Genomic DNA, 72,089 nt, shown 5'->3' on the forward strand with positions numbered 1-72,089 from the left:
CCCTGTTGTGTGACTTGGTATGGGGTCTGACTTGGTTTTCAATAGCACTGCTGGGTATGATATTTTTATTCAGACAGGAGCCTGAGCGGCTGCAATGAACTACTTAATTAAATCATGGATAATAAACTCCTTATAAATGATAGTTAAGCATTTTATAATTTTAATAGTTCTTATTTTTTCACTATAATCTATAAACATTTAAGTGGAAGCTATGAATTAGATTTCAAAAGAGAGGAGTAATTTTAGACCGTGACATCCATTTTCATAACATTCTAGTTTATTTTAAGGGACAATTAGTAGCACTTCCCAAAATGTGTCTAATTGCTAGTCTAAATCACACTCTGCAGTCCTTGGATGTTTTTACCCATATCAGCCCTAGTTCTCTCCACGGTGACCAAAACAATAAGGGGAGAGAGGCAAAAAATAAAATTCTAAATGCAAAATGCTTGTAATAAACTTCATTTTCACTCTGAAATCAGCCCAGACTTACTTAGACCAATAACTTATTTCTGGACCTCATGAATCACTTATTTTGACCCTTATTGTGGACGTGGCCAGAGTATGTCCTGCTCAGATGTAACTGGAACCTCTTCATTTCACACTCAAACAGTTGGATTATGTTGTTTGAGGGCTTAACCTGTTCTTAACTGCCCAGACTAGAAGTCAGATTTCATCCGCGCTGAAGACGTTCCCTCATCACCGGTCGAGGAGCTAGCTCGTAGACTGGTCTCGTCAGGGAGTTGTTTGCCAGCTTCCAAGGCATATGGCCGGGGAACAGATTTAAATAACGCCTCTCCCTTCTTTAGAAGTTGGGCACATGGTGCCCTTGACTAATTTTTATGAGCTTAGTTAGCTTGGTCCTATGAGGAACGAATCATTTTAGTTTCTTACTCCATGCTCACAATTAACCACCACAGAAAATCTCAAGGCTGAATCATTTTTACCCTTACCACTACCTTGCGGAGAGCTTTGAACAACTCTCTGAAGCATTAATCAGGCCTAACTTCATTTCAATCTTGCCCATATATTCCCTGAGTTGGTTCTTCATTTCTGATAAAATTCTGTGTTTATCTAGTTTAAAAAGCCCCAATTTTTATTTTCAGGATGACTGTTTGGGGAGGGATTCTTGCGCCAACCCAGACTGTTAGAAACAGCAGGCAGAGAGGACATGGACCAGCAGAAGGGACAGCTGCTACCCAACGTCAGCCCATTGTGCCATGGGGCAGAGGACAGTGTGGCTAGATCTGGATTTGCAAGAAAAGTTGGTGTCAAGACTTTTATATGACATCCCAACTTTTAAACATGGACAACTGAATTAAAATACTACCCAGGTCAAACAATACACTTCTGCGGAACACTTCTAGCTAGTCCACTGCCAGTTGGCAAAGTCTATATTATGAGAACCATTGCTCTGTAGGTTTGTAGTCTTTAGGGCTAAATCCTTTTAGAAATTTCACCTTGAATGCCTTTTATGTAACAGAGTACACATATAATACCTACTGTGTGTCAAGCACATACAGATACTGGAGATTCAGCAGTGAACGAAACAGACAAAATGATGTTTACCTTCTAGCATACATTCATAGTCACTGAATTTGCAAAGGTTGAAACAAGAAAACATGAGGAATCGAGGGATGGAAACAATCTCAAAATTTAAAGCTATATGATTTTAACAGACACTGTAGCATGTCATATAGAATTTAATAAAATTCAAACTTTAAAAGCAGACTCCTTCATGGAAAATGCAGCTATGTTTAAAGCATTTCTTCTTAACAGATATTTGCTGAGTCCCTGCTTTGTGCCGAGTGCCTTGCTAGACAGAAAGGATACAACAACAGTGAGCAAGGAAAACATAATGTGAGCCCTTTGCATTCAAGTGCAGGAAGCAGAAAATAAATCAGAAAAAAATTAAGACAATAATAAATTAAAAATAAAAATAAATAACGACAAATTATGATGTTATATAAATTCTAAAATATACACTAATCACCAAAATGAGAAACCTAGTTTAAATAGAGCAGTCAGGTAACTTCTGCCTGAGGAAGTGACCTTTAAGGTGAGGTCTAAAGAATGAAAAGAAGGAGTCACTTGAAAGAAAGGGATAGGGTAGAGAGAGGATATTTACATAGAGGAAACAGCATGTGCAAAGGTCCTGAGGCCTGGGAAGAGCTTACTATGGAATTGAAGTCTAGTGGGGCAAGAGGACAGGGGATTGAGTCTGGAGAGGCAAGCAGGGCCGTAGACCCACAGTAAACCCTTTGGGTTTACCCTACGTGCAAGAGAAATTACCACAGAGTTTTAGTCAGGGGAGTGACATGGTCTGATTCAAACTTTTAAAAGTCAGCTTGGCCATTGAGTGTGCAAAAAAGAAGTCAGGCAAGCACTGATTGTCACAGGGAGATGAATTAGAGTCATGGTTGACTGCCCAAGGATAGCAGCATTGGAGATGGAAGAAGGGCATAGATTTCAGATATATTTTGTCTAGGGGGTTGCCGTTAAGTCCCAGGCTCTCTCTGTTTGCCTACTCTTCTTTTTTTTTCTTTCTGGGAAATAAAAACACAAGGTTAAAGTCAACTAGGCCTCCTGATATGAAAAGTCGGTGCAGGAAATATACAGTCCATTCTGTCCTAGTAATAACATTTCTGTGAACTGACTTACATTGACTTTAAGTCCACAAAGATAAACATCAAGGGCATGATCCTGTCTGTGAAGTATTTGCCTTAATGCCAAAATCTTAAGTCACTAGGAGTTCTTTGGATTCTGAAAGATATGAACAGCATGATTGCTCCCTTATCAAAATACTTTGCATGTTTGTTTTATTGCTTACTTGCTAAAAAATCAAAACAAAACCAAAAAAAAAAAAAAAACCCTGACACCAGAAGAAACTTTATGGCAACTCTTAACCCAATAAAACTCATGAGGAGTTAGTCTTGGAGAGAAAATTTAAATGAGTCCAACAAACTTATGTGCTCTGAGACTTGAGATTCCTGTGGTGGTTTATTTTTTTTACTCCACGTGGTAGGAACCGGGTGATGCCAGTCTGGGCCAAGTGGGGCAGTGTCACCAACAAGCTGGGTTTGAGAATCAAGCACATTTGAGAAGGAAAATCAAAGTAAATATCTGATGTTTTTTTCAACTTGATACAGAGGTTGGAGCAAAGAGAGGAGAGCAGAGAAGAGGGCATGAACTCTCAGCCTGGAACCTGGACCATCTGTGAGGAGAAGGTTCTCTTGAATCTGCTCTCTGGCTCCCAGTCCAAATGGTGTGCTCCCGGCTTTATTCTGATCATTCATATCTTCCACAACCCTCTCCAGCATGGGTTGAGACTGGGGCAAAAGAAAACTGGAGAACATCTAATACAAAAGAAAGTGGCAGATTTGTCAGGGTTGCGTTGTTTCAAGTTCCTCAAGTTGAAACTTTCCAGGTGAAAAAAAGAATTGAGAAAAGGTTGTATCATGCATAAAGAGTTCAGTCTACCTTACTACACCTTATTTTACCTTGAAGGGAGGCCCAGGAATCTCAAAGAACACCCATTCTTTTAGCTGATTTCTAGAATCATTTTTCCTAAACCTTTTTTCCATCACATCCCACCTCAAACTGCAGACAACATCACCCTTTTTGACTACTCTGTTACACTTGTAAATGACTGAACACTTGATCCAGGGGATCGGCGTTAGTGAAGGATTAGCCTAGCAACAGATGAAACTGAGGGTTTGTAGACAACATCAGGAATTCAGGCTGTTGGATGAAGGGCTTTAAATTTCTTGGGAGACCTTTGAGGTCTGAATCAGGGGCTTCTCCCTTCAAGATGCCTTTGTGGATATGCGTGGTATCAGAATGACAATAGCAAACACATAGGCTGCCTACTAAGTGGCAGGCAGTGTCCTTGGAGGTTCACTGGCCTTATCTCATTTAGATCTCACCATGACCCCTCGAGGTCATCCGGCTAGTTAGGGGCATGGCGTCTCACTGAGATAGCCTAGTTCCGGGATTGTGCTGTTAATACCCCGCCTCCCACACTCTGAGCCCCAACTACTACCCCCACCTCCTGCTTCACTGATATGTCTTGAGTTGTGATGAGTATTCTTTTTAAACATTTTTTATTTTTTGTAAAGATTTTACTTATTTATTTTTAGACAGAAGGGAAGGGAGAGAGGAGAGAAAACATCAATGTGTGGTAGCCTCTCATGTGTCCCCCACTAGGCACCTGGCCCACAACTCAGGCATGTGCCCTGACTAGGAATTGAACCATTGACCCTTTGGTTCACAGGCTGGCCCCCAATCCACTGAGCCACACCAGCCAAGGCCATTTTTTCTTTTATTGATTCCCGAGAGAAGAGAAGGCAGGAGGGAGAAAGATAGGGAAAGAAATATCGATGTGAAAGAGAAACATCGACTGGTCCCCTCTTACATGTCTCCCGACTGGGAACAAAACCCACACCCTAGGCATGTACCCTGGTTGGGATCAAACCCATGACATTTTGGTTTGCAGGACAATGCCCAACGAACTGAGCCACACCAGCCAAGGCCATGATGAGTATTCTTGTAGAATTTTCCCCTGTCCTTTCCAGCTCACATGTTAAACATTTGGATTTGGGTCAAAAGGATAAATAGGAAAGGGATTGTGAGAATAGTATTAACCACAGAATCTAACGTATATGGGACACAACAGATGTCAGGCACTGTGCTAAGAATTCTACACTGACTATCCATTTAATTCTCACAACAAATCTAAGAGAGAAATACTATTACTGCTAATTTAGAGATGAGGAAGCTGAGACACAGAGAGGTTAAGTGACATCTCCAAATCATATAACAGGAAGAAATAGAAGTAAGATTTTGATAGAATCTATGTTACCTGCTCAGGAGCACAAGCTCTGAGCCTGTGAGCCTGTGAGCTACACAGCCTGCCAGGACCCCTACCATCTATTTTCTCTCTGGTCTTCACTCAATAAGGCATGAGGGTTGGCTGCTGCAACGGTCACCATGGTGCCCTCCCTAAATCCGTGCTACAGGTCTGGGGCATACATCCCCCTGCTGCTGGAAGTGCTCTCTGGGGATACCCTTGGTGGGAGGGAGCCACCTTGGCCAGCGCCATGCCTTTCCCCAGGGCAATCCACATATAATGACTAGATGCAGAAATATAAAAGCTCAGTCCCTCATCCTAACCTGGGTCAACTCTGAGTTCTCCATTGGGAAGGCTGAGGCCTTGGTTGCATTTTCAGTGTAGCATCTCCCTCTGCCCAGCCCGGCTTCCCACACACCTCACAGATGTTGATCTGAAGACCACTCCCCAACTAACCTCCCGCATGCAAATCTCAGCCTCAAAGTCCATTTTACCAGGAACTCATTTGCTACAGCTGCCGAGCAGCCCAGCACCCTCTCCCAACCCTTCACCCCATCGTGCCTATCCACCACGTGCAAGAGATGGGAAGGGGGACTGCATTTACTGCGCCCTCACACCATGAAAGGCGCAGTAACGGACATCTCATGTAGAGTACCCCATGAACCCTCATCTTACATGGGTTAACACTGGGAGCCCTTACATCTTACACAGATGACTCCTACAAGCCCTAGGGAATCAGTAAAATACCACTACTTCCATTTTATACATGTGGATGTCAAGGCTCAGAGATAGTGAGTTGTTCGATGTTACAAAGTTAATAAGGAGATAAACCCAATTTCTGGCTATGAATGCTTAGGCAATATGGTAGGTGGAGTAATGGTTTGCCCTAAAAGTGTCTACGTCCTCCTAATCTCTAGAACCTTTCAATATGTTATCTTACATGGCAAAAGGGACTTTGCAGATCTGATTAACTTAAGAATCTTGACATAGGAAGATATCTTGGGTTTTCCAAGAGGCCTTATAACAAGGCAGCAGGAGGTTCAAAGTCCTCAGCAGACATGAAGATATAAGCAGAGATAGGAGTGATCTAAAACCAAGAGCCAAGAAACATGGGTAGCTTCTAGAAGCTGCAAGAGGCAAGAAAACGAGCCTCCCTCCCCTGCCCAGAGCCTCCAGAAGGAAGGCTGGCCAGATTTCTGACTTCCAGAGCCATAAGATAGTAATTTGTGTTATTTTAAGCCATGGTTTGTGGTCATTTGTTACAGTGGTAATTGGAAATAATACAGGGAGGCTCTTTCGCATGTAGGCATTCAATCCTCGTGTCTATTCCCACTTACCCGTTGGAGTAACATTACAGCTCCTGGTTCTGCGGTGTAATGATGGCTCCTCCTCCAACAGCCCTCTCCCCAGTGAAGTCAGTCAGGTGCTGGCCAGTATATGGCAGGCCCTAGCCAGGGTGGAAGGGAGGAAACAGGACTTAGAGGGGAAACTCCTATTAAGGCTTTTTTTAGCGGACACCTACTGTGTTTACCTTTGGGAGCAAGTTGGTCTCCTCTGCCTTGGAGTTGCTTGTTTTGCTGCTTTTCACTGTATTCCCTTTCCTTTGTCTCTGAGATCAGGGTCAAGCTCTTTGCAAGTCTCAAGCAACTTGAAAGGAAAATCAGGGACAGATACAGCATCTTCATTCCTCTTGAAATCAAAGCTTTCATCACTGCTAAGAATTAATTGGGTATTGACTTTCATAGGTTTGCAGTGGGGGTGGGAAGAGAGCAATCCTGGCCTGTTGGAATGGAAAGTAGCATTTACTGAGTCTCCACTCAGTGTTAGTATGATCCCTGTTTTACCAAGGAGAAAATCAGGTACTTACTGAGGATTGGTTAAAAAGTGGCAGACACGGGGTGCAAACCCACACCCGTCCCATTCCAGTGCCCTTAGGCTCTTTCTTTACTTTCTGCCTTTACCATACGACTTGTATTTTTAGAGCGATAAAACGGTGGCTACTGTTTTGTTCCAATATCATCACCAAATTCATAAAATGCAATGCAAATTTGTACTTTTTAAAAAATATATTTCTACCTTCTACTCTAAATGAGTCCTCCAAGGTGCCTCTCCAGCACATCTCTGTACCCCACACAAGTTCTCACTCCCCCTGGAATCGAAACTCTTGCCAAGTGGTTTTACCTCCTGAAAGGCTCACCGGCTCCTCTGGCTCCTCAATGAAACTCCAAACCTGTATAGACGTCCTGTCTCTTTTCAAATTCCTAAAACATTGATATTTGCTATCCACTTGTTCCTGAAGCTGCAGTGAGTGTTCTCCAGAGTCCTATTACAAAATGTAGACATGTTAAAGTATAGAATTACAGAGCTGGCAGGGCCATTGGAGAAAGCCTATTTTACCAAGGAAGAAACGGAGACCCAATATCACACGATTACTTTAGTGGCCAAGTCGAAACCTTGAGTCAGTAACAGGAGTCTGTACACCTCTCCACCCTTTTAGTCATTGACTGGGCCACTTATTAAGAGCACAACTCTGGAGCCAGACTGCCCAAGGTTCAAAGCCAGCCTCAGCCTCTTGCTGTGTGACCATGGACAAGTTTCTTAACATCTCTGTGCTATACTCATTAACTGGAAATAATATCAGTACCAACTTCATAGGGTTTGTGTGAGAGTTCAATGGTTTAATATGTATAATTGTACAGAATAATTGCTCAACAATGTTATTTATTCATTATTATGTCCTCCAATGGACTGAAGGTTTTAATGGAACAGGATTACCAAAATTTTCTGCTGTGGTTTGAGAGACTTCCAGACACAGATGGGAATTACAGCAGAGTGGATAAGAGCAACCAAGAAAATGAACTGTCGGGGTCCAAGCCCTTGTTCCAGCTCTTTCTGGCTGCAAGACTGGGAAATTATTTAACTTCTTTGTGACTCATGTACTCATCTCTAAAATGGGGAAAATGAAAGTATTGACCCATAAGTATTGTTGGGAAAATTATGCAACATAATCTGAGCTCAGCACCTGGTACATAAAGGCTTAATATTTGTTAGCTCTTATTACTATGTAACAAGATATTATTATATATCAATACATGTATGGGATGGGCAAAGGGAGGTTTACAATCATGAGTACATGAAACAGAGAGTTTATTCTTGTATATTATTTATTAATTATTATATTATTTCCCATAGGAACAACTGGAAACCTACTTTCGCCCACCCCTGAATATTATAGAAATAATTTATACTTTCCTCTGTTGTTTCTATTCCAGTCATTTAATAATCCTGCAGAAGAATTACTTAGTATAAATAAAGCTTTGCACGTACAAAATGATTTGTAATCATTCTATTACTTAACTAATTAATGTGTATTGCTCAAAATAGCTTTGGGAAGTTATCTGAGGTTCTCTGTATTTATGATTAAGTCTTAGAAACTCAAGGTCAGACAGGAAGTTGATGGTAGAATTAAGAAAGGAATTTTCAGTCATCTCTGTTACTTAACCTCCTGAAACTGACTCTTTTCTATTTCTGATCATTTATGTCCCTCAGAAACAGAGTGCTCGTTTAGCCACCTACTTCAAGGGAGCCAACCCAAAAGGTTCCCAAACCTGCTTACATCTTTGCTAAGGAGCTCAAGTGGAAATGTGGCTCAAGTGGGAATGAGGGTACCAGGTGGGTGGGCTGCTCAGATCTGGTCTTATGAGTAAGGCAGGGAATAGAGAGGTTAGGTTAATGAACTAATGAACATAGGATTCTGAAAATAGCTTAGAGAGTAAAAAAAAAAAAAGGTACCTTCTAGGGACAAGGTCGAGGGGAGAAAATGGTTTTTTAGGAAAGGCTATGCCTATCTAGAGAAATGCAGTCTCGGTAGAAAATTACAACTCATGTGTCCTGAGACGTTCCTGTGTTCTCGGCCCAAACCTTCCCGAGGACAGAATCACCTGGCAGGAGAACCAGTCACAGGCAGCTGTTAGAGTCTTAAACCAATCTCCAGAGCAAAACGAAGGGAGCTCTAGTCTTACCCAGGAGCTGCACCAGCAGCCAGCCCCACACTCATCCCACCTGTGTCCAGGGTGACCCCAGGGAGCTCTCCCGGCAGTCTGGCCTCCGGCAGTAACGCCACCTCATTACAGCTGAATGGGTCACTTCACAGGCAAATGCACCTGATAGGAATCTGCCACAATCGGTTTTACATCCTTTGGTTCCTGCTCACCTTTCCAGACAGATGAGCCCATTTCCACTGCTAATACCCCACATGCAAATGGGTGGTCAGAGTTTCCTGTTACAGAACAGCTCAGAAACAGCCCGCAAAAACAAAACCAAACTAAAAACAAAAAAGGTGGCTGAAAATTAAAGTGTATGTGACAGAGTGTGTATGTATGCGTGTCTGTGAAAACTGAATACAAGAGGAGCGGTTGCTGCTTCAAAGTCTCTGCTTAGGATAAAGAAAATTAGGCTCAGTATTTTTTTTTTAAAGAATGAATTTTTGCCCCTTGTTTGTTGAAGTAAAACATACCTGTACTTTTGCAAGTCCTCTACTTTAAAAATGTCCTAACAAAAAACGGTGACTAATTGTTGCAAAACAATAATATTGATCGGTAACTGTCCTGCTTTTTTGACCTCTGACCTAAAAAGAAGGCGTAAGAGGCTTTGTTATAAAACAGGTTTGTTTACATAACACAGCAGAGTTTCAGGAAACTCCTTCCAAGGACACCTGTTCCTTCCAACTAAAGCCAGGAGTTCAGAAGAATGCAGAGTGAGCCAGGTGACTTTGTAGACAGATTCCAGAGACCTGACTGCAAAACAGCCCTCCTGTATGACTTGGGGGCTTTGTCTCCAATTTGCCCTCATCTCTTTCCCCACATTTAAAAATTGCTCCCTACCAGCTGACTCGGATTTTTATCGTGCTACCACACATTGCTTCCAGGAATGGGGGTTCCTCTCGGTGTGATGACACGAAGACGTGCCCATTGTCTGTAACATCAATCCACCAGCCCGAACAGCTGCCCTGCAGGAGGATGGCTGGCCAGTGCCTGACCCTGAAAGTCAGCAACCAGGCGTCTTTCTCAGGCAGAAAACAGAGGGGAAGGTACTGTGTTCCCACATTATCCACAGTTACACTTTCCATGGTTTCTGTTAACCAAGGTCAAAAGCCACCAGAAAATACTAAATGAAAAATTCTAAAAATAATTCATAAGTTTTAAATTGGACACCCACATACAGGTGAAGTATGGTGTAATCTCACACCATTCTCCCCTGCCCTGCCCTGCCCTGCCCTGCCCAGGACATGACTCATCCCTTCGTCCAACATCCCACACTGACGTGTTCCCCACTCCCTCGTCACTTAGCGGTCTTGCTTATCAGACCTACTGCTGTGGTGTCCCAGTGCCTGTATTCAGGTAACCTTCTTCTACGTAATAACGACCCCAAAGTGCAGGAGTAGTGAAGCTGGCAATTCAGATATGCCAAAGAGAAGCCGTAAATTGAAAAGGTACGTATGTATAGAAAAAAACAAAACAAAACATAGTATATACAGGGCTTGGTCCTATCAGCAGTTTCAGGTCCACTGGGGGTCTTGGAACATACCCCTAGTAGATAATGGGGAACAATTATATTTTAAATGTCAAGAGCCTCTTTTCAATACCCAACTATCCCCATTTTTAATTTAAGAGGCATCAGCAAAGATCATCCTAGCATATCTCAGTAGTTGCCAAGGGGTGAAGGGTGATTAGACAGATGCTGGTACCCAGCTGTTGCCCAACTCCACTGAAGTCAGAACAAGAAAGAACATTTTAGGTCAGTAAGAGGGAGGGCAGGTGGTTTAGATATAAGAAAAGAAAGTATTTAGTAACTAGAAACTTTCACAGAAAAGTTACTCAATACATATCAGATCAATTGCTTGAATGAATAAATGACTGAATAGATGAATAAGGTAGTAGAATCTTCTGTTTTAGGCGTATTGGGTTCACTCCCAAACAAATCTGAGAGATGAGCAACATGTTACCTTGATGAGTAGCCATACCCATCAGTTCTTTAAATACAATCCCAAAGATATTTTACTGAGGGTCTCCTCTGTGCCAGACACTGAGAATTCCTCCGAGGAACTTCAGTTTAGGGCACAGGTGGCAAACACAAGGCCCGAGGGCTCAATCCAGCCCTCCACCTTGTTTTATCTGGCATGGCACCTTGTTTCTACCTGGCAGCAGTGCCGAGCTCCTTGCCCCTAATTAAGGAGTAGTTACATTTATACAGTCCTAACATTACATGTGGCCCTTTGAAGGCAACCGCAAGGCTGATGTGGCCCCTGGTGAAAATGGGTTTGACACCCCTGGTCCAGTGGAAGAGAATGAGACCTAAACACAGATTCCTGTCAACTAGGGAGACACTTATGGTCTCCCTCGTTGCATAAGCTACATAAGATTTTTAAAGCAGAATATAAAATTCTGCTTCCAGATTCAACCCATAGATTGAATTCACGCATTTATTGGGATTTTAAATCAATTCATTCAGTCATCAAATAATTTTTTAATGCTTGCTGTATTCCAGACACATTCTAGACAGCGGAGGTACACTGGTACACACAACAGACAATCCCTGCCTTCTAGGAGAAGACAACAAACAATAAACAAACAAATACACAATGCGTCAGGTGGCAGTAATACTGTGAGGAGAAATAACGCAAGACAAGGTGTACAGAGAGAGTCAGAGTGGGATGTTGATTTACACTAAGGGCTGATCAGGAACAGCCAACCCTATAAGGTGACATTCGAGCAGGTAAGACGTTAAAGAAGGAAGCAAGCCATACTGCTACATGCGAGCAAAACATTCTGGGTAAGGAAACAGCAATTGCAAAGGCCCTGCGGTTGGAATAAACTTAGAGGGTTCCATGTATGACAAGGAAGCCCATGCTGGTGGAACAGAGTGAGTAGGGGGAGAGTGGAAGAAGAGGTCGAAGACACAGCAGGACCAGATCTACAGCACCTTTTACCCCAGTAAGACAGGAAATCACTGGAGAGATTTGAGCAGAGGACAGATGTGATATGACTTGTATTTTTTAAAAAAGATCCCCACTGCTGTGTGGAAAATTAACTAGAGGGGGCAAGGACAGCAGCTGGGACACCAGGCAGGAGGTTATTGCAATAGGTGGTGAGAAGTGGTTGGATGGTAGAGTTGACTGAATTTTCTGTGGATTAGATATAGAGTACGAAAGAGAAAAAAAGAGACAGGCATGATTCCAAGTTTGGAGGCCTCGCCAAGTAGAAGAATGGAGGTGCTATTTCCTGAGATGAGGAAGGTTGTGGCTCCAGAGGAAGCGAAGCAGGGGTTCTGTTTTGGACAAGTTCAGTATATGAAGCCCGTTGGACAACCAAGGGGAAGTGTCCAATGAGCATGGGGCACATGGGTCTGAAATTCAAGTGCAGAGGAGGATGGCAATATGCATTTGCTTAAATCATATTTAGCGGTCAGATTTTGTGACCATGTATAATACTGTTCAGTGCTGAGCCAAGAATTATATCCGCATTACTTTTGCTTTGCTGACCCAGGAGAATCAACTGTCTTCTTGATCTCCACATGCTGGAGTGCCGCAGGGCCCAGACCTGGACAACTTCTTTTCTCTTTACACTCACTCCATAGCCATCTCAATGGCTTTAAATATTATGAAACATCCCAGTTAAAAAATGGACAATGGACCTGAACAGACACTTTTCCAAAGAGGACATACAGGTGGCCAGTAGACATATGAAAAGATACTCAATATCACTAATCATCAGAGAAATGCAAATTAAGACCACAATGAGATACCTTCTCACACCTGTCAGACTGGCTGTCATCAATGAATCAACAAACAAGTGCTGGTGAGCATGTGGAGAAAGGGGAGCCCTTTGGCACTGTAGTGGGAATGCAGACAGGTACAGCCACTGTGGAAACCAGTATGGTGATACCTCAAAAAACTAAAAATGGATCTGCCTTTTGACCCAGTGATCCCATTCCTGGGAATATATCTGAAGGAATCCAAAACACTAATTTGAAAGAACATAAACACCCCTATGTTTATTGCAGCATTATTTACAATCGCCAAGATATGGAAGCAGCCTAAGTGTCCATCAGTAAATGAGTGCATAAGACAACTATGGGACATTTACACAAAGGAATACTACTCAGACACAAAAAAGAAGAAAATTTTACCCTTTGTGACAGGGTGGATGGGCCTGGAGAGCATTATGCTAAGTGAAATAACCCAGTCAGAGAAAGACAAATACCGTATGATTTCACCCACATGTGGAATCTAATGAACGAACTGAACAAACAAGTGAAATAGAGACAGACTCATAGATAGAGAGCAGGATGACAGCTAAGGGGGGGCACAGGTTAGGAGGTAGAGGGATTGAGCAAAAGGGGAAAGGACTCATGGCCATGGACAACAGTGCAGTGATTGTAGGGGGAAGATGGGTATAATGGGACTAAATGGTAATAGGAAAAGAAACAAACATTTTTTTTTGAAAAAAGAAGGAAGGAGGAAGAAGGAGTAGGTATGTGTAGAAGTGTCAAAGTGACTGATGATTATCTTTCAAAGTAGGAATATAATAAGTATCTAAAAACACTATATAAATAGCAGTATAACGATGATATATGGAAACAGGGAGGTACATAGCAGGAGCAATAAATAAAAAAGTAGAAAGTGGATTCCTTTGTGGGGTAGAGGAGTGGAGAAGAAAATAATGGAGCAAGGGGTTATTCTTTTCATTTAAACTCTGTACTTCAGGGATGGATAAACAAAATCTGGCATAGCGGTACAATGGAATATTATTCAGCCTAAAAAATGAAGCATTAATACCGGCTACAAGAAGAATGAGGCTTGATGTTGAATAACTACATTTTATACCTGAAACTCATATAATATTGTTTTCCAACTGTACTTTAATTAAATTTTTTTAAAAGAATGAGCCTTGAAAACATTATGCTAAGTGAAAGAAGCCAGTCATAAAGGAACACATATTATATGACTCCATTTACATAAAATGTCCAGAATAGGCAAATCCATGGGCAGGAAATAGATTACTGGTTGCCAGAGGATGGGAGGAGGAGGAAATTCGGGAATGACGGCCAACAGGTACAGAGTTCTTTTCAGGATGATGAAAATATTCTGGAATTAGATAGTAGTCATGACTGCACGAGCCACGAATATATTTGTGAATATACTAAAAACTACTGAGTTGGATACTTTGAAAAAGGTGAATTTTATGGTATATGAGTTATATCTCCATTTTAAAAAGCATACACTATTTGCGATGTTAAATTATACTAAAGTATTAACCTCAATAAAAATTAAAATGAATTAAAAATAGTATTAAACACAAAACCCTGAACTACCTTTGAAATAGATAAGGTTCCCCACCTAACTTACACCTGACTCTAAGAGTCCCATCATTATCATCATTATTTGCCTTTTCAAAACATACTTTCTTTTTCAATTACAGTTTACTTTCAGTATTATTTTGTATTGGTTTCAGGTGAACAGCATAGTGGTTAGACAATCATACACTTTACATTGTGTCCCCCCGATATTTGCAGTACCCACCTGGCGTCATACATAGTTATCACGATATTACTGCCTGTATTCCCTATGCTGTACTTCACACCCCCATGACTACAATTGGTATGTGGTAACTACCAATTTGTACTTCTTAACCCCTTGGCTAACACAAACCTGAGCCACGGCTGGGCTCAGGCAGTGGCAGTGAAGGCACGAAAGCAGGGGGATGAAGATAGAAGCATCCATACCCTCTTCCTTCCAGACCTCACACAGGGCATCACACTGGGGAAGGGAGCCCACTGCATAACATGTGGGGCCCAGGGCAAAGTGAAAATGAAGGTCCTTTGTTCAAGGGAAAAGTGCTGTTAAAGGTACTAAAGTATAAAGCTTTCCCCTTTCTCTTTCTCTCTTGACTTATGGTGGTTTTTTTATTTGCAATTTAATACCTTTCTCAGAAAGGAAAAATTAAAATTTTAAATTATTAGCATAACTTTTACCGTTTTACATCGTGCAGTGCCAGTTTCAGATACAAATATAATAGCATTTAATTTGCATGTTGAATCACCAAAATCACACAATTTGTATTTCGTAGTTTGTACATGCATATGTATTTAGTTCTTATCAGAACAATGAAAATACCACACACAGCTAACTTAGTTGTTTTTATTTCACTTTTTTTATGCGCACATCCCACTAAAATTCTGTGCTTTCATCTTACTGATGAGTAAAAAGAACAGAAAATGAATTTGGGGTTGCCCTATTTTTCCCTGTCCTTCCACAGCTTCATTTTCAGCATCAGTGGTTGGCGAATGGCAGGGAAGTAAAAAAGATAAACAAGTAAGGAAAGATGTGATAAGGGTACCTGGTGCTTCATGTTTCCGAGAGTGCCTTTACCATCTGTGTTCCGAGGAAGTCCTGTCTCATGGCAAATGTGGCCTCTCGGGGCCGACAGCAGCCCTGCTTATTTAGTTGGGAAGGTCAGACACTCTGTGTGCTACTTGGAGTTTCCTTGAACTCCCACACATCGCCTGTTCACCAGACTCTGTCCTCATGGGAACAAAGTGGCAAGAACCAGAGAGCACACCCATACTGTGGGTGTCTTCTCTGCTCACACGCATGTACCATCATTCCATTGGTCTTCACTTATAAAACACAAGTTCACAGCTAAAATTATTTAGGATTTCAAGACCATGACAGCAGAACATTAAGCCAAGACTGGCACCCACCTGAGCCAGGGGCCTATGCAACTGCACCGGCTGCATACCCAGAAGCTGGCCCTGCTGGTGGAGGAATCCCATGACCATCCACAACCCCGCCTTCAGGCTGAGGGAAAATGTCCTGTCTTGCTTTCTGGCTCCCGCAGTGCACGTGCACACCAGGAGGCAAGAGAAATGGATTCCGAGCGCCGACTGCATGTCCGTGCAACAGGCCCTCATCTCCTCTCTCCTAGGCTTCTTTCCCTTGTCTTTCACTACTTCCTTTACAAAGGACACGTTCATTAGTCAAACCAGTTTTCATGGCCTCTTGATAAATTGTGTTCATTTCTGCCTTCCTACTATTTTCCTCTTTGATAAGTTTTAACCACTACCACCCGTGCCTGACCCCCCTCCCCAGTTAAAAACAAAATGAAACATGTCTTCGCGTCTGAAATCAAGTTCCATCCTCTTTGCAAAACCTCCTTTGCAGGCCACCTCACGCTGAGGCGGATGCCCTCTGAGCCCCTCTCTGACCAAGGTTCCAGGCACTAGGCCATTTAGACCCGGTTTTGTTGCTTCCTGCTTTTCTGTATTGGCTTTGTCTCTCCAGCTTGACTATGAGCTTTGACTCTGAGAATTGTCTTCCGTGTTTCTGGTGTCCTTCACAGCCCCTAGGACTGCGGTGCCCTTGGTGTTCTCTGAATGAATGAGAATAAGTGAATGAATGAGTGTGTAAGTGAGTCAACGAAACTACAGGATGCAAGTCAGAAAATCCTAGTTGACGTTATAGCTTTTCTGTACCTCATATTTGACAAGCTGTGAATGTACCTCTTCTGGCCTCAGTTTTTCCAGTTATTAAACTGAGACATTTGGGTATCACCTCACTTTCTCCAGGACAAATTGCATTATTAGCACAATTGTTAAAATCTTTTGGGGAAAAAAAACTATACTCGTATGATAATTTTACCACACCCTTTTCTCCTGATCTCCACTAGGATGATTGAGGACATGAAAAGAATGTTTAAACTATATATTTGTATTCATATTAAGTAAGAGCTATACCAGTAATGCAAAAAAAGGAAAAAACCACTGATACTACTAGTGCAAAGAAATTTATCCTGAATTTGGTATGTCTTGGAAAATAAAAATATATCCGAGTTCATATTTCCAGTTTCACTGATGTTTTTCTGTGCATAATCCAGTTTTCCAAGTGTATGCTGTACACTGTGCCTTAATTTAAGAACTGACTCAAACACAAAATGAGAACAAATTTACACAGACTACCAGTAGCTTGGAAATTGAAAAAACATACTAAGTTTGTAGATAAATTGGCCTTTCTGTGAACTTTCAAGGAAAGATAGATGGCCCACTAAAATGGCCCTACTCAAGTGTGACGTTCTGACGGCATGCTGGAGTTAGCTTTCCTTCCCCCTCACCTCCAGCCCCCAACAGAGCACTGTCAGCCTGTGTAAACATTGCCAATTCATCCCTGAAATGAATCTTTCTGGAAGGGTCCGAATATGAAAGTATGTAGGAAATGACATTCTTTGGGGGAGCATATCCTAGTGGTGTTGGTATGTGCATTTTTAATTTATAATTAAGGGACACTGTGGCTCTAAGAAGCTAACTAACTCGTCCTCGGCCATAGAGAGAGGAAGTGAAAGAGTCTGAACCCAACCCTTCTGTCTGTTACATCGACAGGCCTTCCCACATCCAGCACTCACCTTCCATTCGCAAACTGGAGGGGAAGGAGAGGGGCCTATTGGAACCTGTAAGGATTTGCAGAAAAACTCTAAGTTTACTATCAGCATTTAACAGTTTTGATCCTAAATACAAACCAGCCTACCAGAAACATTAGGAAATGGACAAGGCAAAAATCGTCATTTCTTTCTATTTTATTCACACATTTACAGATGGAGCGGTTGATGTCTTACATCCCCAGGCTTCACAAACTTACAGGAAGATGATGGTCAAAGGATCTGCTCACCAGAATGCCTTCCTTCTCTTTCCTTGTTCCACAGCTGACTTCCTTTCCCATCCTCTCAGGTGGCCACATGACTGAGTTCTAGGCAACACGAGTGGAGCAGAAGTGATGTGTGCTTCTTCCAGTCCAGTTCACGAGCTTCCATGTGTCCTCCTCCAGATCGCTGATGCAGACAGGGAACCCTGAGCAGCCTTGGAGCCTGTATGCTGAAGGTAGCGCGACTGCCACCAGCCTCGGTTCCCGAATAACTGAAGTCACTCCCTCTCTCCCTCTCTCCCTCCGCTCCCCTCCCCTCCCCTCTCTCTAAAAAATAAATAAATAAAAATCTTCAAAAAAATCTAAAAAAATAAAATGAAAGACACGAGTTTTTCACTACAGTCAGAGTGGACTCTGGGGACACAAATCGCCTGTGATTAAGTTGTGGCTGACCAGGTTTGTGCTTTTCAGTCTGGCCTCCTGAAAGCATCGTTCAATTTCCTGCAATCCGGAAATAGGTGAACTAGCTCTTTCAAAACTCAGTATTTTGATTCATCCTCACCTTTTTCTGCCTTCATTTCCCACTTCTGGCATAAATTAGAAGCAATTTCTTTTAAGCTTCATGTATTCCCAAGGAAGGGGTTTCTTTTCCCCTGAGTGGCTCATGTGCATCAGACTCCATCTCAGACGGGCACATATCCTGGGGCAACACAGGTCCCCGGTCCCTGGTCATACAATTTTCCTGAGGAAGCCAAGCCTTCCCATTATTCCACATATTCTTAGTCCCCCTCCCTTTGAAGTCTTTTGAGTTTGATGACTTGTCTTCCTTTAACAGATTGTCTGAGGGTCCCCATGTTCCTTTCCCGGCCTAGGCCCTTATGCCCCACCATGGTTGAAACGTCCCTCATTACTCTGGCGTGCACTCAGACCCACTGGAGGCCCAAATCTGGCCCACCGAGGAGTGTTGTTTGTAATGCACAATATTCTACATTTGCTTTAGTCATTAGTATTTTAGATATACAAGTTTCACGTGAAATGATGGACCTTGCAGTGCTGAATCCCTGTGCATTAAAATCAACCATTGGCTGAAGCCAGGCACCTGCTCCCTACACAGTCCAGATCTCTCCCTGTGTTTTCCCAGCACCGAGGAGCAGCGTCTCACATGATTATGCCATTGTCCTTTGTGGGCCTTTGAATCTGCAACCCCTGTTCCAGCCCCTATGAGGTTAGAGATTTGCAAGCCATGTGCAGCCCCAGCCAAAAAGGAGCTCATGTCCAGGTCTTCTGCTCTTGATGCTAACACCGCCCTCCCTGGCCCCTTCCTGGGCTCTCTGCAGGCCCACTCATCCTCACCTCTGCAAGTCCCCATCCACCCTCATTGTCTGCAGTCCCCACCAGAGCCATGCAGTGTGCGGTGGTCCTGACCACCTCTGAGGCCCAGAGATGTAGCCCCTCCTTAAGTTGCCCTCACCATTAATCAGACCAAGGAGTTTTGAAGACACATCACCTCTAGAAACACTTGTGAAGGGAAATAAGTGTCCAGAATAAGATTTCAGTTTTATATTTATTCAACTCTATGAATGCAGGAGCAACTGGCATCAATGAGAACCAAGGCTTGGAGGGCTCTAGCAGCAAAGCCTGTGCCCTGCCAAAGCCCAGGAAGGCCCTCCCATAACAAACGCTACACCTGCCCTTTAGTAAACTGTTTGCCACGTTGTGAGGTTAGGAAGTGTGGAGGGAGTGGATAGAAAGAAATGGAGAATTCTAGAATGTTAGAAGGGACTTCAAACTTCATTTAATCCAACACCCCCAATTTACTTATGAAAAAGTTTACCAGACCCTATAAGGGGTGTTTTTCCTCCGAGTGAACAATGGAGTTGTACCCTTGTGAGTGTAACAAGCAGCCGGGGGAATGAGAGCTTTAGGTGCTTGCAGCACCCTAGCTGGCCCTGTGCTCGTACTCGGGAGGTACTACTGGGTGCTTTTGTGCATAATGTTTTGTCCTAGGTGGGGGGTGGCTGTGAAGGTGGGGTGTGAAGGGTGAGTCAATGATTGTGCAGGGATTTAAGGTTTGTAAAAGAGTTTTAGTGGAAAGGCTTTATTTCTCAAGCATAGGCTTCATTTCCTATTTATAAGAGCAATAAAGGGACTGTCTGAATGAAATGCATTCATTCAGTTAGGCATCCATATAAGGAGCCTCCTTTGCCTTGAGAGAAACCTCTCATCATGAAGGCTCACACACCTGATGCCACCATCCAGAGGGAAAAAAAAAACTAGGAGAGGCCTTCTTGGTTTTCGCTGCATGGAGAGTGTGTGTTTCAGGTTCCTGGGTTGTATGCAAATAGGATTCACGAGCCTGCCGTAAGTGATATTTTTCCTGTTGTGCTTCCTGCTGGAAGTTTTGGAGTTTTGATCTGATTACACTGGATATTTGAACCCTCTATTTGAAAACTTCCATTGTGTGGTCTCAGAAATTGCTGGTAGGCACAACAGCCACTGGAAGAGCCATTTGCATGTTCTTCCCAGGCTTTGAAGAGGGCCTGGGGGGACAGCGTCTCTCCAGGTGGGGAACACAGAGGGCTCCGCAGGCGGTGCCGTCACCCTCTCAGCCCCTGCTTTGGACTCAAGTTAGCCAGCCCACTGGTTTTAGTAGCACATCTCTCAGAAGAGTCACTGGAGTAGGTTTTGGAATGTCATTCCTTCTTGGAATGTCCTTTTGTCCCTCTTAAAGACTCATCCTCAGTCTCTGCCACCACCTTTCCCTCTCCTGGCAATCCTTGTCTGACTCCAGCTCCCCACACCCTCCAGGCAGAGCTGGGTGCTTTCCCTTCTGTTTTCCCAAATATTCCTTATGGAAGGTGCTCAGTGGCTGTCCCTGGGCCAGGAACTGGGGCCCTCAGTCAGCAGGTCTTGGCCCCTGCCCACTGTGATTCGTAGTCTAGGGGAGACAGGCTTGTAAAGATGCCTCTGTAAATGGCAAGAAAGTGCAATCCTGGAAGAACATTGAGGAAAACACACAGGGTCTGCACAAGGCAGTGAGTTAGGAGAGGTAGGGGTGAGGCAGGATCAGGGACATTTGTCAGAGGCAATGTAGAAGCTGAGTTGTGAAGAACAGATAGGAAGGAGTTCCCCAGGCAGACAAGAGGGAAGGCATTCCAAACAGCATCAGTCTGTCAGTGCATAATTATTGGGCACCTACTGTGCGCCAGGCACTATTCTAGACTTGCTTTCATTGGAGATTACATTCTGTGGGGATGGACAATAACAATTTTTTTAATAATATGGAATAGCACATGCAAATAACCTGATGCATAAAATCCTGTGATGTGTTTGGAAAACTTCACAAAATGTGGCTGGAGTGCCCTACTCAGGGAAGGTGGGGAAAGGGCAGGAAAGTCTTTTCTTACTTCCCACTGCAGGTACAGTGAGAAGTAAGAAAAAGTTGCAGCCGACAACTTATAATTGCTTGTCCTTCTGAAACCTAAGGCTTCAGAAAATCAGGACGCTCACAGCGGCTTTCTAACTTTGGAAACCTGCCCTGCTCATTTTCCTTAAACCTCACTCCGTGGTTCCGGTCTCGAATTCAGAGAGCAGTGGATAATCTTGCTTGCACTCTCCTACAGAATCATTCCTCACAATGACTTCAAGACTCAGCCCTGCAGGAAGAAGACAGGTGCGACAGGGAACCTGTGTGAGTCTGGCTGCCCTGTTTTACCTTTTGCCCTTTATTTCCTCTTTCATCAGGCACGTGAGTGTCTGGGATTTAGCATATCAGCTTTTAAGATTCCCACATTTCCCATGTTTTCAGAGTGCCTGCTGGCCCTGACTCCTGCTCCATCTTGGTTATCAGGAATAACTGGAAGGTTGAAAACAGCGAAATAACCGGATCAGATTGGAAGGACGGAGCTGCGGTGGTGTGGTAAAGCAGGGGAAGGACTAGAGGCTGGGGGCTGGGCAAAGTTGTTAGGATTGAGCGGGGAGATGCGGGAGGACACTGAGAAATGATACCTGTCCACCGGAAGTCAGTGGCAGCAGAGCTGGCAGGAATGTGATAAATTTGAGAGCTCTTGGGAGGTCAAATCAGCAAGATCTGTGAGGGCCGGATACAAGGGCTAAGAAAAGGGAAGCATCTGAGGTAATTTTGAAGTTTGGACTTCGGAGAAGGAGTAGGGTGTTAATGCCATTAATTGAACCAGGAAATTAAGGGGGCAGCAGGTTTTGAAGGGAGGCCAGTTTTGAAGCTTCTATTAGGTGTCCCCTAAGAATACCTGGGAAGTCAAGGGAACTAACATTTCTGAACACTTCCAGGTGTCCGGCACCAGGCTGGGTGCCTTAAAATGTGTTCTCACTTAAAAACCTGAAAAGCAAATATCCCTCAGCTTATTTTACTCATAAGAAATTAGGGATTCACAGATTTGAGGAATTTGCCCAAGTCCACCAGCTAGAAAGGCAAGGGTGAGAAGCTCTAACCCAACTGTATGTAATTCCCTAATTCTGGAGCTAATCGAATCTACCCAGGAATCATTGGTACACAGATGACAGCCATAATTTAGGGAGATTTTCTGTCTATCTGGGGGTTTTTGTTGTTGTTGTTGTTGCCATTTAGAGGCTCCTTAACGCCAAGAATCAGGCTGTATTCTCTTTTGCATACTTGAGCAGCAGTAGATAATAAATGGATGATCCTGAGAAACAAAAACTTGAAAAGCTGTGGAAGTTTGTCTTCCCTGCCTGGTTCTTGCTTTTTCCCCCAGCACCATCATTCAGCTGATACACCCGCTTCTCTGCCTGTCCCTCTCATTCTGAGGGAGTTAGGGGATCCCTGCCAGTGGTCACTGGGCTCCTGCGACCTGCACTGCTTACCGGCTAGGGCTTCTGTAACAAATTACCATCGATTTGACTTAAGACAACAAGAACTTGTTTTCTCACAGTTCTGAAGGCCAGTAACCTGAAATCCAGGCATCTATTCCATGCCTTTCTCTTAGCTTCTTGTGGTTGCTGGCAAAAGCCTCAGTGCCCCTTAGCTTCTAGATATGTCACTTCAATCTCTAACTTTGTCTTCACGTGGCTCGCCCTTTGCATCCCTGCATTTCAGATCTCCCTCTCTTCCTCTTAGAAGGACGATGCTCATTGTATTTGAGTCCCAGCCTAAATCCAGGATGATCTCATCTCTAGATTCTTAATTATACCTGCAAAGACCCTTATTGCAGGTAAGGTCACATTCTGAAGTCTGGGGTGGACATAATTTTGGGGATCCACATTTCAACCCACTATAGGTATATGACAACTTTATGAGTTAGAAAGATTCCTTGGGGTATTTTTTTTCTGTCTTGCAGGTGAGAAACTGAGGCACAGGGAAGAGGAATAGGCTGCCTGGGCTCCCTGTAAAGGACAGCAGAGCTAGGATGCAAACCCACACAGCTGGCCTCCTGGGGTCCCGCTCCAACCACTCTGTACTAATATCTCCACATGCAAATCTTCTGGATTTGGCTAGAGTTTCCCTATCTCCTTCTCTCTACTGGCGGAAGTGCATTTAAAGGGGGACCTTCAAGCGATGAAGTCCTCCGTCTGTTGTCAGAGAGAGCTCAGGAGAGTGTGTCCTCCCAAATGGAAGGACAGGGGTAGCTAGCAGGTGCTGGAAAGAGAGAAGGGTGAGAGGGTGGGGCGGGGGCGTTGTGGCTCTCCCTAAAGTACACCAGGTAGACAGCCACCCGTGGGGGCCTCCGAGTCATGACAGCCCCATCTAGAATGCTGCGGCAGCCACCGGGGGCCTGTGCTCAGTCTGCAGGCTGCAGGGTCCCGTTTGCTGAGAGGTGAGCTTGGCTCCTCACAGAAAAAAAGTGGGAGCCTGTTCCTTTCTTACACTCAAGAAAACCATTGGACCTCACAAATAACCCCTCTTCCAGGGACTAAGATCTTCCTCCTGGGATGCTACTGAGCACACGCCATATGAAGAGCTCCTGTGTAGAATGTCATACAACCAAGCACGCAGCTCACATGTGCTCCCGACTCCTTTCACGAGCCCAGCCCCCCAGAAGGCTGAGCGCCCTCGAGGACTGCACTTTGCGCGGCGGGGCTGCGACGCTGAACCAAACCAGAGGGCCCTTCCTGCTGCCCTCTCCTCCCTCGTTTCCCATCCTCAGCAGCTGAGAGCTGAAAGCAATTCCTCTCACCATCTGAGACTCATCATTTTATTAAATCTCTACATGCCCCAAGTCTGAGCTCAGCAATACTTTTTTAAAAGCTATTTGGGGGTTAGTAGGCAATGCTGTGGGTATGCTGTGCAGAGAAAATTTGAAATATTCTTCCCACTTAACTTGGCTTATTCATATCACTCTCTCCCTGGCTTGTGGGATTATTCCTCCCCCACCCCGATTTTGCAATTTTAGGTTTAAGGCCATTCTCAGATGGCAGGTGTGATTATTTAGGGATAAAAAAAACCCCTTCTAATAACAGTGTATGACAATAGTGTTTATAGAGTGGTACTTTCTGTGTAAGGGAAGGAGGCATCAATACCTGTACAGCCTTATATTTTCAAAAAATGGTAGAATAAACAAAAGTGTCAAAAGCTAATGAAAATGATACTTCTGGGGGCAGACAAGGAATAAAATAGAGATTGGAATGGAAACTAGATTTCTCCAAATGAGCCTAATCATATAGTTTGGGCTTTGGAACAATGTAAATGTTTTACACAGGACAATAATTTAACTGAATTCCTCATAAACTAAAAGCAACCTAAAAAAAAAATCGTACTTAACTCTGTGTCAGGTGGGTGGCTAAGCACACACAGTAGAGAATGACCAGGAGGGTGCCCAACCCTCCCGGTGTGACCAGGACTGTCCAGGTTTTTAGTACAGATCTGGGAAAATCCCTTAGTCCGGTGCAAACCAAGGCAGTTGGTCACCCTATCAAGTGATTACAAAATCCGCTATTCTGGCCCTGGCCATGTGGTTCAGCAGGTTGGAGCATCGTTCCATAATCAAAAAGTTCCTGATTCAATTCCCAGTCAGGGCACATACCGAGGTTTGCAGGTTCGATCCCTGGTCCAGGCATGAATGATCCCTGGCCCAGGCATGTATAGGAGACAACTGATGATGTTTCTCTCTCACATCCATGTTTCCCTGTCTCCCTTCCTCTCTCTCTAAAAAGCAATGAAAAAATATCCTTAGGTGAGGATAAAAAAATCCCCACTCTTCTAACTGTATATCCTGAGTGAGATTGATTCTAAGGACAAATAAGAACCACAAAGAAATATTTAACTGCATTCAGTAAACTTAGTGTTACTAAGCCTTAGTGTTTTATTGAAGTATTATTATTCTGGAACCATTATAATATACATACTGTATATTATAAGTATAGTATAGTGTCGTACATGATAAATAAATATATTAAAATTGTTAGGAACCAAGATTTTCAGTATATGGGGAAAGGGATAAAATCAGAGAAGTTATGTAAACCTTGTAAACAGCAGCATGTACTCATGATTTGAAGCATATGCCCTGGAACAATGACAACCCAGTAACCACGCACCTCTAGCTCTTAGAATGCAGCCTGTTTTTTTATTTTCTTTTTTTAGTTGATTCTAGAGAGAGGGGAAGAGAAGGAGAAAGACAGGGAGAGAAACATGGATTGGTTTTTTTCTTTCATGTGCCCTGACCAGGAATTGAACCGGCAACCTTTTGATTGCGGGATGACAACAAATCAACTGAGCCACACCAGCAGGGGCAGATTGCAGCCTCTTCATAGTAAACACAGTTCTCCTCTAAAAGATGCCAACAGTCCTTAGAGAGATGGCTGATTTCATATATGGGCAAGAAATGTCCAAGGTGAACCTGTAATATCTTCTTATGCCCCAAACAAGGAAGCAATCCCAACCTAATAAAATCCTGACAAAAAGGCACCTGATTAATCTTGAAAGGGCTTACACTGGTCTGAGATGGGCAATTTGAGCATCAAAAGGAATAATGACTGCAATGGATTGAAACCATTAAATGCATAAAATTATGAGCTCATCTAGAGCAAACAAACAATTTTGGTCACTCCCTAGGGCAATAAATCAGTACTTTGAAAATAAAGGATCAAGCGTTTTTCCCCCTGCTTTTCCTGTATGAACTTTATTTCAGGACAATCAAATGTTTGATGAGGGAAAAGTCTTCTTTACAGAAGAATTACAGATAACAAATTCAGAAAGAATGATTGATTTAGAAAATCAGCATTTGGGGAATCTCTAATGAAATAAAAGATCCAGGCGATAATGGTCAATGGAGGCCAAAACAGTTAAGTACAAAGTTGATGGTCAAGAGGATAAGACAAGTCATGGGCTGGGAGGACGTCTTCACAAAAGATAAAGGACTATTATCCAAAATGTACAGAGAACTCTAAAAACTCAACAATAAGAAAATGAACAATCTGACTAAAAACGAGCAAAAGACCTAAATAGACAATATATACAGAGAAGATAACCATAAGGTTGTGAGGGGTTAGGATCAGTAATTGCTGGGAGAGGGGTGAAAAGGTGGAACACAGAGGATTTTTCAGGCAGTAAACATATGAAAAGGTGCTCAAAGTCACGTGTTATAGGGAGTTGCAAATTAAAGCAGCAGTGAGACACCACTACACACCTGTTAGAATGGCCAAAGCTCAGAACACTGACAATATCAACTACTGCGGATGATGGGGGAACAGAAGCACTCATTGGCTATGTTGCAACTGCAAAATGGCAGTCACTTTGGAAGACAATTTGGCAGTTTCTTTCAAAACTAAACATACTCTCACCATATGATCTGACAATTGTTGATCCGAAAACTTATATCGACAGAAAAACCTGCACAGGGATGTTTGTTGCAGCTTTGTTAATAATTGCTGAAACTTGGAAGCAACCAGGATGTCCTTCAGGAGGTGAATGGATAAATACATTGTGATACATTCAGACAACGGAATATGATTCAATGTTAAAAAGAAATGAGCTATCAGGTCATGAAAAAACATGGAGAAAATTTAAATGCATATTACTAAGTGAAAGAAGCCAAGCTGAAAAGGCTACATACTGTGTGATCACCCTTGTATCACATTCTGGAAAAGGAGAAACTATGGAGGTGGTAAAAGAATCAGTGATCACAAGGGGTTAGGATCAGTAATTGCTGAGAGAGGGGTGAAAAGGTGGGACACAGAGGATTTTTAAGGCAGTGAAATAGACTATGATACCATCATGGTGGACACAAGTCTCTACACATTTGTCTAAACCCGTAGGATGTACAGCACTAAGAGTGAGCCCTCGTGTAAACTATGGACTTCGGATGATTATGATGCATCATGTAGGTTCACCATCTGTGATAAATGGACCCCTCTGGGAAGGATATTAATGACAGCGGAGACTGTGTGTATGCGGAGGCAGGAGCTCAATGGGAACTCTGCTCAGTTTTGCCGTAAATCTAAAACTGCTCTAAACAATAAAGTCTACTTTTAAAAAATGTCATTGGGGGACTTTTAACTGGATGGATTAGGCTAACATCACCTGAACCCACTGATCAATCTTTAAGAAAAATCAAAACAATCAAATATACAGAAAAAACTCAAGTATAGAATAAAACCTTTCTGTTCCTTAGAAGTAACTCGTCTACATGACGCCTCATTACCCTGAAACACTTTCGTGTGTACTTCCTACAAACAAAGACACAATCCTGGTAAACTACAACACAACAATCTAAACCAGGAAATTAACATTCATGTATTACTGTCAAGAACTCGGAAGCGTCTGAGTTCTTATATAAGCCAACAAGTTAGCCTGCCACAGTTTCATGAATACTGGCAGAAGTCATGAGATTCCTGGGTCAGCAGCAAAGAACTTTATTTCTCATTGCACAGCAAATGGTATAAATGATATATTTATGCCAGTTTCTCTTGCCTCCAGGTTTCATGGGGGTTAATGTGGACAGGCCCAGATTATGGCAGGCATGTGCAGTGCATTGCTTAAGGAATTCAAATATTTTATAATGGGCACTAAGCATACCTGCCATTTGCTTCGGAGGAAGACGCTGTCTCTATCTTCCTAGGTTGTTTGCTATATAAAGATTCTTGAAAAGTTAGGCTGGAACAAAGGGCAGTGAGTGCCTCTGCTTACAAAACGTACATAAATGTGGGAGACCCAGGGGCAATTATCTCCCAGGACTGTAGGTCTGATTTGTTTTCTTAATTCAGGCCCCCCTGAAGGAAAGCATGTCTAATGAACGCCATGAAGGTTAGATGGCAGGTGCGTGGGGACAGGAGGCTACAGGCAGGCATGTGGGGGTTGGAGGTATAGGAAGAGAGTGTTCCTTGCAGAGGGAACAGCACAGATTAAGAAAAGTCCAGCATCCTTGGAGGACCTAAGAAGTACTAAGAGCAAAGTATAGCTGGAGCATAGGGAACAGTAGAGTGAGGGAAAGGAGGGGGCTTCAGCTGCGGTCGGATCGGCAGGCTGATTTTGAGAGGCCTTGTAAACCCTGAGATGCTATTGGAACTTGACCCTGAGTCCTTGAAATGATTTAAGCTGGGAGTGGCATGATCAAATGTGTGCTTTTAAAAAGGCCGCTGGGGCTGCAGCTGCAAGCAGACTGGATTCATCCCAAGGTTAATTTTTTTCCACTTGGTTTCCTGCAATCAGGTTCAGGGAGATGGGGATGTATTGAAATTCTGCCATTTGGTAGTGGGGCTGTCCTTGAAGATGAACAGATCTGGGGCCAATCTCACTGCCCTTCCCCCACCATTGATCCAGGTGCCCACCATTCTGATGAATGTCAGAGGCAAATGTGAAGAGGGAAGGGGAAGTGATTAGTCCCTTATACTCCAGATCAATTTACTGAAGATCAAATCTCCAAACAATAAGCCAGCTTTTCAAATAAATTTGCCTTGTTCATCAATGAACCTGTTTCTTTTCATAATTATTCACTAGGTTTTGATAGAATTATTTTTAGCAGATTTAAAAGATTTTCATGAAATATTAGTTGATGAGTTTGAAGTTTTCCTTTGGGTTAGGGTTAGCTTAGTTTCAGTCTAGTCTAATTGTATCTCTGCGACCAAAGTTCAGCATATTCCAGACTTTTCTATATTTTGTGTCAATGACTTTGGAGAATGAGAATTTCTTTTGTATTTCAAATTAGATTGCAGGTATTTTGGATGACAAGAATTTTTATGACTGTTAGAACAGGTTTCTCTACCCCAATACATCTTATTCCAGTTCATTGCCTTTTGTATATCTCTTAATTCACAGATTTGTAAATCAACTTATTCATTATGCTTTGCCTGTATTTCAAGCATTGGAGAAGGAATTAGTGTCTGAAATGTGAGTCACACACAAAATTGAAATTCAGTTGAGCTGTATTGACAAATCTATTCCAAAACACCTGGGGTGAACCAGGTGTGACACACCTATAAATAAATCTAAACTACAACTTTAATAGCAAGCAGACAATCCTTGAAGGCATTTGAAACCATTTCATATAACGTAATTTGCTATTAAATCAAAAAAATCAATTATATGTATTTTGGTCCCTACAGTATAGTCAATTGAGTTAATCATTCTCCTTACTTCATAAAATATTGTCATCATTGACCCATACAAGGTCGCTCTCATGTTTTGTTTTATTTTATATAGTCTGTCCTCATCTCTAGTACCACTCTCACTCCCTGACTCCATGGGGACTCACTCTAATGTATTTGCTCTTCGTCCTTAAATGCATGTACTCTCAGCAGTATTTCGCATATTTGTTTTTAACTTACACACACACAATCTTCTCTTTACTCTATGTTTTAAAGATCTATCCAGGTTGATGTTTGTACATTGCATCCGACTGATGCTCAGTATTCCGTAGGATGCATCCAGCCCATTTTACTAACCAGGCCCCAGCGATGGCTCTCCAGATAGTCTCCAGCTCTCCTCCATCATAAAATTTTTCTGATGCACATCCTATACATTGACCTTACAGAAGATCATTTTCCTGGGGCACACACCCGGGAGGCAGCTGACTGCGCCGTACAGCAAGTGCACATGCAATGTCATGTAGTACCGCCAGCTCCCCTTCCTGAATGGCTCACTAGTTTACACAACCAGCGGACGCAGAGCTGGGATTAAGGGGAGGGGACTGAGGCAAAATTTAAGGGATCGTGAAAAAAAACAACAATTAAGGTAATATTTTCAGGCAATAGTTTTAAAAATCAAATTTAATGCAAAAAAAACACCCTCCATGATGAAAACATTATCAAAATGTTAAAAATAAAGGCAATGCCCAACCCAACACCTGGCATGATTCTCAGATCCCGTTTCAGAACTCAGTCCCCCAGCAGCTGGGAACGGTGCTGGAATAAGGTCCTCAGCCGTCAACCCTCCTTAGGAATGTGCTCAGCTGGCAAAAAAACCTACCAGTGACCAATCATCCAAGTGAGGGGCTATGAAAGACTGAACCTCTAACCCCCATCCTGGGTCAACTCTGAGGGGTCACCCCAGCACCAGTGTCCCCTGTGGGGCTGGCTGAAGCTGCCTTTGGGACAGCAATGCTGCTCTTGTCTCCCGCTTCCTCACCACCCCCTTCCACAGACGTTGGTCTCACCAGCACTTTGAAATAAATGTCTTGTGCATTAACCTTCAGGTGAGAGGCTGTTGCCCAGAGATTCCAGCTGTGTCCCTTGCTAATATTTGGCATTGTCTTCCTGCGTAGTATTTGCCATCTGCTTATATTTAAAGTAGAATTTCCATGTTTTTAAATTTTGCATTGTTTTGATTATTAGTGAATTTGAACATCTCTTTATATGCCTTTTAGTCAATTAGGGATTTACTTTCTATGAGATGCCTGTCCATATCCTTTACCCATTTTGCCATTGATACTATAAATTTTATAATATAGAATTGTTGATGAATTGATAACTTAGTGAGCTGGCCATTCAGCAGTTTCATTTCAGCAATTTGGCTTTCAGTGGGTTCCATAAAAACTTCCTGGTTTATTGAAAAATTTGGTATATTAAATGAATCTGTCATTTAGTGAGTTAAATTTTGTTGACTTGACATTAACTAGATTGGGTTTTGGTGGATTGGCCTGCGCCCACGAAGGACGCCTGCTCTGCTGACTCTCCCTACCCGCCTTCCCTGGGAACTGCGCACGGGGCCTGTGGACCTCCCCAGCGATGGGGAAAATGCACAGGGAAGACTTCTGCCTCACACCATCAAAACCCCTACTGGCCCTCTGTGCTTCCTCTTCTCCCCCTTTCTACTCATATCTGATCATTATGCTCCTCTGCTCTATACCCTTCAGTAGTTTCTTTCCCCTTTATTTTAGCACAAGGGGCCCTTTGCATTGTGACTTTGTCCCTCTACTTTCAAACCCTCCTTTGCCAGCAATCATATGCTCAGTATTACCTATATTTAACCATGTGTACTCTTTTTCAGACCCAACATTTTTCTCATCACAGAAAAAAATGCTTGAAAGGGCTGACTAGAACTTTCATCTCCACTTACTGCCTCATATTCTCTCCTCAACCTTTGCTTGATGGGTTCCATTCATAGTGCCCATTGAGACCGCTTTGGTGAAATGCCCAGGGGCCTCCATGCAATGGCACTCAGTAATTACTGCTCTTAGCTGATCTAACCCTTCAGCAATACACTTTCAACACAACTGCTTGCTACTCTTGAAGCAGTCTCAGCTCTTGGCCTCTGCGACACAATGTTCTCCCAGGTTTTCCTTCAAATGCGTGATGCTTTTCTGCTTTTGTGGATGTCTCCTCCAATCAATATCCAAATATAGGAGTTCTCCAGGGCTTGAAGCTCAGCCCCTTCTCCTTCTCTGTCTATTAAGACCAGGATACTCCATTAGATCTCCTAGGGAGAGATCTTAGGAGATCTTGAGGAACACCATAGTCATAATACTACCTTTATGCATTATTCACTTTCTCCTCAAGCCAAGGTCATTCTCACATCTGAGCTTGTACGTTAGCTGTTTCCTCACCTGAAACACCCCCTGCTCCCTCTGCACATCCCCATCTTTGCACATCAGGCTCCTTCGTGTCATTCAGTTGTAATTTTAAAGAACCGCTCTGACTATCCAGTTTAAAGTAGCTATGCTGTCACTCCTTAGCACAGCATATTTTAATCTCTGCACAGCATTCCTGATTTTCTGATTTTTTTTGTTAGTTATTTATTTCTGTCTACCCCAGAGAGAATATAAATCCCTATGTCAGTACAGACTTTATTGCTCTTGTTAGGCAATCAATCAATCAATCTACTTTAAAACATTTTTCCACATACAGTTTGAAGTGATGGACATGCCACTTAAACTATATACAGCTATAGTGCAGGCTACTGGCATTTTCACCAGAAATGCATAGTCCTGGGAAGACCAGCAAGCACTCTAATTTGGAATTCCATAGTGTACACCCTAGAATAGCTCTTCCCAATAGAAATATAATGTAAGGCACATATTTAATATTAACTTTGTTAACAGCCACCTTTAAAGGTGAAACACAAATGAAATTAATTTTTGTATTATCTCTTACTTAATCCAATATATACAAAATATTATTTGAACATATAACCAATATATAATTATTGAAATATTTTGCTTTTTTTTGTTGTTGTTTAGTACCAAGCCTTCCAATTCCAGCATGCATCTTATAGAACATCATACTTCGGTTAGCTGAAAGGCTCCACAGCCCCATGTGGCTAATGGCTACCATATTGAAAAGTGCAGTTCTAGAGGGCTTACCACAAGTGCTCCTCATAGCTAGATTTTGATTAATACTTGAAATTGTGCAATCAGCATAGTGAATGTCCAACATTTTTTTATTGATGGAATTGATGGCTTCTTAAAGAGCAAGATGAGTATTTGGAGTGAATGTTCATGGGTGCAATTAAAGGTATTAAAGAAATGGGGACTGGTTAAAATATTCCAGGGACACTTTTCAGTCTTGCATGCACAGGGTATAAGAATTAGGAGGCCTATAGTTTGCATTTGTAGGGATGGCAGTTGAGGCTGAATTCCTAAATGATCCCAGGTCCAGACATTGGCTTAGAAGTGTGTATGGTGGTCTGATGCCAACTGCAAGGCGGACAGAACCCTTCGGCCAGGAAAGTGGTTCTGTCTACCTGAACTGAAACTCTTGGTGGTCCAAGCACACAATGTACCTAAAAAGACTCAGAGCTGCCACTTTATTTAACTGACAGACAGGACCTGCTTTGTGCTTCCTTATTCATGATTTTTTTTAAATGAGGTATAATTGACATATACCATTATATTAGTTTTCAGGTGTACAACATAATGATTCAATATTTGTATATAATGTAAAATGATCACCACAATAAGTCTAGTTAACATCCATCACCACACATAGTTACAGTTTTTTTTCTTGTGATGAGGACTTTTAAGATATACCCTCTTAGCAACTTTCAAATATGTGATACAGTATTACTAACTACAGACACCTTGCTGTACATGACATCCCCACGACTTATTTTTTTCTTTATTTTTAAACTTTATTTATTTTAGAGAGAGGGGAAGGGAGGGAGAAAGAGAAGGAGAGAAACATCAATATGTGAGAGAAATACTGATGGATTGCCTCCCACACATACAACAGGGGACTGGCCCACAACCCAGGCATGTACCCTGACCAGGAATTGAACCAACAACTTTTCAGTTTGCAGGCTGATGCTCAATTGACCGAGCCACACCAACCAGGGCTGACCTATTTTTTTTTTTATAACTGACAGTTTGTGCCTTCTGAACCCCTCACCCATTTCACCCATCCCCAAAGCCAACCTCTGGCAATCACCAATCTGATTTTTTTAAAGATTCCTCATGTACATAAGAGGTATTTCTTCAATAAATGCTGTATGTTTGGTAGATTTTTTTTTTCTGAGACTTGTTTTCATGGTAGCAGTAAAACTGTGGGAGTGCCTAATTCTTACTTGTCTCAAGCTTCTTCAGCAGCAACTATTTAGTAAATTGAATTTAAGAGGTGTATCTGACTCAATGGGCTTTGGTCAGTTCAGAGCACCCCCTAATCCTCCAGCCGAACCTCTTCTTAGCCATTCCATCTGAGCCGCAGTTCGACCTCCTCCTCAGGCAGCGGTCAGCCTCCTTCCCTTCAGCTCCATTGCACCTTTTTCAAAGGTCCTCTGCATTGCAACTATTTTAATGTATGTATGCATATTACATCATAATTATTTTTATGTATGTGTCCCTCCCTGCACTGTTAACTCCTCCAAGGGCAGGGGTCCTATCTTTTAATCTTTGTATAACTAGCAAACTCAAATCAATGCTTTGCTCTCGATATGCATTCCGTAATCATTTGCTGGACGAATGAACTAATGAACCACAGAATATATTCCATTTAATGCCAAGAAAATGCTCTGTGTGGAATGAAGACATGACATGCGTCCTGCCTCAGTGCCTTGTAATCGAGGTAAGGCAATCAACAGACAAAACGGGGATCCGAGATGGCCTGAAGTGCCAGAAAATGGCAAAAGTTGGTAGCAGTTTTCTTAATTTCTCCATTAAGGAGAGTGGTAGGGGTTTTGTTTTGTTGTGTGTTTTTTAATCCATCATCTGACTTCATTTAGCTAATTCAGTCTTTTCCATCTATGGGTTGACTAACTGTGGATCTTGGCTATGATTGTCTTTATTAGCTTGGTAATGACTTTGTCGGGTTTAGGGGTCATTAATTGCTTGATAATGTTTGCAAATTTGACAAACAGATGCAAAATACTCTGCTTAACTCAAAATTTGATCTAAAAATCAATTATATTACCTTTTTGCTTCAGGGTTTATATGTTTTTACATCAAAAGGTACTCTTTTTTTTTAAACTAATTTTTATAACCATCCTCCGAAAATTTAAGAAGGGCACTTGCTCTCTTAATCTAGGTAATTATATCTGTGGTTTTTGAATTAGCTTTTCTTTTTGGATGCGCTAGTTGCCTTCAGCGTTTTGCTGTCTCTGTCTTCTGTATCTACTCACAGCTTGTCATGATGCTTATGCCATTTAGCTTTAATTCCCTCTAGAGCTATAAAACCAGGCCTTTAAAGATTTTTGTCACATGCTTTAGCTTTCAGGGCAGTGCACATTCTGTGGCTTTTTTGAAGTTATTCTCTGTTTTTCTCTCCTTTTTACATTCATGTCTACACTCCCCTGAAGGAAGTTATTTCTCTTGCTTTACTCATTCCTGGTACTTTAGTGGCCACTCTGATTCAAGAAGGTTAGAATTACCCCTTCCACTTCCAAAAAATAGAGAGAAGACAAGACAGCTCAGCAGGACGTGTCTGACTATTGGCCTCCAACCTAGGAGCCTCAGATCAGCTACCCAAAGCCCTGAGGCAAGGCGAGCCCTTCCATCGTGATACTGGAGCTAGTCTTGTGAGTGAGGAGCACATGACTCCCTGCAGAGCAGAGATCAGGCAACTTTGTGAAATGGCTCTAATGTTTAAAGTCAGGAACCCATGAAGCATTAAGAGAGAGAGGAAGAGACATGACTAGCAAATTGCAAATAATCATGTTTATTAATGAGAAGAAGAATGTGAGCGACAACCATAATGATTCATCTTACTCATCATGTTCTCTACATTGATTAGAATTTAAAATAAAGAGTAGCTGGATTTCACTTATTGGTTGGAAGATTAGGCTTCTGCAGGTCTTCGATTCTTGCCCTTAATGCCAATAGAGTCACAGAATCTTCATCCTGGGATAAACCCTAAATAACAGCTAGTCATTTAGGCCAGCGGTCCTCAAACTGGGATCCCAGGGAGAGGAACGCCTGAGGGACTCCCAAATATTTGATTTCAATTTCATTTTTAAAATGTTTGTAAACATTAAAAACCTGAGGCTTTAAACATTATATACACATATGTGCAATGTGCCGAATTTAACACATCGGGGACCAGCGATGGTCATGGGTACTGTAAGTTAACACAATAATCAGAACTATAACATAAGAATAGTTACCATTTATTATGTGCTTATTACTTACTAGGAATAATCCTAATTGACTAATGTCAATTGACTAATAAATATTTGACTAATAGTCTAAAAAATATTTGACTATTTGATTATTTAATGATAAGTCATTGGATAATATTGTCTCTCTTACAGTGTTTTCATGACAATTAAATGAAAAGTGATATATAAACTTTGAGTATAGTATTTGCACATAGTAAGCATTCAATGTATACTATTATTAATTCTCACAAACATTCTTGAGAGGTAAATTTAGTCTTGTTACATTATCTGTAATCCACTTTAAAATATTTCAATGTAGTATGTGTTAACTTTAACCTCTATCCTGGGGAGTCAGTTAATATTTGTAGTTCCCTGAATGAAAATATACAATCCAGGGGGTTAGTTAGCATTTTAAAAGCTCTAGCGCACAACTCAAACTCCACTGTCATTATTTCTGATCAACACCAAAAGGTTTTCTAATTCACTTAATGAATGTTTGAAATAATATTTCATTGGAGAAATGAATAGTGTTCAAGAACAAATTGCTAGAAATGTTGAATAGGCTCTCCTGCTCTTGAATGAATAGGAAATAAGAATCTAGCTAGCCCAATACTCTACCCTTTGAATGGTAACTTGTTCTTAGGATTCTAATTCTTCTAGGTCTAGCTTCTTTTTTGAAAAAAGTAATTGATTTATACACTCTAAATGCAGTGTATTGTATTTTAGTTTTTTTAATTTTTATTTATTTATTTTTAGAGAGAGGGGAAGGGAGGAAGAAAGAGAGAAACATCGATGTGCGAGAGAAACATCCATCAGTTGCCTCTCACACCTCCCAAACTGGGAACCTGGCCTGCAATTCAGGCATGTGCTCTGATTGGGAATTGAACCAGTAACCTTTCAGTTCACAGGCTGGCGCTCGATTCACTGAGCCACACCAGCCAGGACTAGGTGTAGCTTGTTAATGGAGGATTATGCACCTGACTGACTAGAAGGTTAGCTGAGTCCTGCTGCCAGAATATTGTTGTACCTGCCTGAAGTGGAGCTTTCATGCAAGGTGCTCTCAACATGTCTTAAAGAGCAGTTGGCACTTCCCTGAGCTTACAAAAAAGAAGATTGAATGTCTGCTTAATACTTGCTTGTGCATATGGCAGAACTCGGTCCTTATAATATACTTCCTGTATCCCGGATGCTGTAGGAGCAATTTACTTCTATAAGAGGTACATGTATCTTCTCAGAAGAACTCAGGAATTATACACAACCATATTGGCTCGGTCAGTTCACGGTCCTTATTACTAAAACTGAGGCTGAGAGAGGTTAAGAACCTTGCCCAGAGTCAATTTACTATTTAGTGGTGGCTCTGAGCTACTTTCCCATCAAACCTTATGCTCCTAACCAATGTATTCTGTTTTTCAGAAAGAGAATTTGTTGTGTGAGTAACTGCCATGTGATGATCATATCATATCATAGATTTTTTTTAGCGGATTCTGTCAACTTTGGGTATTTCTTGTCTGACTTCTGCATTCTGATAAGGCAGGCATGTGGTTGTTAGATGCTGTTACTGATTCAAACTTCAGACAAAATGTTCTGATCTTTTCTCCAACTTCTGAATTAGTCAAAATGAGGAGTATCCAGATATACCAAAGTGGACAGTGAAAACACTGTGTCATTTACAATATTGTGCACCAAAAACAAAATAAAAATATGATTGGATGATAAAGCTGATATTAAAGGGTATCTGTCGTTCATAACTTCAGGCATCAAGTTTTAATCTTTGATGAACAGACTTGTTCTCATGGATGACTTTTATAACAAGTAGGTATTACATATTTCACATCTGAAAGTATAAAATAGTAGCATACATCTGTACTCAACTCTAGGTGTCGATTATTCCAGCTGTTTTAGTAATGTGTAGCAGGGACACTACTATAACACTGCAAAGGTTCTATGAGGATTGAGTAAATCAAAATAGGGGAAGCATCTAGCCCAGTGCTGGCCCATGGCTTCAATAAACAGAAGTCTCGATTTTTATGGCTCTCCTTAACATCTTTATTATCCAGTCTCATGTCCCATGTTTCACCTAAAGCAAGAATGTCTTCTCCACCAATGCTGGCCTGTTATCACAGAGCTTCCTTGAATGCTTCCAGTGACAGGGAGATTGATACTTTATACTCCACTGAGTCCATAGCTATCCCTGGAAAATTCCCGTCTGCTCATTCTAGTTCTGCCTCCCGAACCAGAAGCCTACTTCTTACATCCACAAAACATCCCTTTAGCTATTCAGAAAAAAGAAAGAAAGAAAGAAAGAAAGAAAGAAAGAAAGAAAGAAAGAAAGAAAGAAAGAAAGAAAGAAGGAAGGAAGGAAGGAAGGAAGGAAGGAAGGAAGGAAGGAAGGAAGGAAGGAAGGAAGGAAAGAAAGAAAGAAAGAAAGAAAGAAAGAAAGAAAGAAAGAAAGAAAGAAAGAAAGAAGAAAGAAAGAAAGGAGGAAAGGAAGAAAGGAAGAAAGAAAGGAAGAAGGAAAGAAAGAAAGGAAAGGAAGAAAGGAAGAAAGAAAGGAAGAAGGAAAGAAAGAAAGGAAAGGAAGAAAGGAGGAAAGGAAGAAAGGAAGAAAGGAAGAAAGAAAGAAAGAAAGAAAGAAAACCTTCAAATGAGATGGAATGTTCACATAAAATAAAGCAGGTAACATAGAACTTGCCTGAGTATAATCCAGCTTCCAAACCAGCCAAGTTGAGTGATTATATACCAATAACCAGAGTTCTAAAAATATGTGTACTTTAAGCAAAGTAATGAGAGACTTTCTGGGGAAGGCAATTTGAAAAGTCAGGGAAATCTATCTTCCTTTTGTGACTCGTCTTTGGGAGTCTTGAATAAATGCAAATTCCCTAGAATACCTAACATTCTTGTAATTACTGCTATATATTATGGGCTTTTATGAGCTAGGCACACACATTCCTATTTCTCCCATGTTATAAACAAAGAACTGATGCTTAGTGAGGTGACATAATTGCACAAAGACATACATGCAGTGGTGGACCTGGCTTCCCTACCCAGATTTGTTGCATCTGAAGTCCATGTTCGTATCTCCTCAGCAGTAATGAGTCACTTCAAGGGTCTTAGAGATTTTTCCTGGTAGTTAATGTCAGCATGAAGTAGTAGAGAGCTACCTCAGACTTGTTACTTTCCAAATATGCCAAATATTAACATTTTAGCCAGTAAATTTAGCAGACCTAAAGTTTTAATTGATATTTTTCTATTTTAAAATGTGGTAAAAATTTGTAAAAATATTACTTCTTCTTCATAGCCTCAAAAATCAAATTTCCATTTGAGATGAAAAACATAATGATATCTACAGGATATTTTGATAAATCCTGAGTTGAGCACAGATTTGCTCAAACCACCGCTCAGCACCTGACCCTGCTCTGGCGGTTGTCAGCTAACACATTCGCCTCCCTGAACACTTGCCTTCTAAGAACAAAAGGGATGAAGAAATGTTGGGGACCTAAAACACTTGTAACATTCCAGTAGTTCTTATTTCCAGGAAGAAATGCAGCAGAGTATAGTGGCTATAAATGACAGCTTTGAATCAAATGACTTAATAGGTCCTTGATATGGAACAGAATGAAGTTGGGCCGCCTTCCTCACATCACGTACAAAAGTAAACTCGAAATGGATCAACCACGTTAAAACCATAAAACTCTTAGAATAAATCTTCATGACTTTGGATTTGGCAATGGTTTTTAACATATAACACCACAAGTACAAATAGCAATGAAATAGATAAATTGGACCTCATTAAAATTAATAACTTTTGTGCATCAAAGAACATTATCAAGAAAGTGGAAAGATACCCTGTAGAATGCAAACAAGTATTTACAAATTATATATCTGATAAAAACTTAGTATACAGAATGCGTAAAGAACTATTAGAACTCAACAACAAATAAACAAACAATCCAATTCAAGAATGGGCAAATGACTTGGGTAGCCATTTCTCCAAAGAAGATATACGATTGGATGAGAGGCACATGGAAAGAAGCTCAATGCTTCTCAAAGTCATTAGTGAAATGCAATTCAAAACCACTTTGACACCACTTCGATAGCTATAATAATAATAATTTGTGAAAAGTGTTACTGAGAATGTGGAGAAATTGGAACCCTTGTACGTTGCTGGTAGAAATGTAAAATGGTTCTGTTGCTATGGAAAAGAGTTTGGCAGTTCCTCGAAAAGTTAAACAGAGAATTACCATATGATCCACCAATTCCACTTCTAAGTACACAGACAAAGGAATTGAAAAGAGGAACCCAGATGTAGGTACATACATTTTCATATCAGCATTACCCACAACAGCCAAAAGGTGGAAGCATTCCAAATGTCTATCAAGGGATAACCAGCCCCTAATCATAAATAAGGGTACAGGCATGCAGTGGAATGCAATGGATGAACAAATGATGGTATATCCTACAATGGAATATTATTCAGCCATAAAAAGGAATAAAGTACTGATGCTTACTCTAACATAGATAAACCTCGAAAACATTATGTTAAGTGAAAGAAGCGTGGCGTGATGCCAAAAGGTCAAATATTGTATGATTTCCTGTATGTAAGTTTCCAGAAGAGGCAAACCCATAGCGACAGAAAGCAGATGGGTGGTTGCCAGAAGCCTGGGGGAGGGGACAAGGCAGATAACTACTCAATGAGTACCGAGTTTCCTTTTGGGGCGGTGAAAACGTTTTGGAACTAGCTAGGGGTAGCGGTTGCATAATACTGTGACTGCACTAACTGCCACTGAATTGTTCATTTTTCAGATGTTAATTACACATTACATAAATTTCATCTCAACTAGAAAAGTGTTTTTGATAGTTCTGAAATTCAATGAATGTAATCAAAGTAATAAAGCCACATACAGGTTGTGAAATAAAGATAGAAAATGCAAAGAATGGGCGTTATTACATAAAATGAACAATAACACAACTCTAAAAATGCCAGGGGCCCCTTGGCCTAGATTATAAACTTTCTGCAGTGAGAAATCTGCTTGAGTCAAGGTCCTAATGCTTACATTCATATGAGAAACAGTTTAGTTAATGTTTTCAGGCAAGAAGTAGAGTCTTTAAGCCTGTAATAGTCTGTGACTAGTCTGTAAATCACGTGCAACAGAGAAACTTAAAAATAACCCACCATCTTTTATGGTTGCCTTTCCAGATAGGCATGGGAAACAACATGCTGTATTCAAGGCATCAAAGAAATGTCATCAAAAGTGTGTAAAGGACCTGAGGTTTGTTAACTTTTTTAAGCTATTCATAGTGTTAGCAGAGTGAGCATTTATTGTTTGTGACAACCCCTCAGGGCAGATGCCACGGTCCCGACACTTTAGCACGCTTGTTACTGTCTTAAATTTGAAGAAGACTGAAATGGAGGTTTGGAAGCTAATAATAGTGTCATCTCATCGGCAGGAGCTGGAAGGAAGCCTGCCCTTGGAAAAACCATAACACCGGGCGCCTTGAGGCATCCGCAAGGGAACTAGGGAGAGAAATGGGACAGGAAGGACTACAGTGTCAATATTACAGGAAGGCAGGGACAATACAAGCATGTGAGCCTGAAATACGGCACGAGACTTAAAAAGAAAGAGAGAGAGAGAAAATATGAGAGCTGTAAACAGGAAGGTCAGACCCAAATCAGAAAGAGTGGGCCGTCAAAAACTAGCCAGGGAACTCAGCGATATTCATATCATTTCACATGCTGGCTTCCCCTCTGGGAATCCATCTTAAGGAAATGATCCTATTGAGAATGTGTCTTTTATTTGACACAACCTAACTTTAGCAATCTAAGGCGCAATAATCAAATGAACTGCTGACCACGCCTTGACCAAATAGCCATTACAAAGGACATGGTCACAGAGTTCTTAATAACATGGGACATTTTTATAACTATGCAATGGCATATTTCTTCTTTTTATGAATGTGAAACTTTCATAAAATGAATTAGGGAGAATAAAAATAACAACATCAAACGTAAGATAATTTATAATCCCACATCTAGAGGTAACCATAGTTGTATTTTGGTTTAATTTCTCCCAGTCTTTTTAATGTAAATATGCCTATACATGCATATTTATAAAAATGAGTTTCATACCATTTCAATTAGTTTAACTTAATTAAAACAGGTGGAGAAGTTCCAAAATCACATATGTGGCTGTGTGAGTGTATGATGATTGACATCAGATTAAGTAAAACAAAGTAGAGGTATAGAAAAAATACTATAAAGAAATACACTATTATGAATGCCTGTATGGAGGATTGGGGAAGCTTCTCCCCACTCCCATTCCTCAGGAGTTTTGATGTTTATCTGCTTCCTTAACAGGATTGATTTCAGGTTCTCCAAGGCTGGAAATGGTGGGAGTATTGGGAAAGAGGTTTGGGATGGGGTGGGTGGCTGACTCCCATCCTGGGGTGCCACCCAGGAGGATGGGGGCTTGATGTAGTCCCAGAAGCTGGCAGGCTTCCTTCCTCTCAATGACGGCAGTGGGACCCAGGCAGAAGGGCCCGCCTGCCGAGTCCCCAGGCTGCAGATTGGGGAACTACGCCTTGGGAACCTAAATTGTGTTGTAAATCAAATTTCCTGATTATCTCCCGAATTTAGTAAAGCCTCTTTTTCATGTCCTAGTCACCCTCAAGCCTCTCCCGCCCTACCTCCTCCACCTGTCCTCATGCCCACCCCTTCGCACGGGTCTCCCCATACTCACAACTCTGAAGATTTGGATCTGCTTTTATTTAGGAAGCAACTAGTTCCCTTAAAAAATGTGCATTACTTCTGCAAGGAGAAAAATAATGACCTTTGGTTTAATGGCTAAATAAACCTGGTGGGGATATTTCATAGGCTCACGCTAAAGTTCTCACTAATGTTGTCGAGAGTTTACGCTGTCTAGACAGAATGCACCCCCTTCCCGGACTTTATCCTTCCGCTGGGTCCCTGCAGCCCGGCAAAGGGATCACGGAGGATCACGGCCAAGACACAGGCCAGTCAGGCGTAGTGCGGCAGCTGACCACTCAGCTCCTTTGTTTTGCTGAATTCTGTCTCGTTTGCTAACAAGTTCATACAAAAAGAGCAGCCAGACCCCAAAAGTTTATTTTATCAGGGAGAAATGAGCCCTGTTTCCTGACACTAGAACCAGGATACGCATTTGAGGATTATTGTTATTCTGCTCCTTGACCTTCTGTCCTTCAGTCTAAATAATCCCAGTTCTTTCAACCTTTCTTTCGTAAGCTTTATTGTTTCCAACCCTTTAATATCCTCACAATTCTACAGAGCCTCTCCCAGCCCTCCTCGTCCCTCTTTAATTACAGGGCTCAAACGCGGTACTGCAGGCAGTGCTCGAGCGGTGCTCAGTAAAATGAAAGGCTTACCTCAAGGTTTCTGCACGCTGCGGCTGTGCAGCCTTCTCAGGGTCGCGCAACGCTGTCTTTTTAAGCGACTGCTTTAAAATGCCTCAGGAGCAGTTTATTATCTGCTGGGAGCAGGAGCCTGAGGAGGTGGGCACGGTGTGGGGCCCCTGTGGTGGCCCAGCTCCACCAGCCACGCTGGCAGCCAGCACCTGTGCGCACAGAGGAGGGTGTGCATGGCGGAGTTTGGCTCTGGGGCCTGGGCCCTTTTAGAGAACATTCGCCTCTGCAGAGGCGTTCTCTCCCACCAAGTAGACTCCCATAGCCTTTCAAAATAAGAATCTACTGTCATCATTTATACTTTGCCTGAAATTCTGCCATGTCAATGTGTTGCATTCAGGAATTTGCATTTTGCATCCTTTTACTTTTAATTAGAGACTTGATTCACTGTTGAGAGAATCTCAAACAGTGAGTGAATGGGCTGGCTATCTCTATTTATCTATCATCTGTCTACCCATCCATCCATTCTTCCATGCATTATCCTTTCTTCTTCTTGCCTCTGAGCTCATTGGTCAGACTGTCACAAATAGTAAGCTCATTTTTGTCATGTTAGAATATCTAGGGGGACTGAGACAGAAAGGCTACAGAGAAACATGTTTGATCCTGCTTTCTCCTTCCTGCCCTCCCACCTTCCCTCTCTCTGTTCCTTCCTTTTACTCATTCAACAAAAATCTGTTGAATATTTGCTGCTCTCCTTCAAGGTTCTCAACCAGGTTCTGAGTTAAGATAATAAAAAATAAACAGAGCCTCTACCTCCTAATGCCCAATAATTTAGTATGAGGAGCCAGACATGAAGAGAGATGTGCAACAGAATATTTAGGCACTGTCCTGGACATGGTGTGACAGAAGCATTCTTCTACCTGGGCGTAGAAAGGACCGCAGGAAGGCTTCTCAGGAAGCTGAAGCTTGTCTGTGACTGTCAATCCACATTGCTTCTGTCCCATCCTTCGGCCCGAGCCTCCCAAGATGCAGTGGAGACAGGATCGTTTTCCTCCTCCTGAGCCATCTTCTAGCTGTATTTTCCTTCCTGCTCCCTCCAGGGCAACAAGGGCACAGCTTTATAGCCCAGAGGTTTTGTTTCAACCTCCTACAGATACAGACCTGTGGAAGCCCTCAAGTATACGGAGAATGTATGACTGTATACGTGTGTGTTGTTTGCGTGTTGTGTACGTGACAAAGTACCAGACTGTCATTCTTTGTGACACGGTGGGAGAGCTGGGGAGCCCTGGCCAGTGGAAACTACGATCTCTAACTTCTTTATGCAGTGCTGTAGCAAGGATAAACTTGCTACACACCTCTGTTTAATCCTCTTGCACTTTTTCATTTTTTAACTTTTCACAGCAATTTACTAATGTTTAACATTAAAGTAATAAATTTAACAAGGCATTTGAAGGTAGAGGCTCTGTTTAAATCAACTACTATTTCCTCTCTGCATTCCTACTCATACTACTCCGACAGTAGGTGTGTGGGTTTTTACACACCAAGCAATTCTCTAGTTCTCAGTGGACACCAACCGGTGTCCTACATTCAATTCAGTTCGGACACTGCCAGTCCAGAGAGCACCAGCCCCACAGGTGGAGGGCTCAGTCTCACAAAACTGCCCATGCCTGCTTCAGATGCCAATTGCAAGTCCAGTTATCAGCTGTGCTTCTGATTGACCGGTTGTAAATTGGGGTTTCCTACGACCCTGTCCTTGTGTTTGATAATTAGCTAGAATGCCTCACAGATCTCAGGATAAACTATTTACTTACTAGATTACTGGTTTATTATAATGGATACAATCAAATATAAGAGGTGCAAAGGACAAGGTATGGGGAAGGGGTATGGAGTTTCCCTGCCCTCTCTGGGCATGCCGCCCTCCCAGTACCTCCAGTTTGACCAGCCTAGAAGCTCTCTGAACTCCTTTGTTTAGGATTCTTTATGGATATTCCAATATGAAGATGTAATTGATTAAACCATCAGCCAATGGTAATTGAACTCAGTCTTCAGCCCTTCTTTTCTCCCTTCCCCAGAGGTTGGGAAGTGGGCCTGAAAGCTCCAGCCCTCTAATTCTGTGACTGGTTCCTCTGACAACCAGCCCCCCTCCCCAGGCTGTCCAGGAACCCCAACTCCCTGTCACCTCATTAGCATACAAAAAGGCACTCATCCCCTAGGCAAGTCCAAGGGTGTTAGGAGCTGTGTGCCAAGACAATAGGCGGTGGGGTGGTCAGAGACCAAACGTATTTTGTTTCTTATTACGTGTTATTTTTATATTTAAACTTATCTTGAATATTAGACTGCAAGGCCTTTGGGAGGAAGGAGAAATCCTTATACATCTTGAGATAACCCCTAGCTCTTAGCATGCTCTCAATAAATGTTTGCTAAATAAATGGATAACTAACTTCCTTACTCAAAACAAGTATTTTATAAGTATTTGTTGAATGATTAAATGAGTATATGGAGATTGATCTCTTAAAAGTATATTTCCACAGTAAACACTACACCATGGTTTCAGTGCAAGGATGGGCCCAGCCCAAGACAGAATTTGGACAATTATGGGGTGTCTTTAGTTGCCATGGTGATGGAGGATGCACTACCTGCAACACAGAAGACAGTCTTACACCAGTTTCACTCCAGCCAAGCAGGTAGGTAAAAAACCTGTCTCTGCTGATGAATCCCCAAACTAACTTGCTTTTACCTGTAAACACAGAGCCCTTTGGGTATCATTTCAATGTACGCTCATTGCTCCAGGAATGTAATAATCACGTGAAGCAAGAGAGAATTGCACTTCGATTGTTTGGGAACTTGAACGAGAAATGTCTCTATTTAAAAAAATGATACCACCAATGGCAACACCCCTCATGGCGTACAAGTTGCCAACACAACTCGCCTGCATTTGTCAGCACTTGTGATTCTGCGTTCATAGTGCGTCTGGGTGAAGAAGATACAGGCGCCTGGTGATTTCACCACATCTTGGTGTGGTTGTGCCTGAGCATTTGCAGACTAAAACACATACCACCTTATTACAAATCACTTTGCTTTGTATTTCTCTTTTTTATATTATATTAGGGTATCATATTGATTTTTTAAATATTATGGGTGAAGATGATTATATTAGCCATATATTTCATATCAAGATAATAAAGGAGTTACGATATTTGCATTGAAAACAGACTTCGGGTCTGCTATAAAGTGAAGGTTTGTGTATGTATCCCACTCCCCACAGATTCATATGGTGAAGTCCGGTCCCCAGTGTGATGATATTAGAAGGCAAAGTCTTTGGGAGGTGATTAGGTCATGATGGGATTAGTGCCCTATGGATGGGATTAGTGCCCTATGGAAGAGCTGCCATGGCCCTTCTGCCACGTGAGGATACAGCAAGAAAATGACATGAAGACACTGAGTCTGCCAGGGCCTTGATCTTGGACCTCTTAGCCTCCATAACTGGGAGAAATAAATGTCTGTTGCTTATGAACCCCCTAGTCTCTGGTCTTCTAGAACAGGGTCTGAGAACTGTTCTTATTCTCTATTAGTTTGCTGATTTACAACATTTTTTTCTGCTCACAACCTCAAAGAATCAGAGAGAGTCTTGACTGCCAGCCCCCTTTACATTTTCCAAGCAGTCCTTCTCACCTTATTTAGGTGCCCCTGGGTTCATTCTCCCTAAGGGGTGTGGTGCTGTCTCCCCACATGTCTGCCAAGGATGACTCCTGACAAAGCCTCCTTTCTCAAATCTCAGCCTTTGTTTGGGGCACTGTCCTTCTGCCAGATAAGCAATGAAACCCAAACCAGGTAATGAAGCTGGGATTAGCTGGCTTGGGAGAAGAGGTCAGCTAAGGCCAGACGGGTTTTCAGCAAACATCGGTTTCTCATCCCAACTTGCTAGGGCAGCTTTTGGTTGTATCTTAGTCTTACAATCGAAGGCATATCTGCAGCCAGCAGAGTGGCTGGCACATACAGTGTCTTTGTATAAGTTATAAAACTGTGCCCCTTTACAACAAACAGTTGTTAAAAAACTTCTCCCCTGAGCTGATACAACCAAGCATTGATCACAGCCAGGTTGGATCTGGGCCCCTACCCACCCCTGTAGGCTGGATGGGTCCAATTTGGGCCTTTGGTGTACTTTTGGTGAATGATGACTATTTGGGGTTAGGCTAAGGGATGTGGGTGACTTGACACAGTAAGCACTACATACATTTATGTTAAATTTTATAATCTGTATATCAACCAATATATAAGTGAACTACAAATAAATGTCTTTTTTGCTATACTCCCTATGTTATATTAAATTGTGTTTACATCTCCTCTACTAAACCAACCTCTTAAGAGGAAGGACCATTTTTTGTTCACATGGAATCTTCCATGTACCTGTAAAGTGTCTGCCTCCTCCTGGCTCAGTGAATGGTGTTGATTGACTGATTGATGGACTGGTGGCCGAATGAAGGAAAGAAGCAAGAAAGGAATGGATTCTTAGGGCAGAGCAGTGTCCTCCAGCTGCCACCTTCTCTCAGTATGCTAAGCCTTGGAGCTGAGGAATTAACAGGAGCAATAAGGCTCCCTTGCCCTTTCTAGTAACACCTGAGGCTACCAGCAGGCCAAGAGACTGTCTGCCCACTAACTGATCCTGTTAAATGAACAAAGAAGTCTGTGGTCTTTGGGGCTGCCCGTCTGGCACCTTGCAGGAAAGTGAAACCGAGTGTGAAACACACCTGTTCTCTTTGGCCTTTTAACTGGCAGGGATTTAATTCCAAGGGGCAGGAGAGGTGGGAGGTGCAGGCTTTGAAAAAGCCAGGGGATTAATTGCGTGTTAATGGTTGGATGTGCAGGAGTTAGGGGGAACCCCGGGCTGGGAAGTTTGCATATTCTGGCCTCTTGGCCTCTTTATTTCTCCCCACTATAAGCCTTGTCAGAAGCCAGATGGCCCAGACCTAAACGAAAACAAATGCGCTTCGGGAAGAGAAACCTTAGAGCATGTTTCTGGTGAGTAATGACCCTGGGAGGCACTTCCAAACTCTGGGAGCTGCTGTCCTTTGTTGCTCACGTTTCAAAACGTGAATTTTCAGCCTCCAGCCAACGTGTTCAAGGCCTTTCAGGGTTTGAGGGTTTCAGCCTCCATCTTCACTCACCAGCCAAATTCCTCTTCCTCTTCTAAATCTTCGTGTGTATTTTGGCCTCTCCACTATTGCTATTATCTCTGTGCAACATGCCCTATTCCTCTTCAGCTGTTTTGGTCAAAACCTTACTCATTCTTTAGGACCCCACTTAATTACCCTCTCCTTTGCGACATCTTTAGAATCTCCCTAACCTGGGCCATTTAAACTCACAGCCCCGCGTACTTTTTCACCTCCCTTCACGTCAAAGATACTAAAATCCACACTAAGTAAAATGTTTCTGCAGTAACAATTTAAAATCCACCTTTGCTTATCAAATCATTGGTTAAAAATTCATTGGATTTACAATTGGCTATGATATTTTTGGTAAATCATCATTTATCCTTGGGGATTCTGGTAAGAAAATCTGCTTTGGAGATTGTTTTCAATCTATAATAAAATTTCATGGATATTAAAATTAACTATTATTAAAGACAATTATTAACTTTGATTTTACACTTTTAATTTACATATTGGGGAGCCAAAACTTTTTTTTCTTTATAGTTCCTCCTTTCCACAGGCCCTGGGGAAGCCACGGTGTTGGGCTCTAGCCACTGTCTTCTAAAGGGGACAGAGCCTTGTCTCCGGTGGCTGTGCTCCCCTCCTGCGACCGCAAGGCTCTCTGAACCCCTCAGAAAGCACCAATTTTTACCAAATTCTGCCCTTTGTTCCACATCCAGTACCTGCTGGATACACATAACTGAACATGGTCAGACCAACCAAAAGAGTACCACAATTGTGAACTTGTAGGCACTAAAAAATAGGCCATGAAAATACAGAAACCAAACACCTAAAATTCTAAAAAGGCATGTACAAATGTATCATAATGATCGTAGATTTTTACACTAGTGGATGAAGAGTACACAAATTGGAAGGTACAGAGGACCTGAATAACTCAAATACAGCTTGATGTAAATATTTATAAAACCCTACACTTCAAGTGAAACTTTACCTTATTTATAAGCACACACCAAGCAGGTCCCTAGATGGGGTCATACTCTTTTGGGCTGTCATCTCCCTGAGCTGCACAGATGGATGAGGATCCACTCTGCGTAGTGCAGAATGAATGGCCGAGGGGCAGTGGTCAGCAGTGGTACCTGGAAAGGTTGTGCCGGGAGGACTTACAGGAATTCATTTGCCAAGGAGGTGACAAAAGGAAGAGCATCTCAGTGAGGGAAGTAGCTCAGATAGGCCTGAACAAGCTCTAAATGTGGAAAGAGCAAGTACTTCGATGTGGCTAGAACATAAGGAGTAATGAGGAAAGACACTGAAGACTTAAGAAGCAGAGGCCATAGCAGAGAAGGCTTCACAAGATGGGTCCAAGAGTATATATTTTACCCTACAGCAGAGCAGTTTCCAGACTGCTGCTACCCAGACCTGGCCACCATGATTTTTGCCCTGTCCATTCACCAACTCCATTTTTTTAAAGAGTTTATTCATTTATTTTTAGAGAGAGAGGAAGGGAGGGAGAAAGAGAGGGAGAAAAACATCGATGTGCTAGAGACACATCCATTGTTTGTCCCCTCATGCCCACAACTGGGGACTCAGCCTGCAACCCAGGCATGTACCGTGACTGGGAACCAAACCGGCAACCTTTGGTTCTCAGGCCGGCACTCAATCCACTGAGCCACACCAACCAGGGCCCAACTGCATTTTTTAAACTTAATGTTCTTCTTTAAGTCAACCAACTCTAAAACTCAAGTCTATTTACTGAAAAATAAATTATATAGCATGCTGTAAAGGAACAGCCAGTATCCTTGTCATTAATAAAAGTTAACTATAAAAATAAGTACAATAAAAGCAAGACAAAATTACTACTTTCTAGTTATTGAAGTCTGTCTAGAAAAAGTCCAATCATTGTCAACATACCAGAACGGTTTGTGCAACATTGATGTAACCTGGCAGCCAAGTAGAGTGAACTGTAATGCACATGCATGAACAATGATGATTTCACTGTACTAGTCAGTGGGGCTGGTAGACACCACTGAGTGAGCCTGTGCACTGTGTGGCCATCTCATTCAAAATGACTGAGTAGAGCAATGAATCCACATCAAATTTTGTTTTAAGCTTGAACGTTCCTTCACGGAAAGTATTCAGATGATTCAGAAGGTCACAGCTCTGGGCAACTGGTGATTGGCAACTTCATCACAACAATGTACCCACTCATGCATCATGTCTCATGCAGAGTTTTTTGGTGAAACATCAAATTGCCCAGGTGACTCAGCCCCCCTACAGCCCAGATTTGGTGCCCTGTGACTTCTGGCTTTTCCCAAAACTAAAGTCAGTTTTGAAAGGAAAGAGATTTAGGGAACTATGATGGGGCAGCTGATGGCGATTGGGAGAAATGTGTGGGGTCCTAAGGTGCCTACTTTGAAGGGGACTGAGGTGTCATTGTCCTATGTACAATGTTTCTTGTATCTTGCATCTTCTTCAATAACTGTCTCTATATTTCATATGACATGGCTGGGTACCTTCTAGACAGACCTCGTGTGTTATGAACTGCCCCAAGCATCCCATATCACCTACCCCAATAAAACCATAAACTCTTAAAGTGCCAATACTTATGGGCTATTATTCACATTAAAAAACAGAGATTAATGCAAGGAAAGAAATCTCTAATTATAGAAGCACAGGGCCTCCAGAGTAGCTCATTTCTTTTTATCACATAAGTAACCCTTCTTCCTACCAAATGGTTCTGTCTGTATTAGACAAATTATATCTCTATCTCAGTCCACAGAATAATAAACGCTCTCTTACTCAACAGGGTAATGTTGAGGATTGAAAGGGTCTGGGTAGCAGGGGTTCTTTGGATCATAGTCCGATGTTTACTGAGTGCTCATTATAGACAAGGCACTCTGTTACGGATTTTACATGCACTATTTTATTTAATTCTCAGAGCAGCTTTATCAGGCAGGTAGTATTCTAGTTACCACTTGGCAGATGAGGAAGCAAAGACTCAGAGAGGTTAACTAAAGTACCCAGCATGGCACAGCTCACAAGTCAAAGCTAGAACTTGAACTCAAAACTTCCTGGCCCTCAGGTTCTCAATTTTAGTTCTAATAATACCTTTCATTTGAATAGTTTATTTTCATTTCCCAGAGGCTTTCATTTTTACCAGATTCCATTTAGATGTAGGGGATTAGTGTTACTAATATTACCAGGGAGAAAAGCAAGCAGAACTATATACCCAAATCTGATGACCTCCAGTTGGCTGGCTAATTAGTTTCATACTTTACTAAGTTTATTAAATTATTCAAGTCACCTCCATTCAATCAGGAATAAAGAACATTCAATTAATTCAGACAAAAACTTCATCACATTAAACAGCTAAACCTATCTTCCTCCTTGCCTTGAAGATGGTCTGTTTTTATCTAATGAACCTCAAGAAATATTTGGCTTATCATGTTCTTTTCTTTGTACTAGAAGCTAGAAAGCTTAAGGTGAAACTAGCCTGGAATCTGCAAACAGTGCGCACGCCAACCTTGCTCCCAGTTTTCTTTTACTTTCTAACATTATTGACCCCTTGGCCTTATTGCCTCCTCTATTTATTTAAGATAAGTCCTTTTTAAAAATGTAAAATTAAGGTATATGTAAGTATTTTTACAACATTAAACTATTAAGACTCCAACAGAAAGCTAGACTCATATGCATAAATATGTTCACTTATGTAGGTTAATACTGCTTTCCATTTTAGTAAGTTTCTGGATTCAAGTTCATGATCCCACAGAAACGTCAGTCATTATTATTGGAGCTAATGCCTTCCTCCATTGGAAACCCCCCAGCTTTCCTTTTCCTTTATTTTCATAAAATCCCAGAGTAGAGGGTATTTGAAAAGTAATCTGCTTCACTTCCTCCATTTCAATTATCTTGTTGTGTATTTCTATAACTAACTAACATTCTTTGGAGAAGGTGGAATATGACAACAGCAATGAGTTCCTTTATTAACAAAATGACCAGCCCCAAGTCCATTTCCCAGCTCCTCAATCATTTCCTGGATTGGCTAATCCATGAGCAAATGTGCACAATGCCTAAAAAACACCTTCAATTTGTTTTTCCTGAACTGTCCAAGTGAATACTGCTACAAGAAATATAAAAGCCTAATGAAACCTAAGCTGTTGATCCCTTTTATGTCTCTTGAGGGGCTTTCTGAGATCTCGATTAAACACTTGTTTTATTTTTCTAACATGGGTTCATACTGGAAGGGCCGGGGAAGAGGACCAAAGAGGTTTGGGAGCCTCCAGCACAACTAGCTGGAAGCAGAGGCCCCTCACTGGCCTGGGACCCATCCCTGTTTGCAAAAGACCAGGGCCTGAGACAGTAGCTGGGAGTCAGCCTGTCCCTGTTCTGTTCACCCCATGGTTTCTACTTGACCTAAGGAGTCAGCTGAGTTGTACCTCTCTATCTGTGGGAGAGCTCCCCAGCAAACATGCAAAGTAGACCACAGCTATTGCTGTTGTTGGTTTTGAAAGTGGGCTCAGGTCTGATTACCAGCGGTGTCAGAGGCTGTTAAACTAGCGACCTGTTGTGTAGGGTCAGCTATTGGTCAGTGTCTCCCAGGAAAGGCAGGTCCTGGGGACTATAGGAGAGAGACTCCTCCACAGCTTCCTCACTCAGCAGTGAGTCTTTCCAGAGCAGAAGAGGGCGGGCCCAGGCAGCAGGCACCCCTTCGTCTGCTCCCTGAGGTAATGTCCTCTCCAGTGCCACGGGCACCATCAGAAATCAGGCTTTCCCAATACCTTCTGTCATGATCCAAGACACTCTTTTACCCAAATGAAGGGGATGTGATCTGAGCTTGCACCATAGCCTCTTATATGAGGGTCTTTCTCCAGTCTTTTCATGTGTCCCTTATAAATGTCCTTCTTCACCATGTCTGGCTGATGGGGATGAAAGACAATTATCTGGGCTTGTTACACATGGTTTCTAATGCTGGAGAAAAAAGCATCACCACCCTTTTCAAATCCTCTAATGCAGGTGTTCTCAAACTGGGTGGTCTCAGGATCCCCTCCTGCTCTTTAAAAATAACTGGGGACACCAAAGAGCTTCTGTTGATATGTGTTGATTTGTGTTGATAGGACTACGAATATTGGCTATTTCAGAAAATGCTTTTAAATTTATATATGTATTAATCTATTTAGGATAACAATAATAAACATATTGTAGGTTAACATAAATATAATTTTATGAAAATAAGTATTTTCAAAAACTAAAAATATAATGAGAGAGTTTGATGCTGGCTTGAGAGAAGATAGCTGGGTTCTCCTATCTGCTTCTTCCTGAAGTCTGTTGTTTTATCATACGTCACGTAGTCTCTACAAAGCCCTACTCTATGCCGATAAGAAAATGAGAGTGCAAAGGGCAAATAATAAATACTTCAGTACTGTTATGAAAAGAGCCTTGACTCTGTAGATCCCCTGATGCTGTAGTCTTGGCACCACCCCCTCCCCAGGGTCCTGGGGCCACGCTTTGAGAACCACCACTCAACTGTGGACCATCCTTCCTCTAATACACACATGAGTTACAGGATACAAGCCCTTTGGGACATTTGATTTTATTGACCCTCTCATTTTTTAACAGCCCAGAGGATCCACTTCATTCAAGTCCTAGCATTGAAATGCAGTTCTTTCATCTCAGACTCATTTCTACCCAGGTCCACCTCTCTCCTCCCTTCTTAACTTTGAGATATCTGACTTACGCCCTCAAGTACTCAGTATGCAAATAACTCACTTTCTTAGTCCTCCTTCTAAACTCCTGGGAAAGAACTCTCATCGTTTCACCTTAGGCCATTCCACTCTGGTTAAAGATCAGGGTGAGGGTTCAGGAAGATGATAGGCCTTGTTTGAGTCAGCTGGTCCCCTATGGTTAAAACAACAGTGGCCACGGTGTCAGGACCGGCGAATCGCGATGGGACACGGGGTGCATGGGAGTTATTTGAGATTCGAGTCATAGGCAGGTGTGCGCGTGTGTGAAGTGTGTGTGTGCTTTGTATGTGGGAAGCAGAAAGAGCCCTGAGGCGAATCTAGAATCTCCTGGTAAAAAATGTATTAAACTTCCCTCTTCATTCTCTTATTGCCCTTCTGTTATTCCATTTTTCTAGACTCAGCAATGCTTGTATTCTCCTCGTTTATTAAACACTAATCTCTCTTCCTAGCAAAATGAGGAGCTGAGGCCTCCCCTTTGGATAGTCAATTGTGCCCCTTGACCTATTCAGACCCTTATTGAGAGTTTTTTTCCTCTGTGGCTTCAAAGAGCATTCACCCATATCCTGTTGATGGCAGCTACATACTTCAAGGAAAAGGGTTCCTGGAATTCATAAACACGAGAGCAAAACAAAGCAAGGGCCATCGTCTTTAGCGCCTGCCCCCAAGGGTGTTCAAGGGTGCGTAGGGAACTTTGCTGTTGTCAGTCCATCTCGCCTTGCCATCTGTGCCGTTTTTAAAATAATGCAGTTGATTAAAATCTGTTTTATTTATCCTAGCTGTTTCAAGTTCAATAATGAGGGGAAATTAGCTCCAGGACTTCTGCGATAGAGTCATTTGGGCGATGGCCTCAGTGGCCAGTACCCAAGCACAGTGCATAGTCATGCTCTGCGTTACTGCTTGAAGTTTGTGGGCAGCATCTTATTCACTGCAGGGGCCTCCGGGAAATGAGCGAGGACTCAAAGATCAGATGCAAATACTGTACAACCCAGGGGACTAAACTAAGCCACTTACCTGCTAGCAAAACATCACGAACAGTGAGAGTAAGGAATTATTTTTTTAAGTGCTTTCTTTTTAGTACAGTACATAGGAATTAATGCCCAGAGAGCATGGCACCCTCTTCTGAACCACTTCCGTGGTGAGGAATAGTCATGGCTGACTTTTACGGGCCCCCCTCTCAGCCAGGCATGTCATTAGTGGGAAGTAGGTACTGCTATCATTATCACCCCCCAAAAAACTGAGGCTAAGAGAGGTCAAGTAGCTTGCCCCAAAGTCACTTAACTAGTACATCATAGATTAAGAACTCGCTTCCAAGCTGTCTGACCCCACTGTTTGACAAGCTAACTATGATACCGTTCTGAGAAGGCACTGGGGCTAATGAAAGTCATTCAAGTTATGATGTTTCACTGCAGTGTGAATTACCAATAAGAGAATGTGTTGTCGTCTGTATTCCCTCCCTACGCACCCTCCTTGTCCCACGCCCTCCCACTCCCACTAGAAGACCAGCTCCATGAGGGAGGGACTTAGACTACTGTTTTCACTGTAGAATCTCTGGTGCCTAGACACACAGAACTGCGCCATAAATGCCCAGAGTGAAGGAATGGGCAGAACTGCTACATGTTGTTCTAATTTGTGACTTACAGGGGTTTGTCTGGAGGACCTGAGAGCAGGCACAGCTTCTCATTTCCCTCACTCTTCTGAGAAGTCGTCAGGATTTTCATGATTGGGGAAAGCTCCACCTTGGTCTTGATGCAAATTTTTTCCATACAAATAAACACATTTTATTTCACAAACATGTGCTGAGTTCCTACTAGGTTCTGTGTTTGATGCTGAGGCTGTGAAGGCTTAGTCCTTCATCTCACAGAACAGTCCACAGAGACAGTGGAAGCAACTGGACAATTAGAATGCAAGATGATGAGTGGTAGGAGGGGCTAGTTCCAGTGCTCAGAGAGGTGCACAGAGAAGGGCAGCCAACCAGAGGCTGGGGTGATAGAGGGGAGGCAATCTGAGAAAGCTTCCTGGAAGAAGTAGGATAAGTATCTGAGGATAAGTAGGAGTTGAGCAAATGAATTATCCAATCATAGGTTAAATAAAAACATTAAATTTTTAAAAGGTACAACTCTCCACCTTTGAGAAAGAATATCTCTGTTCTATATTTGGAGTGCTACCTCTCTCTAAACAGCTTCCCATGAATTAAATGACATCTCCATCTAATATCAGAATGGAGCAATGAATGAGGACATCCTGATAATTATGTGTTTGTATCAGCCTGCTATTGAACAGATCTGTAGTGTTTTTGTTAACAGAGGTGAGGGGTTGGCATACCCTCACAATGCCCCCACTGTCAGAATGATTCTTGAATGTCAGTGTGGTTACCTCAGCCAGGATGGCTGGACCCTGGCCTCAGGGTGGGGCAGAGCCCACTGGGAAGGGGAGATCAGCATCTGACAGACAAGAGGATGAAGAGAAAGGGGTCCAGGGAGGTGTACAGGGTGGACAGAGTGAGTAATGGGTTAAGAGCTAGAGGCCTGCAGGGCCCAGCTAAAGAAGATGAATGGATGAGACACCTGGCTAAGTAGCTGAGCATGGGATCAGGTGGGACTTGAAGGCATTGGTCTTGGGCATCAAGAACACATCTCTTGGAAGGGCTAGAAGAGGGATCTCCTACATGCTACAATGTAGACCATGTCCTGCCCAAAGTTGTCCGGCCTAACAGTTGGATGGGGGCTGAAATTCAGCCTACTCTCCACTCAACAAGCTGGGGGCCTATGAGGCTGCGGGCACCTAGATGGGGCTCTTTTGTCTAATTTGCCCAAAGGCACCATAAGGGCTAGCAGAGTCCTGCAGATGGACTGTGTCTGTGACTTACAGAACAAAAAGGGACCTATTTCCAGAAAGGAATGAGAAGCAGATAAGAGGGGGTTAAGAAGAAAGAAGGCAAGATCCCAGACCCTGAGACTTAAGTATAAAATCATTTTTTGACTCTTTGGCTCACTATTTCATCCCCAGCACCTAAAACAGGGCCTGAAATAGTTTAAGACATATGTGTACAACGGATGGATGGATGGATGGATGGATGGATGGATGGATGGATGAGTGAATATCCAGATCAGCACTAAGGCTCAGGAAGTACGAGTGAGAGCACTCATAGATGGTGGTGAAGGAGCCCCATCTGCCATGGGCAGAAAGCCAAGCAAGCATCAGCCCTCCCCAGTCTCTCTGTTGCTAGCCAGATGCGGGGCTGGTTGGATTGTTCTGCCCATCAGCAACATGTTTACGGTTGGCCCTCATTGTTCTGGACACTTTCACTGTCTAGGGTGTTGCAGAGGAAGGGCATGCTTTACAGTGCACAGGCTTTGAAGTCAGAAAGGGCTGGCGCCAAACCTAGCTCTCCAGGTGGGCCCTTGCACAAATCACTTAGAGTGACAGTTGCGTTATCCATCCAATCTGAAGAATACTAGGATAAAATAGTTAAGATCCTATGCTCTACATCTTAATGCCTGCATTTGAACCTCAACGCCACCACCTACTAACTAGCTAATTCTCTGTGCACCTCAGTTTCCCCATTTGTAAAAAGGGAATAATAAAAGTACTTCTCTCACAGGGTCGTTGTGGGCATTAAATGAGTCAATACAGGTGAAGCACTTAGAACAGTGCCTGACCCAGCCATGGTATTGTCAATCAGTATCATCCTGATCACCTCACGGGGCGGTTGTGAGGATTTGTGGCGACAATGAGCATGCTCAGCACAGTGCCTGTTGCTCCGTAACTCCCACACACTTTCTTCACTCCTACCGTGATCACCCAGCATCCCTCCCCTGTGAATTCACCAGAAGATTCCCTGTGACCTTTACTGTTTTCATTCTAAACTAGTGCCTACTCCAACCGCTCTGGTAAGGGAAGGCAAGGGCACTCAACCTTCCCTTTCTTGTTCTTGTTCCCTTACAAGGGGCTGTGAAGCTGGAAGGGCAGGAGGCCACAGATAGACCCTGATCCTGAAGGGGAAGAACATCCGAATTCAGGTATTGCTCCATTTACCTGTCTCCCATGCGATGAGGCTGAGATATTTTAATCCCCACAAACAAGTTCTGGCCTCGGGAATACATCCCCAACCACTCATGAAGCATGGGTGGCCCACGTCTTATTCCCTATTTTCAGATGGCCACTTGTGGTTGAGAGAGGTCCCTCCACCGGAGCAGGCACTCCTCCTGTCCTGTCGGTCATCGTATCCCAGTATCCCTTGTGCGTGGCACAGGACAGCCACTCAGATATATGGAGAAGGTGGAAGGAAGGAAGGAATGCAACCTGTCCAAGGCACTGTAGCCAGATTTCAAGATTAGACACTTGAATTCATCTCTGCTCGACCCCACCCTCTCCTTTCTTTACACTATACAATATCTTAGACTTCTGTGATTTGAATCTTGTTTTGGGTTTTATTCTTTTTACATTTTTATTATGGTAAGAAGCACATAGCATAAAATTCACGGTCTTAGCCATTTTTAAGTGTACAGTGCAGGAGAGTTAAGAACATTCACTTTGTTCTGAAACAGAACAACCAGAGTTTTTAAAGTTAAAGTTTAATGACATAACACAGTTTATGTCTATTGTCCCAAAGCTCATAAAAATGCTGAGTTGTTGACATTCTGAGTCCCTTGCTGGGTGAGGTGTTTCCCTTCTACTAAATTTTATTATTCAGTGTGCTAAACAGTCAGGTCCATCTCGGTTTAAAAACATCAAGGAAAAAGCAGAAAGATTTCATTCTGTATTTTGGTTTTGCAGACGTGGGACCATATGTTTACAAAATAGAGTCTCTGATCCAAATGTCACTGCACAGTAGGAACTAAATAGGAACTCTAGTGGAGTTTTTCCAAATTCTTCACATCAAGGAAAACACTCCCGGTGTTCTTTTTTAATGAAAGAAAACATTGTGAGCATATTTTAATAGTTTTATTTTCTATTTTTAATATTTCCTAGGGGATTGCCATAAGGATTTCCTTTTTTTATGGTGTTTAGAAAATTTTAATCTGATTACCAGAGAAAAGCATGCAACATTGCAAAAAATTTCAACATTTAACTAATTTATAGTTAAGAAAATAAAAGCAACTGTAAACCAACCTTTACTGGTAATGATTGTTCCACATTCTTCTAGACCTTCCTTGAAAATACTGACACACACAGTCATATATTTTATACATAATTTGGAAAAATTCTTTTAGACTTTTTCCTTAATATTATACATCTATTTTATAGTAGCTGGAGATTATATTATTTATACATATTCTTTGGCCACTTGCATTTTTCATTTTAATTTCTTGGACATCTTTCCACATCGGAACATACAGATCCTTTTTAACTGCCGAGTAGTATTTCGTTTGTAACATATTATAACCTGCAGCCCCGTACTGAGAAACAATGGGCTATTTCCGGGTTTTTGCTTATTCCTACAATGCTGCAGTGGCATGGGGGCCACATCTTTATGACACCCCATGGCCTGTGGTATAAGACAGAAGTCCTTGTACTTTATCTCTTGGGTTTTCCATTTCCTTGCCATTATCCTGGCTCCCTGAAGGAAACCCTTAGAGACTCTGGCAAATGCTACCTGGCCTCCTGAGCCTTCATACTATTATTATCTGTCCAAGGAAAGTAAGAATTTCTGCCAACTTCTTCCCTCAGGGCTGCCACGAGGACTAACTAACGAGATCATATTTGCTGAACACTTTGCATTTCCTCAATGACTGGAGATACATAAATATAAAATGTTTTCAGTTCCAACAGTTTTTGGATTCCTTTCAGGAAGAAGTGAGGGCCCATTTAAAATGTATGTGTTGGTATAAATACATACAGCTTGTCCTTTGTATTCTAAATGACACCATTGAGAGTGAAGAGCTCACTCAAGCTGCCAGCTTCAGCATGGGTTCAGATGCAGGTGACTTCCTGGGTACTGGGTGCTGAGAGGCAAGGGAGTCAAGTGGGCCACTAGCTCAGGGGCTGCATGTGGAAGTGGTATCAATCACCCAAGATTTCAGGTAAAAACAAACATTTTCTGGTTTTCTGAGCTCTTTTCGTGCTCACCTAGTCAACAGTCGATTATTGAGAGTCTGCCGTGAGCTAGGAAAGGAGTGGGGAGACTCAGCAATGTGCACAGAGTTCCCGCCCTCAGGAAACACAGTCTAGCACCAGCCCACATGGCAGCTGTGGTCTCCATGGCCTTTGAGATATGAAAGAGGTGGGTTCCAATTCCCACATCCATGCCCACATGAGAAGCCCAAGGCCCTCCAGCTGGTGTGCCAACCACCGGCCAAGGGCTGACGGCCTCGGTGCCCTCTCCCTGGGACTGCAGCTTTCCTGCGGACGGCCTCTCCCTGTGTGGCATGGCCAGGGATGGATGGTAGCTCCTTCCTCTTGTTCCACAACCCCCTTGTCTCAAAACAGTCATGAATTTAAACAACTTCACTAAATATTTTCGAGGGTCATGGTAAAAAAAAAAAAAAAAGGATAAGCTTTTACCTCATGGAAGGGCAATGAATGTCAAATGATAACAACTAACAGGTAAATGGTGCTTTTCTGTGCCAGGCTCTGACCTAAGCACTCTACTTCCTTAACTTATATGACCTCCCAATAATCCTGTGAGGAAAATACTAGCACTGTTCCATTTTAAAGATGAAAAAACTAAAAGTAGCAGTCATCGTGGGCTCCTCCCCATATCCCCATAGCAAATGCAAGCCCATGTTCCAATGCCACCATCACTGTGCTGAGTGCTTTCTCTGCCCACACGTGGCAGGCCAGGCATGCTGGGAGTTACTGCAGGCAGCCCTCAGTGGATGACCAATGGGAGCTGGCATGTAACTCTCCTGGCTCCGTGGCCCCCTGAGCGTGGTAACTCAGAAGCACGTGTTGTACGTGCGTCCTCAGATCCCCCCGGGTGCAGTAACTTGCTGAGTGACATGCTCTTATCAGCCTCCTTCCCTTCCCCCTCACTTGCCCACTACCCTATGGAATCATCTGCAAATAAACTACTTGCACTCAAATGATTGTTTTAGGGTCTGCACCCAGGGAAAGCTGAACTAAGATGCTGAATTGTGTCCCCAGGGTCACACAACTAGCTGGATTCAAACCCAGGGAGTCTGGTTTGGAGACTGTGATCTTTCCCACATCACACGGCCTCTCGACTCCAATGGGATGGAAGGCACACTCATATAAAAGCATTTCTGAGCAAATGGTGGAGTGGGAGAGCCTAGCCCTCATTCCCCCACACCCTTGTCCCACAAAGATCAGTAATCTGATAGCTATCTAGGAATAAAAACAGCCCTGGGGGAACTCAGAAGTCCATGTAAGAAACTTCATTAATGCAAAGGAACAAAACACTTGAGAGTCACTGCACAGAAAGGAAGGGAAGAAGAGCTTCTCCTGTCTGAATGACCCCATCCTTCAGGCTGGGAGACACAAGAATGAAGTTCCCAGCTCGAAAGAGTTACCCTCACTGGGAAAAAGAGAGCAGGGTGAGCAACCAGCTTCCCAGCCTTTCAGGACATGGTAGGAGGACCCACTTCAGTTTCCACCCACCCAGAGGCACAAAGCTGAGATGCATAGAGATGACATGAGCAGAAACTACGGGGATCAGCCACACAGTGGGAGTGACTGTGGTTCCCAGTGGCCTGCTCTGTGGAGGACCCCAGCAGCTTCCACTGCTGGCCAGCACGACCCCGGTGGATCCCCTGCAGACCTCACTGGTAAGGTCTTCTGGTAAGATGCCAGCCCCCTAGTCATGCCCTACCTCCTCCTCTCCCCTTCATGGAGCTCAGGGTCCACACTGGCAGCCAGCTCTGGCCTCTGTGGCTATGAAAGTGCCTGACTCTGGCCTAGACCCTTGTAGCTGACCCTACCAGCTGAGCACCTGCACGCCTCCTGCCTGACCTCCATCACCAGCCTCCACTGCCATGCGCATGCCTGTGGTGGGACCTGTGGCCACAGAGTGTACACTGCCAGCAGGGCCCCTGTAATTGCTTGTGGCTCTGCCTCCTGTCACTGGCCTATACTGCTGGGCTTTCCTAAAACTAGCCCCCATATCTCTGTACCTGCATCTTGCCGGACCAACTCTCCTCCCTGCCCTCTACTGCCATGTATGTGCTCAGGTGCGGTCCTGTAGCCATAGAAGGACATGTTGACAGCCAGGGCCTTCACAGCTGCTAGTATGCCCACAGTTGGTCTCAGCCCTTGGTGCTGGCCTTGGCCCATCAACTATGTGTATGTCTGCCACCAGCCCCTGCCACCTGCAGTGAGTGTGTGCAACCACTTCTGGCCACCTCCACTGCCTGCCCTGGTCCCTAGCCACTGGAATTGGAGGAGCTGCTCAGGACCCCAACAGCTCTCGCTGTCACTGCAGAACCCCTGCTGTTGCCTCCAAGGACCACACAGTTGTCAATGTTGTCAACCAAGACATCAATCTAAGACAGGGATTTCTGTGGGAATGCTCAGCCTCTTGCCAGAAGGGGAGTTGAGTGAGGGACCCCTGTATCACTATGGTACTTTGGCCCGTAACAGAATACCTGACCAACACTAGGCTAAATTATAAAGATGCTTAATAATCTCACATCTCAAGAAGTCTAGAGGTGGCAGGTCCAGAGCCTTTTGGTTGTTCCACAAGATCATCAAGGACCCCAGGCCCTCCCCATCTTTAGCTCTGCCATCCACAGTGTGCCTCTGTTTCTCTGGTTACAATGGCTGCCTAACTGCAAAGGGTCACATCTTCATATTACATTAGCCAAAGCAGGAAGGAAGGAGGGTTGGTCATGGGAAAGGGACTTTCTCTTTACAGACTTCTTTCTTATCAGGGAGGAAGGCTTTCCTACAAGCCCTCATATATCTTCCTTTACATCTCATGGCTGGTCAGAGGCCCACCACTAAATCAATCACTGGTGAAGAGGAAGGAGGCTGCCATGACTCGCTTAGACTGTGGTGATCCTGTCCTGGGGCTATGTATACACTGACAACTGAACAAAACCAGAGTTCCCTGAGCAAGGAGGAGGTGGGCAATGGCTTTTCTTCCATAGCCTAGGAAACCAACAGGCTGTCCCATAGCCTGGGACCCATCGCTGGAGGTCCAGCCTACTTAGGAGTACTGGAACACATTACCTCTCAGGGCTTCTCCTCCACTCTGAGCCAAGAACTCCGCTAGAGACAAACTCTACAGTATCCTCACAATCCACTTGTCACCTTCTTTTTACACTTCCCCATACTGAGGGCTTCTCATTTGCAAGCTGTGTTAGCATGGACAAGTTACTTAACTTCTCTGAACCCTGATATTTTCATTATAACATCTAGTTTCCAGGGTTGTTTTAGGGATGAGGTGATATAAGAAATTGGAAAGTACCTAGCCAGGTACCTGACACACATGAAATGTGACATAAACGTTGGCTAAACAATAATGACAGCATGGGTTTGTATATGCTGACGACCAGGCTCCCGGTGCCCACAGGTAAGAGCACATGGAAACTGGGATGGGGGCTTTGTAGAGAGTGCCTAGGGAGCTGACAATTGCCAACAGATATTTATTTGTGAGATTTCTTTCCCATGTGTGTTCCCTTTGTCCGTGATGACAGTTAAAATCGCTGGGCCTGTGAAACAGAAGCTGCTCGTACTGGCAATTTTGAGTAGTTTGGTAAGAGAGATAAAATTGTGGTTGCCTGCATTTCAAACAAACTGTCAGGGAGGGAAAGCAGCAGCAGGCCAGGGGCAGGGCTGACAAATGCTGGGGGGCAGTGGGGGGCAGGGCTTTTCAACCATCTGGGTGGATATAGGTCACTGACTTTCTCAGAGATAATTGGGACCTCAGGGGACGTGTTCCTGAGGGGGCTTACAGGTGCCCCTTACTTTACCCAGGTGAGCCCTGTCATGAGGCCAGCTGAGTGCCTAGGGCCAGATGGTTCTCACCCTCCTTCCTACCTCAACCTCACTGCCGAGGGGAGAGTGGGTGGATCAATCCAACTGTGAGGGAGAAAAGGGGAAGAAGTCAGGCAGATTTCCGCTGGTCCATGTTTACTATTGATAAGAGTGATATTTCAATTCGGATGTACATACCCATGCTCTAATAATAGTCTTAAGACAACAAACCCACATAAACACAACTCTCTGCTCTCTGTCATCTTGTCTAAATAACTTGGAAAGGCTGTTGGCTCCTTTCCCCATGCCTTCTCCTGTGAGGTAAGCAGGTGCAGAGCTGAATCAGCCATGTAGGTCTTGCTACTCAAAGTGAGGTCCCAGCCTAGAAGCCTCGGAATCCCTCAGGAGCTTGTTAGAAATGCAGAATCTCAGGTCCTTCCCCACCCAGGAAATCTGAATCTGCTATTTAACAAGATCCCAGGTAACAGGATGCACTTTAATGTTGGAGAAGTTCCAGCCTGCAGTACCATGCTTCCTACTTACCTTGTCACTGATGCCGGTCGACTCTTGTGGACCTTTGCTGTTGAGAATCTTGGTTCCACTTGTAACCCAGGTTTTTCTAATGTTCTCTCACTAGGCTCCACCTTTGCTCAACAGCTGTCAGAATCCTATTGTCCATAAAGAACCACCGCTACTACTTGAGTGTTTACTAACCATAAACATGTATATACGCAGTGTATTCATACTTAAGATTGTTCACTATGTTATTTTGAAATCTGTTATTTGCAGTAAGACACAATTGTCCATGGCATTATGCATCCTTTTAGCTCATCAGTTTTAGTCCCTGCACAATAGTCTATTTGTATAGATGTGCTCTGGCTGATTTAATCAGTTCTCAGCTGTTGCGCATCGAGCTTGTTTCCACTTTTATTAAAAATAATATTACGAAGAGGGGAGTGGGCAGGGGATGAATTAACAGGTGAAGAGGAATAAAAGGTGCAAACTTCCAGTTACAAAGTAAATAAGTCACAGAGAGGTGGTGTACAGCACAAGGAATACAGTCAATAGTGTCATAACAACTTGTCATAGTGACAGATGGTTATTAGGCTTAGTGTGATGTTCACATTGTGAGGTATATAAATGTCAAATCACTATGTTGTACACCTGAAACTAATATACTATTGCATGCCATCAATACTTCAATTAAAAAAATTTAAAATAATACGATGACTATCACTAAGTCTGTGCTACCAGCTCAGAGCAGACCTACGTATACACGGGAATGTAACACATAACCAAGCGGCACACAGGCGGTGCTGGGAAAACTGGGGAAAACTGCTACAACCTCTCCTGTGACCACGCTCAAGCAGAAACAGACTCATAGATGGAGAACTGATGACAGCTATTGGTGGGGGAGGGTAAGGAGTGGAGGGCTTGAGCAAAAAAGAAACAGGACTCATGGACATGAGCAACAGGGTGGTGATTGCTGGGTGGAGGGGAGTATAAGGGGACTAAATGGTGATAGAAAAAATGTGATAAAGATTATATACTTTTAAAAAAGTGAACTCTAGATGATGTGACAAGCTACATATGACATTTAAAATCACACAATAAGATAAAGTGTTGGAGACTAGCTTGTGACTTGCAATAATAGATGGACTTTGTGTGTAAAATTGGAAAAAAGTATAAACCATGCGATAAAAAAGAAATATATTTGATTACACCAGTGTTAAGCGTTCCTGTTCAACAATCAATAGCAAGGAGCAGACAGAGAAAGAGAAGACACCAGCAACGCCTACATCTCACAAGTGACCAACATCCAGATTCTAGACTGTTTCAGAAACTCCTGCGAATCAAGATAAAAATCAAGCACAGCATTAACAAAATAGCTGAAGGGTAGCAACCAGCAGTTAACAAAAAAAGAAAAAGAAAACCCCAAAGGCTAAAAAGCACATGCAGAAATGCAGAATCAGAGAAGCACAAGCTAAAACAACAATGGGCTGTCCTCTTACAACTGTGAGACTAGAAGGGTTAGAAGGTGGTTAATGTCAAGTGTTAGGAGAGATGTAGGGGTATTAGAGCCCTGATCGGTTGCTGGTGGGAGTATGGACTGGTGCAGCTTCCCGAGAGAGGTGTATGGCAAGAGAAGTCAAATTTAATGCACACGTTAAACTTATGGCCAGCAGTTTTACCCCTGAATAAATATCTCAAAGAATCTCTCACTCAATCCCATAGAGAAATACGTATGAGTTTTTCCATCACAGTCATGTACGTGATGACAAGAATGAATTCCTGGAAGTAGATGACTTCACCTCCTTCTCAAGTTATGATAAAGATGGAAAAGCCACAGGGTTCCCCGAGGGCTGCAGAAGCTTCTTGAGCAGAGAAGTTTTGAGCCTGGAGCTCACTTAGAACTTTTGAGCCTGGAGCTCAGTGCTATTTCCCTTCTACCCCAGAGCTCGGAGTTTCGCCAGCCTGGAGCACATTTTAGTCTCCTGCTCCCTGGCTGGGTCAAGAGATAACGGAGGCAACTCAGCAGCGGCTCTGAGACGTGGTTGCTGATACTCACCAGAGGGTCAGATCCTGCGTGCGCTCATTAGCTCATGACTGCATCAGATTAGCCAGACACGTTAGCATCACACGGCCTTAGACTGGAGTTGAAGGGGTCTCGTGTTCGACCTCGCATGCTTGGTCGCAGCACCTAGATAACCTTCCGCCTCGCTCACCCGAAGGGAAGAGCTCAGTGGTCCGCGTGTGAGTAGTCCCGCTCCCTTCCATCCTCCAGTCCCCGGTGCCCTACTCCTCCAGCCCTGCCTTGCGCACCTGCAAGTCGAGACCACTCATTAACCCAATGGACTCCTTCTGGTGTAGGTCAGCCTTCCTCTTCTCTGTCACCAAAGCTGGACACTGTGGAGGCCGCCTGTCTGGACTCTTTCTGTCCCGAGGACCATACCTAATTGAAGAACTAGATGCAGCTCATATGCACTGACTGGAGAGGATCCCCACCTGGGCCTGTCAGCGTGTGACCTCTCCACCCTCATTGCTCCAGCTCAGGAAACAGCACCCTGCTGCCGGGGCCAAATGCAGCCCACTGGCCACGAGCTAAGGACGATGTTCTGTTCTAAAGGTTGTAGAAAACAAAAACAGAATATGCAACAGAGACTGTGTGGCCCACAAAGCCTAAAAGATTATCTATCTGGCCCTTTACAGAAAGGTTGCCGACTGCTGCCCTTGATCCTCCACGGCTAGCAGCAGCATCGGTGCCCCTTGGAAGCTGGTTAGAAATATAGGGTCTCTGACACATCTCGGAGCTCTGGAGTCAGAGTGTTACCCAGCCCAGGTCCGGCTGCCCGCCGCTACGGAAGCCGATATTCCAGAGGCAGGTGCTGATGGAAAGGAAAGTGATTTATTTTCAGATGCCAGCCATCGGGAACATAAGGGACTTATGTCTCAAAGCCCTTCTCCCCAGGAAGATGGGGGACTCATGTCCCAAAGCCCATCTCCACATCTCAGTGGAGGCAGAGGTTTTTATAAGCAGGAAGAGGTTTGAAAAGTCCTCTCTGTGCAGACTGGCACAGTCCATTCCGATGACAGCGACGGTCCGGTGTGCATCATCCTGGTTTAGTCATCCCGGCTCCACGTCATCCTGGCTCCACGTCGTCCTGGCTCCATGGATGAAGATCGTCAAATCTCCCGGAGCTGGGAAGCCCGAAGGTTGCAGGCTATATCTTTTGAAGTCAGTCCCTAGGATTCTTACACAAACATGCTGTTTATCTATGAGCTACATGTTAGTCAGAGTCAGCACTGGCAGAAGCAATGTCAAAAGAATGATGGGGTGGGTTACAATTCCCACCGTCACAATTTTCCTGTTACAAGTATCCGCATTTTGACAAGAGCCCCGGGTGACCTGAGCACACCGTGAACTTTGGGAAGCCTTGGCCTGGGCCTAGGTGTTTCCTGGGTTTGCTTGTTCAGGGGTGGGCTCTGGAGCTGAGCTGCCTGGGCGTGAAGGCTCCTGCCACCGCCACCGCTTCCTTGCTGACAGACAGGGGAAATCTTTTCATCTTTTTCTCAAGTCCTGTTCCCTGTTCTTGAAATAAGATAATCATAGCTTTCACCTATGAGGGTGTTAGGCAGGCTTAAATTAAAGGAGCAAGCCCAGACTAAGGGCTGTTGTTAAATGATAATCTAAATATTAGATTTTACTTCACTCTATTGTTTCTAATGTCAGCTCATTGGTTCCCTCTGCCTCAGAACAGGGAAACATACTTTGCATAGATTACCCAGAACTTCTGCGTCGGTGGACTTGGTGGACCTGGGTGTTTCCTCAGAATCCCAGCTATGCAAATACTCTTGAGTTGGCAGGTGGGAAGGGCAAGGACCTTCCCGGATGCAGCCCCACCTTGTCAGGCTGTTTCTCTTCTACACAAGGAGAGCAAAATGATAGCTCTCCATGGCAGACAAATCGGTTTGTGTGAGCCAGAGCTTTAGGCTCGTGCTGCCCTGAGAGACAGACTTGCAGTGCCTGGATCGAAGTACAGCGAGGTTATACAATAAAAGAAACAAACCTTGCCCTCCACCCGGAAGCCACCACAAGCAGGCTGCCTTGCACATGACTTTGCCTCCCACTGGCCTTTCTTAGGCCATAAAACAGTTGCATTACTTTTTGATTTGCATTTAGTACCTGCTTGTCCTGCACAGGTTCAAGTTGAAACTGCCCAGCTGGGTCCCAGGTGAGGCGGGTTGGGGCAGAAGGTAGAGGGGAAGGTGGACAGCTATTTAAATGACCAGGGACTTGGAGAAGCTGTGTGCTTCCACAATAGGGCATTGTTTCCATTTCCATTTGCCAAACTGTTGTTCAAAAAAAGAGAGCTAAGACAAAGGGAGGGCTTTGTGCCGGGGAGGCCCTGTGAGGGACAAGAGTGTCATTTGTTTTCTACAACAGCATGAGCTTTGCTTCCTGTTTGACTTTTTGAGGGCTGCTTGTTGGGATTAATGAAGTCCATCCAAATGTTTTCAAGGATACAGTTTCTAGAAAAGGCATTTGTCCCCCAGCACTGTTTACTTTAATAATACATACACAATTCACACCAAGTTACCTCAGCACAAAGCAATTCCCTTATTGTGCTCTGTGGACTTCTCAAGTGTGAAATGGGTGATTTTTTAACTTGTGACCATTTTCCCCATGATGGAAATTTCACATAAATTTTATAGGAGATACACCATTTATATATATTGAATATATATGTGTGTGTATATATATGTACATATATAGAGAGAAAAGCTAATACAAAATTCGTCATATAGCCACTTCGTTTTAAGACCATTTGGCAAATTGAAAGGAGATTTAGCCTGGTGATAGATTCTAGCTTGGGCTCACTTCCCTTAACTAGTGGTAAGATCTTACACAATCCCTTCACTTCTCCCTGGGCCCTGGTTCCCTCGTCTGTAAAATGAAGGAGCCGGCATCACTGGGGATGCCCTGAGCTCTAAGACTCCCACTGGCTGGGGCTGCCACAGCAGGTGGGGGCCACAGTGGTGAAGGGGGTGATGTGCCTGTGCCAGTGCTGGGGGGGTGTCATCCTCCTCAACTCCTCCCATCAGAAAAGTTTCCCTATTTTCTGTTTGCATATCAGGTATTGCAAGTAAGTTTCTATTTGAAGGAAAAGTCTCCAGGCTAAGTGAAAGCTAGAAGACTACTACTTTAGAAAATCACTAAAGTTGGGTGAGCATACATATTTTATCATCCACACCAAGACTTTCAAGGTTGGAAAGGAGATGCTATTGCTAATTATGCTGGGACGACAGACTTAAGTGGGAGCATCCCGGACAGAAAGCAATGCATGATCACTCAACCACTGAGGCCTCTGCCAGCTCGCAGGGCCCTGCTCCCCTCTCCTGTAATTCTGTGGCCTGATCGTCCTTGTCTTTCTCAGCACCAGAATTCTGGTGGTTGCCCTAGGGACAGAAGCAATCGGAGACAACCTCTGGGAATTGAGTCCTTAGGTGACAGCCTCAGGGACAGCAGCCATTAGGGACAATTCCAGGGACCGAAAACATCAGGAGACAGCGCCGTGCTTACTCACTGGAGCATGCAGCTGGAAGAAGTGCACAGGGCTACCTGCAAGTGACAGATGACACGGCTTCAGCCTGGCTCTTGTTCAGAATCATGTGAGAATCACAAGTTTCATGGTGAAAACATCAGTGAATCAACCATCAGTTGCCCAGTAAGCAAGTACCCACAAAGAACCCAGCCCAGGAGATGAAAGATTAAGCAAACGGCCCACATCACGGGGCCCCAGAGCGGAGCAAACAGTCAATGCAGGAGAAGGTCACAAGGCAGAGAAGAGGTTTCAGGAGGCAGGCAGTCAGATGGAGTAATGTGCCCAACTGGGGGAATCGCAGAAGCGTTTCTGTCCAGGAAAAAAAAAGCAGAGAACCGGGGCGCTCTCCCCACCTCCCCCACATCAGGACGTGCCTGGACTCGTGACCCCGCTGGGCTTAGCTCGGGCCTGCTTGAGGCTGATCCTTCGCTTGCTTCGTTAAGTTCCCCACCCGTTGCCCACCCATCCCTTGTTTGCTGATGTGACGTCCTCCCTAGTGTTTCTGCTCCAGCAACGTCCCTCACCTCAAAATGACCCTGCCCTCCCTTCTGCTCCAACTCTCACTAACGGTGACGTTTATAGTAGCAAAGTGACAGAGTGAGGAAAAGGCTGGTGACGTCCTGAGTTATAACAAATTACATAGAAGGTGCTTGTTTACTTTTTGATTATTTAGGTGGGATTGCTTTTAGCTGGCAAATAATGGGAACATTTCAGCTAGGAATTGAACGTGGTTTCATCGTCTAATCTGGACTTCCCCACCTGCTAGGTGTGTAACACGGGGCAAGTACTATAATCGATGTGGATCTCGGTTTCCTCGTCTGTCGAACGGGGATATATGACTGCTTGCCCGGCCCTCCCCACAGGAACGATGAGTTATCCCCCAAGTGGCCCCACTGCTCTGCCCTCTCATGCCCCCTCCCTATCCGGTGCCCAGGTGAGCTCTGCAATTCAGATTGTGTTCTCATGGGAACTTTGGCTTCATTCGATATCTGTCCCCCTTACATTCAGTCCTCTGGTGGTTTTCCTTCTCTGCTTTCGTTCATGAAACTCCTCTTTTTCCTTAATTTTTACACAAAACAACTTACTTTGTGCATCTGTTAATAAGTCAGACTTTGTGGACTTTGGGGAAACAGAAGGACTTCGCATCACAGCTCTGCAAACAACTGAAAGTTAAGTGTTGGACTGTCATTCCTGTGAACCACCTTGGCCATGTCTGCCAATGCGGGGGTCTGCCTCCCACTGTAATTCATGCTTCATGCGCCCGTCCGCCCGCTTCTCCGCTCTCAGCAGCATTAGAAACATTGTCCAAGAATCACTGTGCAGAGCAGTTCAGCTCCTCCAGCCCCCATCCCCAAACTCAACTCTGGCTCCCTTGCTGTCTCTAAAGCCTCATTAATACATCCGGCTAAAGAATGCAGCACATTCTGTGAGTAGTTTTAAATGAAAAAAAGTTTCTCTTCTTTTGTGTAAGATTGACACAGTGTCCAACTTACAAGTTGGGTTGGGACCCATGGGCTGCAAGGGCCCCAGGCTCTGAGCAGGGGGTGAGACAGCTGGCCAATGGCAAACGTCATTCAGAGCTACAGGCAAAGTGAGAGGGGTCCAGTGTGGGGAGGGGAAAGGCTCCCCCACAGAATGAACTTAAATCCTCAACTGCTTTAAAGGTACAGGGCACCTCAGCGGAGACACACAAGCTTCAGAAGCCACATCACAGTGACACTGTGGCCCTTCCCTTCCACTCTTTGATAAACTTTCCTAACACCAAAGGAGTTGCAGGAAGAAGGGAGGAGGGGTCCCTTGCTCCTCCTCCCAGCACTGCCACCAAAGACCAGACCCTTCCAGAGTCCGGCCTTGTGCCCTGCACTCAAGAGAAAAAAGAGCAGCTCTTGGTGTGCCCTGGGCAGGGACACATTGGATTTATCACTGGTGTCCCATTGGCTAATTGTGTCACTACAAACAAGATAATGTGTGTGGAAGCTCTTCGAAAACTAGAAAATGGGATACAAAGGAGGGGAGGATTTAATCAATAGTCATCGCTCAGGTGGGATTAAGCCTGTCCTGATTCTAGACTGTAGTTAGGGTACAGGGAGCTCCTGGCGTTCCATCAGGTGTGAAGGGAAGGAATGAAGCCGGGTATTAGAGCTTCACTGTGACGAATGAACATGCGAATCACCAGGGCAGTGAGGTACAGTGTGTCGGTGCTCAGCCAGAGGTCTTATATAAATGCTAACAAGGCCGGAATGGGATCCGGCTGGCGAGGCGTCAGAGAGCGGCGCTGCAGTCTCATTTCCTCGGACCGTAGCATGGTCTCCCTCTAATTTGCAGATATTTTAAGCTCTGGACCCTGATACCTGCAGGGC

General features: G+C 43.4%; 1 long non-coding RNA gene across 1 annotated transcript; it reads left to right on the forward strand.

Annotated features, from left to right (window-relative positions):
- The first annotated feature begins 21,353 nt into the window (after positions 1-21,353).
- Positions 21,354-24,039, forward strand: LOC128780740 (uncharacterized). The gene is made up of 3 exons (XR_008426755.1): positions 21,354-21,456; positions 22,651-22,744; positions 23,441-24,039. It is a non-coding gene; the product is annotated as an uncharacterized lncRNA (long non-coding RNA).
- Positions 24,040-72,089: the final 48,050 nt, after the last annotated feature.

Source organism: Desmodus rotundus, chromosome 4 (assembly GCF_022682495.2).
Source record: "Desmodus rotundus isolate HL8 chromosome 4, HLdesRot8A.1, whole genome shotgun sequence".
NCBI classification, from domain to species: domain Eukaryota; kingdom Metazoa; phylum Chordata; class Mammalia; order Chiroptera; family Phyllostomidae; genus Desmodus; species Desmodus rotundus.